Source organism: Lolium rigidum, chromosome 6, assembly GCF_022539505.1.
Source record: "Lolium rigidum isolate FL_2022 chromosome 6, APGP_CSIRO_Lrig_0.1, whole genome shotgun sequence".
Classification (NCBI taxonomy): domain Eukaryota; kingdom Viridiplantae; phylum Streptophyta; class Magnoliopsida; order Poales; family Poaceae; genus Lolium; species Lolium rigidum.
Window position 1 is genome coordinate 240,218,793 of NC_061513.1, and position 70,815 is coordinate 240,289,607.

General features: G+C 45.4%; 5 protein-coding genes across 7 annotated transcripts; 3 read left to right on the forward strand and 2 right to left on the reverse strand.

Moving 5' to 3' along the window:
* Nucleotides 1-10,314: 10,314 nt before the first annotated feature.
* On the forward strand, nt 10,315-12,607 carry LOC124665067 (uncharacterized protein At4g28440-like). The gene is made up of 2 exons (XM_047202470.1): nt 10,315-10,629; nt 12,163-12,607. Exons 1-2 carry the CDS (start codon nt 10,380-10,382, stop codon nt 12,348-12,350), a joined length of 438 nt encoding a protein of 145 aa, XP_047058426.1. The 5' UTR covers nt 10,315-10,379; the 3' UTR covers nt 12,351-12,607.
* Nucleotides 12,608-12,868: 261 nt separating this feature from the next.
* LOC124663860 (probable metal-nicotianamine transporter YSL1) lies at nt 12,869-15,457 on the forward strand. Its single transcript, XM_047201510.1, has 5 exons — nt 12,869-13,265; nt 13,348-13,511; nt 13,676-13,773; nt 13,884-14,205; nt 14,318-15,457. The coding sequence occupies exons 1-5, from the start codon at nt 12,869-12,871 to the stop codon at nt 15,455-15,457; spliced, it is 2,121 nt and encodes a 706-aa protein (XP_047057466.1).
* A 255-nt stretch (nt 15,458-15,712) lies between these two features.
* On the reverse strand, nt 15,713-17,897 carry LOC124665068 (protein NUCLEAR FUSION DEFECTIVE 6, mitochondrial-like). Of its 2 annotated transcripts, XM_047202471.1 has the most exons (4): nt 17,764-17,897; nt 17,558-17,679; nt 17,025-17,068; nt 15,713-15,961 (listed from the first exon to the last, which is right to left on the reverse strand). In XM_047202471.1, exons 1-3 carry the CDS (start codon nt 17,895-17,897, stop codon nt 17,049-17,051), a joined length of 276 nt encoding a protein of 91 aa, XP_047058427.1. In that variant the 3' UTR covers nt 15,713-15,961; nt 17,025-17,048. The 2 variants fall into 2 exon arrangements, with proteins under 2 accessions (XP_047058427.1, XP_047058428.1); XM_047202472.1 differs by lacking the exon at nt 17,025-17,068.
* Nucleotides 17,898-18,228: 331 nt separating this feature from the next.
* Nucleotides 18,229-26,281, forward strand: LOC124665808 (DDB1- and CUL4-associated factor 13). The gene is made up of 17 exons (XM_047203182.1): nt 18,229-18,358; nt 18,875-18,964; nt 19,049-19,160; nt 20,184-20,211; nt 20,304-20,402; nt 20,788-20,857; nt 20,940-20,974; nt 21,063-21,137; nt 21,218-21,313; nt 21,475-21,538; nt 22,915-22,968; nt 23,161-23,246; nt 23,680-23,740; nt 23,836-23,900; nt 24,546-24,651; nt 25,694-25,782; nt 25,896-26,281. Exons 1-17 carry the CDS (start codon nt 18,293-18,295, stop codon nt 26,056-26,058), a joined length of 1,359 nt encoding a protein of 452 aa, XP_047059138.1. The 5' UTR covers nt 18,229-18,292; the 3' UTR covers nt 26,059-26,281.
* A 495-nt stretch (nt 26,282-26,776) lies between these two features.
* Nucleotides 26,777-32,614, reverse strand: LOC124660958 (probable transcription factor GLK2). 2 transcript variants are annotated; one of them, XM_047198811.1, is made up of 6 exons: nt 31,561-32,614; nt 30,267-30,410; nt 27,918-28,301; nt 27,699-27,776; nt 27,455-27,592; nt 26,777-27,281 (listed from the first exon to the last, which is right to left on the reverse strand). In XM_047198811.1, the coding sequence occupies exons 1-6, from the start codon at nt 32,131-32,133 to the stop codon at nt 27,102-27,104; spliced, it is 1,497 nt and encodes a 498-aa protein (XP_047054767.1). In that variant the 5' UTR covers nt 32,134-32,614; the 3' UTR covers nt 26,777-27,101. The 2 variants fall into 2 exon arrangements, with proteins under 2 accessions (XP_047054767.1, XP_047054766.1); XM_047198810.1 differs by having other exon boundaries at nt 31,555-32,613.
* Nucleotides 32,615-70,815: the final 38,201 nt, after the last annotated feature.

Genomic DNA, 70,815 nt, shown 5'->3' on the forward strand with positions numbered 1-70,815 from the left:
AGGGGGCCATCTGCAGGCTGGCTTGGTAGCTATTGTTGTAAGAGAATTCTGCATAAGGCAAGCAGTCTTCCCACTTGGATCCGTACTCCAGGACACATGCTCTCAACATGTCTTCCGTCAGTCTGGGGGTGATAGGCGGTGCTGAAATTCAGACGGGTTCCTAGTCCTTCGTGCACTTTCTGCCAGAATCTTGAGGTGAATTGTGATCCTCTATCTGACACTATCGACTTTGGGGTTCCGTGTAGGGCGACTATTCTAGAGATATATAGTTCAGCTAACGTTGGGCCCTGGTATGTGGTCTTGACAGCGATGAAATGAGCTACCTTGGTCAGTCTATCGACAACTACCCATATGGAGTCATTGCCTTTGCTGGATTTGGGCAAACCGGTGATAAAGTCCATTCCTACCGAGTCCCACTTCCATTCTGGAATCTGTAAGGGTTGTAGCAGTCCTGCGGGTCGCTGATGTTCCGCCTTGACTCTCTGACAGATATCACACTTGGCGATGTAGCTTCCGATCTCCCTCTTCATTCCATGCCACCAGAATTGCTCCTTCAGGTCTTGATACATATTGGTACCTCCGGGGTGGATGGAGTAAAGGGTGTCATGGGCTTCTTGCAAGATGACTTGCTTCAAGTCTGAGTCCGATGGTACGCAGAGGCGTCCTTTGTACCAAAGAACTCCGGCTTCATCTATGGTGAATCCTGGTGCCTTTCCTGCGGCTATCTGTTTCTTGATTCCATCGATGCTGGCATTTCCTATCTGGGCTTCTTTAATCTGGCTGATCAAGGTGGGTTGAAGTTCAATGCTGGCTAGGAATCCCTCACTAACAAGTTCAAGTCTAAACTGTTCAAACTCTTGAAACGAGTCGGGTTGCTCGATTGCGATCATGGAGTTCAAGCGACACGGCAGTCGACTCAAAGCATCCGCTACCACATTGGCCTTGCCGGGGTGGTAGTGAATCTCCATGTCGTAATCCTTGATCAATTCAATCCATCTGCGCTGCCTCATGTTCAGCTCCTTCTGGGTGAAGATATATTTCAGGCTTTTGTGGTCGGAGTAGATCTCGCATCGATTACCCATGAGGTAATGACGCCAAACTTTCGGGGCTAAGACAACGGCTGCAAGTTCGAGGTCATGGGTTGGATAATTCTGCTCATGTTGCTTCAATTGTCGGGAGAGGTAGGATATGACTTTGCCTTCTTGCATAAGCACACATCCAAGACCAATCTTGGAGGCGTCGCAATATACGTCAAAGGGCTTACTGATGTCAGGCATGATCAGGATTGGGGCTGAGGTCAGTCTACTCTTGAGCTGTTGGAAGCTCTCTTCACATTTATCAGTCCACTCAAACTTCTTGTCCTTCTTCAACAGTTGGGTCATTGGTCGAGCGATGCTCGAAAAGCCTTCTACAAATCTGCGGTAATATCCGGCTAATCCAAGAAAAGCGCGGACCTCGGTCTGGGTGGTGGGGGCTTGCCATTCCATAACAGTTTTAATTTTGGCGGGATCTACGGCAATTCCTCCTGCAGACAAGATGTGTCCCAGGAATCCTACTTCCTCCAGCCAGAACTCACACTTGCTGAACTTGGCATACAACTGGTGGTGTCTAAGGGTTTCTAGGACTGTCTCCAAATGCTGTTCATGTTCCTCCTCGGACTTGGAGTAGATAAGAATGTCGTCGATGAAGACAACGACAAACTTGTCCAGAAAGTTCATGAAGATCTTATTCATGAGGTTCATGAAATAAGCGGGGGAATTGGTTAATCCAAATGACATGACGTTGTACTCATACAACCCATATCTGGTGGTGAAGGCAGTCTTTGGAATGTCAGTGGCTCGAATCTTCAGCTGATGATAACCAGTTCTAAGATCTATCTTTGAGAAAACTTTGGCTCCGGTTAACTGATCAAACAGGTCTTCTATCTTGGGTAGGGGGTATTTGTTCTTGATGGTGACATCGTTAAGCTTACGGTAATCCGTACATAACCGGGTGGCACCATCTTTCTTGTCCACAAACAATACAGGGGATCTCCAGGGGGATGCACTAGGTCGAATCAGACCCTTGGCTAGCATATCATCTATCTGTTTCTTCGGTTCCACAAGCTCTGTTGGGTTCATGCTATAGGCTCTCTGCGCTATAGGTCCGGTTCCGGGGATTAACTCGATGATGAACTCGATATCCCGATCCGGGGGCATACCGGGTAGATCATCCGGAAACACGTCAGGGTATCGACAAACGACCCTGATTTGATCCAGAGTTGGCTTGGCTACACTTTGGTTACAGGTAAATTTTCTGGGTAGTTTTTCAGAGACATGTTCAACTAGGATACCGGTGCTTGCTAGTCATGGTGATGGCTTTCTTGGCACGATCTATCAAACCATGGTGTTTTGACATCCAGTCCATTCCTAGTACGACTTCCAAGCCTTTGGTTCCCAGAATGATGAGATTGGCATAGAATTCTATCTCATGTATTATGATGGGTACATTTTTGCAAAATTTTCTGGCTTTGGTGGTTGATCCGGGGATTTGAACTATCATAGCATGCTTCAAGCCGAGGGGTTGAATTTTACTTGGTTGATGCAAAGTCTTCGGTGACAAAAGAATGAGATGCTCCGGAATCAAACAACACTCTGGCGGGGTGTGGTTGACAGAAAACATACCCGAGTACAACATCTGGTGCTTCCTGGGCTTCTTCGGCGCTCATGTGGTAGAGACGGCCGTTGCGGTTATTGGGGTTGTTGGGGGCGAACTTCTTGCCGGTGGAGACACGGCGTTGCTGCTGAGCAGGTGCAACGGTGTTTCCTGCGAGCTTGGCGAGCCTCTTGGGACACTCGTTGGAGTAGTGCCCCACTACACCACACTCATAACAAGTGATAGTGGATTTGTCCTGCTTGTTCGCGACGGGGACGGCATTGCTTCCGGTTCTGGGGGCGGTGTTGGTGTTGGTGTTGTTGTTGTTGTTGTTGTTGTTGTTGTTAGGGGCTCGGGGTGGAGCGCGGTTGTAGTTGTTGTTGTAGTTGTTGTTGTTGTTGTGGCCTCCTGGCCTGGGGTTTCCTCCACTCCGGTTCTGATAACCGGGGCGCGAGTTCTGCATCTGGGGTTTGTTGTTGTTCCTCGGAGTGAAACCTCCGCTTGAGCTAGGGCGAAACTTTTGGGGGTGGCTTGATCCACTCTGATTCGCCATGCGGCGCTTGCGGTTCTCATTGGCTTGGTTTAGCTTGCCCTCCATCTGGATGGCGGAGTCGACAAGGGCTTCAAGGTCGGCAAAGGGGATGTTGACGAGGACGATCCGCATCTCATCATGCGGTCCGTTCGGGAATCGCTCCTGCCTCTTCGCGGTGGTGTCGGTCTCATCGGGGCGTACCTTGACGGTGTAAGGAACCTGTCGCGGTATTCTACCACCGTCATGCGACCTCGCTTCGGTTCACGGAACTCATCCCTCATCTTCTTGATAAGACCCGGGGGTACATGGTACTTGCTGAACTTGAGCTTGAAATCTTCCCAAGTCATGAACTGACCTCCGTTCATGGCACGGGTGCTAGTCCACCAGGCTCGGGCTGGTCCGGCAAGATAGTGGGTTGCAAACAGCACCATCTCATTGGCTTCCACTCCGGCTACTTCCAAGTTATTCTCCATAGTCTGGAGCCAGTCATCGGCGTCAAGGGGTTCTTCCGTCTTGCTAAACACTGGAGGGTTGGTGTTCTGAAAGTTCTTGAGCTTTGAACCCGGATGTTTATGATTTCCATGGCCTTGATTGGCAAGGTTCTGCAAGGCTGCGATGTTGGCTTGGCGTTCAGCTCTTTCTGTCTCCCTGTCAGCAAGCAGGGTTTGCAGCAGTTGCATCATTGTATCGTTGTTGTTGCGATTGGGAGGGGCCATCTGATCATAGACAAGATAATGAGATAAGAGGGAAATTTCTATGGTTTATTTTGAGTTAGTTCATAAAATTTGAAACTTGAAGTCTTTTCATGACAAACACAACATTCATTCATTCATTCAACACACATTACAAACTAACACTTGACACTTAACACTTCCCATGGTTTTAAGAACCATTCAACATGCTACGATACAAGGGACGGGATACAACTCACACCTACATCAGTGCTCAAGTGTTACTACCCTCGTCCTCAACGTCGATCGGAACGACATCGTCAGGTCCCGGCTCCAGGAAAGCGTAGTCCTCCTCCTTAGTGAACTCGTCCTCCTCGAAGTCGTCATCGTCACTCAGGAAGGCTCCTCCTCCCTGAAGGTCGATACCTTCGTCATCCTCCTCCATGTCTCTCAGCTGGTCCTCCTGGTCCTGGATGGTGGCCTCCAAAGATGCGATCTTGGCGCGAAGGCGCTTGATCGTCGCATCCCTCTTCGCACGCTGTACGCGAAGCTTGTTGCGATCCTTGGAGAGCATCTTGATGGCGTCCGCATGGGTTGCCAGAGCGAGGTGCGTCTGGTTGGCGTACGCCCGAGCGTTGTCTAGATCCTGCTGCGTGTGATACAGCATGAAGTCTAGGTGCTCGGCGTGGTGCCTTAGCTCCGGGTGCGACTCCAGAGTCATGGGCACTCCTGAGGCGTCACGCCTCACCAGGTGAGCGAAGCGGGACGCAAGCAGGCGTACCACATTCTGGCCACAAAGACGAGCGAGTGCCTCCTGAAGGGCACGGGCAAGTCCATCTAGCCAGTTGCTCTCACGGAAAGAGAACAGGATCCTCTCCGTGTTGGGGGACTCCATCGTGCCTCTCAGATCTGCAGTGATGATCCACTGCAGTTCGCCACCGGGCTGATCGTTCACCTGAATTCCGTGGAACTCAGGGTGAAGGCGCCCAAGAAAGGCGGAGACCCCGTTGAGGTCGTGCTCAAACACGAGGCTTCCACCGTTCCCCAGCTGATAGAACTTCGTGTTGATGGGTTCATTCGGTTCCATCTGAAAGTGAAATGGATAAGTAAGTTAGAGAGTGAATAAGTGTGGCAAAATTTTAAGTAAATTCGAATAAGAAAGATCATGATTCAAATTTCGAAAAAGTCTCAAAGGCAAGAATGTAAGTAGATTTTCATAAATATCTTCTTGGTTTGATTTCAAAGTTAAGTTTTTTTTATGAACGTCCATTCTAACTAGGGTCTTCTAAGGTCAAACAATGGCTCTGATACCAACTTGTCAACACCCGGATTTTTAAGTCCGGATGCCTATTATGTCATTCATCGTAATCCCATGAATATTGTTGTTGCGAGGCATAATAGCTGAATATCACAGTCATCATTTATTACAAACCATATTGTCTTACAACTTGAATCACATGATCCATATTACACAAATAGTTGATCTATTGATAAACGAACAAACACAAGTTCATAGCGGAAGCGTAAGATACAAAGACTCTCTAGTCCACAGGCCAACGCTTGACGTTGGAAGACTCCTAGTTGTCGTAGGCGTCCTGCTGGTCATCTCCGGGGTAGTTCTGTTCATCTTCATACTCTGGCCATTTGAATAGCCAGGGACAAAGCCGTAAGTACTTCAAGTACTTGCAAACTAATACTAATGTAAGTGCTAGACATTTCTAGTATGGTTGGCTAAGCTCTAGTTTATTTGCGTAAAGCTAGTTTTAGTTCACAAAGTTTGAGAAAAGCTTATTCAAGTGCTAACTAACTCAAGTGGGAACATTAGTGTCATTCCCACCATTCATGTGGTGATTTCAATTCAATTCACCACAAGCCATTTCACCATCACCTTTCAACATCATTTTTCAAAGATATGACATTGGAAACTGTATGGCCTTTCCAACCATCCGTAACCGTGGATGCGGCTATTCGAATAGGTTTACACTCTGCAGAGGTTGCACACTTGTGCCACAACATTTGATTTCATCCGTCGGAATTTCCCCGAATCATCGTAACACAGTACGCGGATCATCAACCATAACCTTTCACTTACAAATCCTAGTATGAGCACCTCTCCCCATGAGCTTGGCCTCCCAGTGAAGACAGACGAGTCGGCACAGGAACCGCACGAGGCTTGGGCCGGACAATTCACCTTAATTCACATCATTTCTCAACAACGGAGGCAGCCTCGGCATAACCCCTATGATGTGTGTTCGGAGGGAACCCATACTAAGATGCATAAACTTCCAGTTAAGCCCTACCCATAATCGGGTATTGTGGGGGTACTTGATAATTGGAAAGGTATCGCATTCAAACCAACATCATTGTTTATCAAAAATCACCATCTTCTCTTGTTCATATTCACCTTCAAAAATCATTCAATGGAATGCATCATCATTCCAAGGTTTCAAATTCATTTCAAATTCACATTGTTCCCATCTAGAGTAGTCAAGTTTTAATTCATTAGCACTAGCTCTAATCCATGAGGGGTGCTATCTTGCTTTGCTTGATGGAAACTACTTCACTACTCTAGTAACCAACTTGTACTTTGACCAAAGTTAACTATAAAAGTAACTTATTGAGAAAACACGTAAAAGCTTGTAAAGTAAAAACTTGGGATAGGCTTGTGTAAGAAAAGGTAAGAGTCATGGTGCCATGCCCCAAGGGGCTTTGCACTTTGCAAGAATATTAGCTTGCCTTGATAGTTCTCAAGGGGCTCCTCCTCCTCTTGATAGAATTCCTCCTCCTCTTGGTATTCTCCGGTGCTAGCGTCTAAATTTGAATACGAGTATAATCACTCACTAATTCAATGGCTATTCCAAACATCACATATATGCACACAACTATTCTAAACACACAAGTAAATCAATTAGGGTGCATTGGTTGTGTTGCTTTAGGAAAAATAATTTCCTCTCATTATATATGTAAATGATAGTTTCCATGTTGTTCTTGAGAAATAATTTCCTCTCATTGAAATCTTCTTAAGATTTAATTTCTCAAACAATCATACATGAATTTGTATTGACCTAAGTCAACCATTCGTTATCATCATTTGAGAAAATGATTTAAATGAGGTAGATCACCTCATACCATTTTAATAACACTACATATGATTTAAATCTCAAGCAATTCATATAAGAGAGTTTGGACCAGAGGTACAAACATCCCATGAATGCATGTGAGACAAGTTTAAATGAAGTATAACACTTCACACAATTTACTCTAATAGTTTTGGACAATATCAACTAGTTAAACTAGCCATATCATCCATTAATTAAACTATGGCATGATCATGCAAAGTGACCACACCATTTTCTTGCAGAAACAATTAGTGTAAGTCAAATGTGAGCTATTAGAGTTGGAATTAACTTAATATCTATTTTGGTTGATTTTTAAGAATTATTTGAATAGGGAAAAGTCCCTGCCTTGTTATTTTTATCACATTAATTCTACAAAGAATCTGGTCATGGGACCAGTGGCATTTGATAGACAATTTCAATAACTTTCCAACAATATATAGTTCATCAAATTTGGTTTAGCCAATTTGAATCTATTGAATTTCAAAGTGGCAGCAGTATTGAAATTCATTTGCAATTATTTAAAGCTGGATTTGAATCAACGAGCCGGCGGGAAACTAGTTGGGCTGAAAGATTTGAAAATCGGCCCAAACCAACCCGGTCCAGCCCAACCACGGTCCACGAGACGCGCGGCGTGCCGACGAGGGTGGGGTCCGCGCGTCGGCCGACTCGGCGTCACCGAAGCGGTAAGTTTCAATGTGGGGCGTAGGATTAGAACTAGATCTAACGGCTCGAGTTCATCGTCCCGCCGGCGAGAGAGGAGTTCACCGGCGGCTCAGGTAGGGGGTCGGCGGGCTAACCAGTGCTCCAGCGAGGTATGGCAGTATGCTTGGAGTAGATGTGGACGACGGCGGAGCTCCAGGTACCGGTGGCGTTGCCTGAGGTGGACTGGTTCGCCGGCGATTGCTGCAGAGCTTCCGCGGCAGCGAGCTCCCGATTGGCCTTGCTCCGGTGTGAATCGAGAGAGTGGTGAGGTGGTTGAGAGGCAGTGAGAGGTGGGGAGTGCGGTGGTGTGCTTGGATCATCAAGGGGAGTGCTCCTTTTATAGCGGCGCATGGGTGCGTGGGGCGATGATGCGGGCGACCATGGCGCGGCTTCTCCGGCGACGGGTCGAGCTAGGCGAGGGTGTAGGGGTGTTCTACGTGTCCAGGCGAGGCGAATGGCGGCGACAGCTTGGTCGGGGAGGGCCTGGTTGGGTCGCGTTTCTTCCAGGCAGGTCGCGGCGGTGGCGGGATCTTGTCACCGTCCCCGGCGGCGGCGGGCACGGGTCTGGACTGTGCGCGTGTCTGGCGGCGTCCATGTGGCGTGAGGATGCTCAAGGCGTCCAGAGCGGGTCCATGGCGAGGGCGAGGTGGTGGCGCGGCGCGTGTATTGGGCGTGTCCGTGGCGTGCATGCGCGCGACACGAGCGGCGTCCAGGGCGTGTGCTGGGCGCGCGTCGTCCGGCCGCTTTCGTGCTCGAGCTTGACCATGGCGGTGCTAGGGAGGGCTAGGCGATGCGGTGGCGCACGGTGGCGAAGTGGCCAGGGCAGGGTTGCAAGGGGAGAGAGGGAGGTGGTCGGGCTCGGCGACATGGCCGGCATGGCCATGCCCTAGCTGCTCTCCTCCTCTCCTTAGCACTACTGTGCATCACTTAGGGTTTTAGGGGACTAGGGAACATAATGGTGTAGGTTAGGGTAGTTTAGGTGAGGTAGATTCACTATTTGCAATAGTTGCAAATAGTGCCCGAATTTGCAATTTGCAAAAATATCCAAATTCGAAAATATTCAAATGGTGAATCTTTTTGAAAAGTGAGTGTTGATATAAGTTGTATTTGACCAGAGGTGATTTGAGGTGGTGGTGGAAAAATTAGAATTCAAGAATTGGCAAAAAATGGCTAAGTGTAGAATGTTGCATATGTTATAAAGTTGTGAATTTGGATGAGCATGGCTCATGATCAAAGATGATTTTGGCATGGTGATCTTTACCAAAGTTGTTCACGTTGATGTTGACTTTGAAATGGTGCAAAGAGTTAACCAGATTTGGTTTGAGAAAATTGAATGGCAAAGGCTCAAAGTAGTGACCAGACTATAATTGTCACTTTTGACCAATATCATATGTGAGCTAGATTTGTGTTTGAATTTCATTTGAATTGTGATTGTTTGATTCCAAAAGTTGTAATAAGTGTTTAATAACATTATTCACTAATGGTGAAGACCAAATAGGTCTAGAGTCAAATTTTATAAAAATGCCATAGGACATATGTTAGGGTTTTTAGGGTTTTTCATTTATTGGAATTTCTTCCTCTTTGATTTATTTGGTTGGTGATCTTCATATGATCACCTTAGGGTTTTAGAGCATATCAAAAACAAGTAATAACAATCATCATGACATATCACTCAAATGCGCAAGTCCTATGCATGGTACTATATGCATTTTAAAAAGTTTTTGTTGGCTTGAAATTTTGCTCTCTGGAATCTTTGTTTCTCTCTTTTATTGAAATTTGAGATGTTACACGTAGATGACCCCCGTCCATGGGTTGTAGGCGAAGGGGTTGCTGCCGTTGGAGACCGACGACATGACGACGCGCTCGCAGGGGACGGCGACGGCGCGGGGTTGGGGAGGGAGGCGCGGCGGCGGGCGCGTAGGTGCGGCGGCGGCGCGGCGTGAGGAGGAGCACACGCAGCGGCAGCACAAGGGCGGCAGCGCTAGGGTTGGATGGTGGGGCGGCGCGCGCGGGGAGAGAGGGGCGCGGCTGCTAGGTTAGGAACGGTAGGTGTCTGATACCATGTAGAAAGGGATGCAACTCACAATGTATTGATTGGGTGCATATGGCGTTACATATATAGGCCACGTCCTCGATTATACAAGGAAGGAGACGGACCCAATAATAAATACAAAGATATGTATCGCTATACATAACTACAGAAGATACACATCCGGATATGCAAGGATATGTATCTCAACAGACTAGATCTACCCCTTAGTCGCCCCGAACTCACGTGGGAGAGACGAAACCGCGAGGCAGAAGGGACTCGTGGTAATGGGGGAGGAAAGCCGACAGAGAGAAAGAGGTAGTGGAGAGGTGCTCGCCGCCACCAAAATCTTGTGGAGAGATCTAGAAACCTCTGCAATCGCCGGAGACGAGAGGGAGCCCTAGCGTAACCGACAATGCCACTAGTGACTTGTGAGTAGGACACGTTTATGGGCGGCAAATAGGTTTTGCGCAAACCTAACCCGGGCAGCATCGCCGCTCGTCGGGTCACCTAGAGTATGAGGCCGGAGCCCATTTGCAACGACCAGGCCCAATGCTGACGACGACCCAAAGCCCGCACTACAACACGTCTCGCCCTCGTCCCGTCCAACACTCCAGCAGTCCCCACCCCAACTCTAGGGTTTCCTAACCACCCCCGCAAACCCCACGCGCACCCTACTCGATCCGGCGGCCATGTCGACACCGGCGGCGCAGGGCGGCGAGAAGCCGGCGCTCAGGAAGCCCATCTTCATCAAGGTGGACGGGCTCAAGCCGGGCACCAACGGCCACAACCTGCTCGTCAAGGTCGTCAGCGCCAACCCCGTCCCGGGCCGCGTGCGCCCCGGCGCCCCCACCTCATCGTCCGCCCGCATGCCCCGCATCGCGGAGTGCGTCGTCGGCGACGAGACTGGCTCCATCATCTTCACCGCCCGCAACGAGCAAGGTGATTGCGTCGCCGCTCCTTAGCGTTGTTGGCATCGGTTGCTGCTTTATGATAGATTTGTTAGGAACCGGTATTCGTGCGCTGATCTGTTTGGATTCGTAGATGATAATCTCCAGTAGCTAATTTTTTTGCGGGTGATAATTTTGTGTAGCTTAATAGTGGCGACGACAGGATAAGAGGGCGTATATATCTCCTTTCTATCTCAAGGGGTCTCGAAGCCACTTCCTTTTACAGTCCAAGTTATCTGTTATATGGTTAGATGGCTATCCAGTGAACCTGATTGTTGGCATTGCAATTTGTTTAGACGATTTCCATTACGAGGCACCCATAAGTTGCATTGTTTTGGAGAGCAGGCCCAATCATTAGAATCTCGAACTAACCAAATCCAGTCAACCAGCTGAGAGCTGACCATGCCCTGATCCTTGGCCTAGAGAGCACTTTCTGCACCAGCTGACAGAACCAGTAACATTTAGGGCCCGCTTGGTTGGTCGTTTATTGGCCCAAAATTGGTGTGATTTCCAACTCCTCGAAAATTTTCGACAGATGTCAGTAAGCATGCTTGGTTCGCTGTTTTATGATCCGTTGTGGATCGTTTACTGACCCATTTGTCTGAAAATTTTGACGCACCACTGAAGGTCTCGATTAAAATTGCTGGTTTCCTTTTACACTGACACACACACACACGCGTAAACTGACACGGGTGGCAAACATAGCCAAGCTCCCAAGCTGGCCTTATCTTCATAGTGCACTATCAGCATCTGCCTATTAATTGATCCAATAGCATTTGATAAATTAACAAACTGGAAGGATCAACAGGTATCTTATGATGAAAACAACCAGCCTTTGCTGGCCTTTATGCAAAATTGGCATGGCGATTTTATCCCGGATTAATTATAAATATGAAAGTAGGTAAGAAAAAAATGTTACACTTAAGCAGAAGTTTCTGCTGTTTTGTGTGCTATCTGCTTGAGTTCATATTTAGTATTATTCCAAAGCAGCATGATACTCTTGGTTTTGTTATATTGTTTTCTTTGTATCCAGATGAGGGCATTCTATTTGGAGCTACAGGCTCCCTAAGTTTCTTTGGATGATTGTAATATTTGTTAATTATTTTCAGTGTCTACTTGAGCTATTAATTTACCGATGCATGCATGAAAACATCTTACATACCATATGAATAATGCACTTCTTTTGTCCTTTGATCTTATACTTGTCTGTTTGCAATGCTGGCTATGCATGTTTAAGGGACTTGGATGCTTATAAATTGAAGGGAAATAGTGATAGTTCACTTGGTTAATTGCATAGTCAGAAAGTAGCAGCCGTACTACTATTTATTTCTTGCCTTGACAAATATGCTAGGAGTTTTGGTCATGCCATTGTTCAGATCTTGAATGTATTATTTGGTTGCATCTAATCATTGTACGTACATGATTTGATGATGCATGTACGATATTGGTCCATGATCATTGTACAAGGTTCATGATATATTTGATGATGCCATGGACTGATAGTATGTTTACTCTCCTTATGCAGTTGACCTGTTGAAGCCTGGTGCCACGGCGATCTTGCGCAATGCTAAAATTGACATGTTCAAAAGTTCAATGAGGCTTGCTGTGGACAAGTGGGGACGGGTGGAGTCTGCAGAACCCGCCAGCTTTACAGTGAACGAGGAGAACAACTTGTCACAAGTAGAGTATGAATTGGTTAACGTGGCCGAGTAATTGTGGAAGTTTCCCAGCCCATTTCCTGCCATAAAAGTGAAGTACTATGAAGCCTTTGCTAAGCTTGCTTATTTCATATGATGGTAGTCGATAAGGTCAAGATTGTATCGCTAAAGTTAGAATGTTCGATGGATTAAACTGAGCTATCTACTGATTGTGATTCCTCTTGGCACTGCTTGTGTTAATGTAATCGAACAAGCTCAGCGTGGCTCTACGATGCACCTGAGTTCTGGAGATCAATGGAATTAATTTCCTAAGTCACGGTTGTTACTTTCTGTTATTTTGTTGATGCATATCCCTGTGTCTACAACAATCTTTGGTTGAAACTGCTAAAACAGAAATTTTCTGCTGAAACAATACAAACCCTGTGCCTGTCAAGTCTATGTTCCAGGCATATTGTGCCTATAAAAAGCAATGCTAAAGTTGGCGACAGTTAAAAAGGCAAGGCCTACCAGGGCCAACACTTTTGGCAAACGTGCTCAAAACTCGCGGCTGGGAATAATACCCCTCACACAAACATGGCAGCCGTCGCCGGCGAGCATCTGCAGTCGGCGGAGGCAGAAAATGCAGCAGATTTCGACGCCGCGAGAAAGGATGATGATGACGAGCAGCCGTCGGTGGAGGTGGCCTTCGCGGGGCAGACGCCTCCGCCGTGGTGGCAGCAGGTCACGGCACGGTCGGTGGTGGCGAGCGTGGTGCTGGGCACCGTGCTCACCTTCATGTCGATGCGAATCGGCCTGACCGCAGGCGTTGGTCCGGCGTTCAACATCGTGGCGAGCCTCCTGGGCTTCTTTGTCATCAAATCGTGGACGCGTCTGCTTGCTCGGTTCGGCGTCGCCTCCCAGCCCTTCACCAGGCAGGAAAACGTCGTCCTCCAGACGTGCATCATCTCCTGCGCCACGCTCTCCTTCTACGGTACAGCCACGCGATTCTCCCATTGCCATTTCCAGGAACTTTTCGCTGAGCTTTTCTCAGTTTGCTGGTCGTGATTTTGCAGGTGGCTTCTCGACGTATCTGCTTGCGATGACCGAGACGGTGGCGAAATCAACCGGCGGGACAGGCACCGGCCGGGACGTGTACGAGCTGCACACGGGGAAGGTCATGGCTTTCCTCGGCCTCGTCAGCTACGCCAGCTTGTTCTGCACTCTCCCATTACGGAAGGTGAGGAAAAAATTCAACCATTTCTGACGAAGAAATGACCTATACCTGATCGATGTTTCTCGTTATCATCTATTAGACAGTAGCCAAAACTCGCCGCATTTCTTCGACATCGTGATAATCATGTCTTTCATCGAATCTGAAGATATCTCGTCATTGTTTGGCAGCTCATGATACTGGACTACAAACTGATGTATCCAAGTGGTTCAGCTATCGCCGGGATCGTCAACAGCTTCCACACACCGGCGGGAGCTGCGACAGCAAAGTAAAATAACTATGCCATTTGTAAGCTGTTTGGTCAGAAACTGCTGCTTCCATACTATTCCATTAGTAAGCTTAACCGGCATCATTCTTTTCTCTCTTTCTCCTAATTAGGTTGCAAGTGCTCGCTATGACCAAAGCCATGGTTGGGAGCTTCATGTGGGCGTCCTTCCAGTGGGTCTACACCGGAGGAAGCGGGTGTGGCTTCCAAGACTTCCCCATGTTCGGACTGAGGGCATATAAACAGAAATTTTACTTCGACTTCTCCGCAAGTCTGGTCGGCGTGGGCATGATCTGCCCGGTCGTGGTAAATTTCTCGATGCTTTTCGCATCTGCCATCACTTCGTTTTTCTTATGGCCAGCCCTCCAGAGCAAGAAAGGGGAATGGTACACCGATCCTTCACCCACAAATTTCAGGGGAATCAATGGATACAAGGTTAGTAACATAACTTCGTCCGCAGTTCACGGTAGTTGGTAGTTTGGCACTTGATCAGATGTTTCATTCTTTGCACTTTTCACTGACCATATCTGCTGCTTCGATGAAACAGGTGCCCATGGGCATAGCGATGGTGCTTGGGGATTGCCTGTTCCAACTGGGTTCAATCACCATAAGAGCCGCGTACCATTTCAACAAGAATCGCCAGGGACAGGGTCTCGGCAGTACCAGCATACCAGATGACATAAATTCAGATGAGAAAACATCTCTGAGCTATGATGATCGTCGCAGAAACAAAATCTTTCTGGACGAAGGATTGCCGGACTATGTTGCGGTTGCTGGCTACATCTTCTTCTCAGCCGTCTCAGCAATCTTTGTTCCACAAATCTTCCCACAGATCAGATATTACCACGTGGCCTTATTATACGCTGTCGCCCCCATCATGGCATTCTGCAATTCATATGCTTCTGGACTGTGTGACTGGTCCCTCGCATCTGTCTACGGAAAGCTCGCTATCTTCATTGTTGGGGCATGGGTTGGTGAAGCAGCTGGCGGCACCATTGCCGGTCTTGCTGCCTGCGGTGTCATGTTGATGATTATTGGCAATGCCGCTGAGCTCATGCATGACTTCAAGACAGGATACCTGACACTTACCTCGCCAGTGTCCATGTTCATAAGCCAAGCAATTGGAACCTCGATTGGTTGCTTGATCAATCCGCTTGTCTTCCTGTGCTTGGAAAAATTTGTCGGCAAAGAGCATCTGGGAGAAGCTGGATCGGTTTTCTCGGCTCCTTTGGCCACCGCATACCGTGGGCTTGCAGTTTTAAGTGTTAAAGGACTCAAGATACTTCCAAAACACTCCATGATGTTCTGTATAGCTTTCTTCTTTGGGGCATTTTTCTTGGATTGCCTGGCAGCAATAGCCAAAGCAAAGAAGTGGAAGGTAAAAAGTTACATTCCAAACGCCATGGCTATGGCTATTCCATTCTTAATTGGACCAAATATTGCAATAGACATGGCCATGGGGAGTCTACTATTAGTTATCTGGAAGAAAACAAACAAGAAAAGTGCAAATATGCTTTCAGTTGTTGTAGCATCAGGTTTAATCTGCGGAGATGGACTGTTTGCATTGCCATCGGCATTACTTTCAATTTTCCAAATCGAGCCACCCATCTGTATGAAGTTCTTGTCTAATTATCAGACTGAGGAAATGCAGGATCATTTCATACCCAAACTGGCCACTTCTTCGTAATAATACAGATTAGTACTTACAGAAACTGCTTGTAAATGTTTCAGATCATATTGTTATAGAGTTATTATGTAGTGCACTTCAAGACATGTGAATACAGTGCCTTAGCATACTTCTTTTCCTTTCTATCTGTGTAAATATTTTCCAGCATTTATAGGAGCATTATTGAATCAATGATGTTTCCCACACGAGATGAATGGGATAGACAAGTGTAGAATACAAGGGATTAAATAGCACTTGACACTTAACCACACTAGCTGTACAAGAAATAGAAAGGACTTTTTAATCACCAGATCATGCTGGTGCGATTCTCATCAAATAAGGATGATGATTCTGGTTACCGAAGACAGAAAATGAAGTTGAGCAACATCTAAGATCATTTATTCAATAATTCTTCATAGTTCACATACAGAAAAAAAATGCTTCCTTCCTCTGTCAACTCATTCTGAAAGACTAGTAATCTTCTGGTTCTGTTGGCAAGTCAGCATCATACGCCATCAATTTCGGCTGTTATCAACAAAATAGTAACTCATCAGAACTGTTATACAAATTGAAGAAGAGTATATAAAAACATTACTGATGCTAGAGTGTTACTTTTTCCAGAGTGTTTTATAGTACGCCATAACCAAATGTCAAAAGTTCTAAGTTTCTATACAATGTTGAAAGAAAAGAATATAAGAGATTAAACCTGTCCATTTAAGTTTTCCCAGTAACAGATGAGGCACACATATATTTTTTCCTTACAGTATCAAATGAAGCTATCTATAATTTTGAGCCATGGGAAAAATCCGTTGGTAATACTTTATACTCCATGTCAAAAAACAGTACCCTGCAATTTAGTATTAAAAAAATGGTGAGCTTTAGTGTTTTTGGGGGCCCAGAGAGTACGCTAGGTGGAAACACAACCCTTCAGCTATGGCTAATGAAACATCGATAGCAGGCAGCCAGGAAGCTATAGATGATAGCCCGTGGCCCAAATAATGGCTGCAGCAGCTTGAGAACTTGCCACCGCTACATTCGCCGCTGCTGAGCTGCTACGAGTTAATGCGACAGCGAAGCTTTAGCGAGCTAGTCCTCTTAGAGCTTAGACATTATTTCTTTGTTCGTTCTCCTCAATACTTCCCCAATGCATATTCTGTAAAATTTCTCAAATAATTTCTTATGTGAATGACTAGCAACACCAATCATCAATTTGTTACATTTTGCTCCAATGCATGGTTTTTAAATCATGTAACTAAGCGAGTATATTCATTCTTAAGAGCAGAACTAAGAGCTGTATGTAGTACGAAATCTTCCAATAGAATGGACAGTCATCAACCCTAAATTTTATGTTCTAAAATTTTCTACCAGTTCTTGTATTTTCTTATAACCTGTTTTTATCTTCTTCTCCAAACTTGCTCTAAAAAGGTGTAGAAGAGTCTCAAACAAAGGTATAGTTTATTAACAATGAGTTATTTCAATACAACATTTTTACACACACTGGAACAAGGTTTAATAATTGTCTAAGATTGTAAGTGACATAGCATCCACTAATATTTCAAGAAAATGGTGGAGATATTTTAGTGGTCACCTTTCCCCATTCCCCAGGTGGTCTTCATCTAGTTTCATCTTGCCCTACAACAAGAATGAAAAGGAAAACAGAAAAACGTGTGTCTTTCATCAACCAAACTAGAAACATGGATGTTAACATGAAACTAAATGCTGGAAACATGGCCAGAGAGAATTGTGGAATGCATTTAGATGTATGTATGTATGTAGTGCATACAGTAGGATGCAGATGACGATGAATGAGGTGAATGATACAGAGGGATCGTTATACGCGTTTGGACCAATGTTAACCAATACTAAATTAGTGCAAGTCAATGTTCTTCTACGCAGCGGGATCAGCTATGAAAGGTTAATGCTACTACGACATTTAGCTTGAGCTGAGTTGTTGGGAACAATAGGACACTATTGGCAACTGAATCATATCAGCACAAATCTAATGTTAGCCTGGATTCAAATTAAACTACGTATAACTTATGAACGATATCGAGGTACACATTTGCAACTCATGTACTATGGACTATACACATTTGAAGAGGAGAGTAGTTTGAGTTTCACCTTCAGTGAGCCACCCGAGGCCTCGGCCAGGCACCGCGAGCATAGACGTCATCCTCGCCGCAGCAGTGGCGCTGTGCAGCGGCAGCAGCGATTCTACGCAGAAGCTCGCCTCGACGGGCGACCTGCACAACGAATGACGCCAATCACAATCAGTCTATATCTGGGGGGCATCAGGAATGGCCTATTACCGCTGGTCGGGGTCGTACCTGAGGAGCCGAGGGGGCGCACCCAGCGCGCGACGAAGGGACGGTCGCGCCGCAGAGGAGGTGGCCCTCGCCGGAGCAGCGCGGAGAAGGGAAGCGGACGAGCGTAGCATCGACCTGGCGGCGGCGGCGGCCATCGTGTCTGGCTTGCTTCGAGGGGAGATGGGTTTCCGGCTAGCCTGTGCTCGAGTGGCAATGCTGTAATATTTCCAAACATATGGGATCAATCTGGCCCGTTCATAAGTCCGCGCAGCCCATCAAATGGGTAATGGGCCGTGCATAATGGGCCCAATGGGCCCCTTAAAAGCTGTGGATTCTACGAGCCGGAGCCCTCTAACCCGCCGACCTTTTGGTTCGAAGCCTTCTCTCTTCTCCCTTTTGTTTCCCCTCGACGGGCGGCGGCGGCGGTGGCAACCAGGGTTTAGAGAAGGAGAAGCTTGCACGGCGCGAAACCCTAGCCCATCGCCTGCGCCTACGGATTCGTCGCGCGTCTCCTCGCTGAGTGCCCTGCCTCGCGGTATCGGCGGTCGCGATGAGGGTGAAGGTGATATCGCGCTCGACGGAGGATTTCACGCGCGAGCGTAGCCAGGACCTGCAGGTGAAGCAACATATTCATTCTTCGTTTCTGTTTGATTAGGCTCCTGGTTCGATAGGTTTTAGCTTTGGACTCGTTTGTTTGCGTTCGGCCGAGTGTACTGTATACTCAGACGGTCGCGCTGTAGATATGCTAGGATAAGAGATAAGAACTGTTTCTGAAGCATGGAGTGCGTTTCCGTGCAATTGCAGCTGTTGGTATTTATATCAATATATGCAGTTAAATTGTTAGTTCTTTGGAATGAAAACGAAAACAAAAACGGAGGAATTGCTAATTCACTTTTGTCAATCAGTTTGATACTCACGGGAGCTGTCTCGCAGATTTCAGTTTCTTTGGGGGTAAACATGTTATCATTTGGTAGCTGTAATTAGCTTGGTCGGGTACTGATTTATTATCTCTGTTGTTTAGTAGGTTGAAGGTCTTTCTAAAGATTGCGTTCTCACTTTCGTTGGCCTTACAATTGCTTCATTTTTTTGCCAATAAATGAAAATCTCTGTTGCAACTTTTTGTTCCCAACAGAAAGTATTCCGCAATTATGATCCAGCGCTTCGTAGCCAAGAGAAAGCGGTCGAGTACACTCGGGCCCTCAATGCTGCAAAGCTAGAGAAGGTATGCCTCATCTTCCTTGTTTGCATTTGTTGTGTACTCTTTACTGTATATTCTCATTTGATTCTTTGCTGCTCCCATCTTCAGATATTTGCCAAGCCCTTTGTTGGGGCAATGGATGGTCACATTGATGCTGTTTCGTGCATGGCGAAGAACCCCAATTATTTGAAAGCTATGTTCTCTGGCTCAATGGATGGGGGTAATTATCACAAATCTGCACCACTTTGCTGTTTTTGTCTCCTAGATTGTGTTTTATGCGTTTTTGTTTGCTCCTTCAGTGAAGTAGCTAACTGATATCAGTGCCAGTGAAGTATAACACACAGCCAGTTGCTGTTCTGCTTTTTAGTTTGCACCTCAGGAGTTACTAACTTGGATGCCTAAGAACATTTAGAATCTCGTTACTAACTTGTAATGGCTGGCCCACTTACTAGAATTTATCATTTCTGTAGTGATTAATTGATACACAACATGATATCACTTTGGATGCATGTAAAAACTGGAATATTGCCTTGTGTGCATTTTCTGAACTTTATGATGGCAAGTTTCATAACGAATTCTCAGGACTTTACCTATGGAAAGTTAACGGTTTCATGTGAATGGCTTGGCAGACACATTGATGTTACCACTAGTTGGATTGTTGGGACATGTTTAGTTAAGTATTGATTAATTTTACTTGGTTAAAATGGGATTTAAGAGCAACAAGTTCTAATGCTTTGCTCCTCAGTTCACATAACTAGTCAGTTTGGACATGGGCACGGCTTGCATGTGTGCAATCTAAAGATACGAGGTTGTTGATAGGCAATTTGTAATGTTTCACTGCATAACCCAAAATGACATGTTTCTACGATCTGGACAGAGTATCAGTTTGAGTGACTGAACATGATACTACTAATTGTGTTAGTACATTTTTAGTATGTTCTGGCACCGACTTATTCTTGTTCTGTATGTAGTCAATATATAGTTCTGCTCTGTTTCAGAGTTTTTTTTATAATTTCTGCCTCCCCCCTTTTTTTGCATAGTAACACCTGTCTCGTTACCTTTCTGTAGCGTGTCTGATGGCCACTGTATGTGATATTGGAACTATTTTTGTATTCAACCTGTCTTGTATTATAAATCTGATGTTTTCGCTCCATTTATTTATATTTGCAATTAAAAAATCATCTATTAATCAAGTTTAAGTTTGTACCTCAAGTTGTAAACCTTACTTTCTGTTTATGCACAGATATTCGACTATGGGACATTGCTGCAAGGTACGAGTAATGCAATATCAACTGAGCTCTTCTTAATATTTCAGTATTACTTGTGATCGTAAATTTAATTTCATGTACAACAACAAAAACAGGAAGACAATCTGCCAGTTCCCTGGTCACAAGGGTGCTGTGAGAGGTTTGGCAACCTCTACTGATGGTGATCTTCTGATATCCTGTGGTGTTGACAGCACGTAAGTTACAATTGTGGATGTCACTTATTTTTTCTTATTATACATGGATTCAAGATATGCAATTAAATGCCATACGTGTTCTCTCGCTGCCATAAGTATTGCAATTGGGTGGCTCTATATCTAGAGATTAATTTTCATTATTTCTCGGGAATAGTTTTATGCACCAAATCTTTGTCTTTGGCGTAGGGCTTTATCTTTAGCTTAAAGCTGCAACAAAAGTAAGCCCCACCAAACAAGAATAGTCTACTGATTTGTATATAGGATTATAGGTTGAGAAATTCTAGTAACATACCGATTTATGCTGTACACAAGGAGAGACGTGTTAAACCCTTACTATGTGTCAGTCTCCCTGATCTACTATGCGCTTATCCATCTATGATTGCAGTGTTCGACTCTGGAAAGATCCTATGCGTAAGATGATGGACACTAATGATGCAATTGGAGATGCTTCTCAGGTATGCATTGGATGGATGCTTTAATTTATCTGCTTTATCTATGTTATATGTCATCTCATTTCTTAACTTATGTGGTTTACAGCCGTCAGCAGTCTATACCTGGAAGCATGCATTTTGGTAAGAGCATTATTGCATTGTCTTGACTTCTCCCAGATTTTTCTCTTCTTCTTTGCTGAATGGAACATTTCTCTTCTGATAATTGTAGGGGTGTTGACCACCAGTGGGATGGAACTATTTTTGCAACCGTAGGTGCTCAGGTAGATATATGGGATCATAACAGGTATACTATCTGAAAGCCTTTTCCCCAACATCTTGTGTCTGTTGTCTCCATCACCACTAATCCCAATTTCACTTGTATAGGTCAGAGCCAATAAATAGCTTCACATGGGGTAACGATACAGCAAATTCTGTGCGGTTTAATCCTGGAGAACCGGATGTTTTAATCACATCAGCCAAGTAATGTTTGCGATTCTGAACGAAATATTTTGTCTTTTATTGCTTATTCTTTAGAAATTATCATTCATTGTCCTCAATGTTAATTTTCTATTGTGAATGCTGTATTCTGCTCAGCTTAAAACTTCTTTTCCTACTAAAATAGGATTGTGTTAATTTTTCAGTGATCGGAGTTTAACTCTTTATGACCTACGCATGTCATCCCCGGCTAGAAAGCTAATCATGAAGGTTTGTTGAGTTCTATTTTATTAGTGGATGCTTGTAATATATTCAAAATTCACCAGACACCTGGAGCATGCTAACATATGCAGTTTGATGTATGAAACATATACGGTTAAAAGTGCACTTACAATGGCTCATACTGTCCACTGTCTCGTTCTGATACTCTGCTGTAAATACATCAGCATTTGTTCATTACTGAATGGTACATGATGTATAGGTGAGAAAGATCAATTAATGACAAAAAATATTCCGTTTCTCTTTGAGAATGCTATTTTCAGTTCACTGCTGCATTGATGCTTCATTCCAAAATATATAAGATCCTGTCGAGACATTCTGAAAAATTGTACTAGGGTGGACTTCTTTGCAACACCCTTTGCAAACTATTGTGGAAAATGCACACATTTAAATAGGTCTGAACTCTGGAGTGATCTCCTAGTAATCTATTTCCTGTAATCACCTCCTAGGAGGCTTGTACCCTTCTTCAGTTCAATGAAAAGAAATGCAAAGTCTCCGCGTTTTCTTGAAAAAAAGTAATCTATTTCCTGATAAAGGTGTATCCTGTGTTCTTTTTCCCACTGGGAGTGAGGTGGTTAGCGGTCTTAATTCCCAACAAAAATAGCAAACTAGGCTAGCTCAAAGTCCTTAGATGTACATTTAAAAAAAGTACAATGAATGGTGCACTTATGAAGCATACTGATATTTTCACTCTTAAGGAGAAAAGATTTAGTATGTGTTACTTCATATGGATTAACTTATGATAGGTCTGGGGCATTTTCGTGGTTAACTCATTCAAAATCTTCTGACACATCTTTTTGGTGGCAACTTTGCCCTTCTGAATCTATCCATTATGTGTTCTGCGGCCACATTAATTTGACTTTCAATATCCATATGTGTTCTTGTGTGCACAGTTCAGATAAGTATCTTTCAATACATTCATCTCTCTCCACATTTATTCTTTCTGCAATCCTCTAGCATGCCAGCTGATTAGAGTCTTCTTGTATAACCATTCAAGACAAAACTTTGTTTAGATGAACCCAGTCCAGAATCTTAAACCTATCATCTGTTTGGGAATTTATTATCCCTAAAGCTAAACATTTTAATCAGGTCAACCATGTCTAATATATACACTTTGCACCATTTGTTGCCAACTAGTGTAATTAATTTAATGTCAACCATATTTGTTATGTTGAAAATTGCATGTTATCGTTCATCCTACAAATAGCTACCTTGTTTAAATGCTCATATACTCCCTCTGTTCCATTTTAATCTCGCAGATTCGGATGTATCTATACACTTATTTGGGGGAATCTCTCTGAATATTTATTGTTTTCTTTTAGTATGGATAGTTGGAGACATCAATGTATTTTTTATTTCTTATGCAGACAAGGTGCAATTCAGTATGCTGGAACCCTAGGGAGCCCATGAACTTTACTGCTGTAAGATTGAAATGTCAATTTTTTTCTTGTTATACACTTAATCTATCAACTTTAATAATGAATGAACTGTGATATATGATATTATTTCAGATCGGAAATAGTTGTCGAAGTTTTTCTTTATGAATAATATATGAATCAAATTTGAGCTTTTCAACAGTTAAGAAATTTCTTCTTGATGCTTTTTGTTACTAGGCAAATGAAGATACAAACTGTTACTCGTTTGATGCTAGAAAGCTGAATGAAGCAAAGATTGTTCACAAGGGCCATGTTTCAGCAGTGTAAGTATTATTCGGAAATAAAAATTCTACTGTCCCCTTAAGTAAAAATTTCTGCAAAGGTCAGTGGTCAGTCATTTAGTAGAATAAATGGTCAAATACAATGTAGATTTGTATGTTTGTGCATGTTCTAGCACCATGCATTTATCTTGTCAATATGAATATCACGCGACAGTTCAATGATATATTGAAGCAAAAAAGTGTTACTGCAATATGTATTTTGGTACTTGTTCTCTCATGGGGTTGCTATTTCGTTGTAGCGTCGTTGAACTTTCTGAGATTCGCAGTTCCTACATTATATGATGTACACCTAAAAGCTATCATTCTATGTAGTTCTGTATTGAGCTCATTGGCAACATGCATTGTTCCTTTAATGATTTTGGATTGTGCCTTTCATGATTTTGGAAATTCATTCTAACATGGATTGTGTCGTCAGGATGGATATTGATTATTCACCAACAGGACGGGAATTTGTTACTGGTTCCTACGATAGAACGGTACGCGTGAATTTTTTAAATCGTAGAGCTAGTTCACTTTTGAACCATGTCTAGGTGACTTTTTTGATTGTTGAGTTTTGTTAATGCTTTTGCAGGTACGCATCTTCAATTATAACGGTGATCAGAGCAGAGAGATATACCATACTAAGAGGATGCAAAGGTTTGTTCTATTAATTGTTTCCGTTCTTCCTTGCTTTGTTCTCAATTTTTATTTTATCCTCCGGTTGGTGGGATTATTTGTTTTGTGGTATCGTAGATTTTCACCCTCAAGCCTACTTATCCAGATTGATTTAGGGGTAGATCAATTCAGAATTTATCTTTCGAGGGTCCCAGTATAGTCTTTTCCCTGTATCGTTCCAATTTTATCGAATGTCCCCGAAGGGACAGTATAGTCTTTTCAGTTCAACCAGTTTTATATTTTATTATGTTGCTCTGCTGAGATGTTTGAGGACGAGTCGGTTGCAACCTGATGCATGGCAATTGAACTATGGTTCTTGAAAGTAGCACCACCAATGTAGCAGTTTTCCTGCATGTGCATATTTATATTTCTCGGTTACCTGTAAATAAGGAATATGGGTCGACGAGTCGAGCCGAGTCCACTCATGGACTAGTCGCCCGTCCAGTCGACTAGTCAAGGTTTTCGGTTGGAACGCAAGTATTGACTCTTAGACTAGTCCAGCGACTTTTAATCCTTGCCTGTAAAGCAGTTTGCTATCTTATTTATTTCAGACCCCATGTTTCTCTTTAATACCTTGCTTTGTGGAAATTCTGCTCTGTTGTAACCAATTTACCCTTATCTTTGCAGGGTGTTTTGTGTGAAATACACATATGATGGAACTTATCTAGTTTCTGGCAGTGATGATACAAATCTTCGACTGTGGAAGTCCAAAGCTTCAGAACAATTGGGAGTTGTAAGTCTTCTAGCGCCATGTGGTGTTTTCTAGTTGTTGCATCGCAGCATGTTTGTTGCTTCCTTCAGTTCCATGACCAATAGAAAATGTGTCCATATAATTGATAGTCAAGACGGCACAGTTAGTAGTTATCTACATCTCAGGCTCATGAAAAGGGCAAACTATTTCCAGTATTTGTCCAATATATCAATGGTGCATGCTCTGGTATCTCGTATGTTAGGATGAAAAAAGGTGTCTATCAGCCAACTGCTGACTATCACCCGCTAACCCAGCAATCTGGAAAGTGATATTTGAATTAATCTAGTTCATTTTCAAACTTTCACGTTATCATGTTCATAATTGATTGGTGTACCCTGTTTTTGCAATGATTTACAGTTACCCCTACCTTGCTGAAAATAGCCTTGAACGATCTGGGAGCAGTTTTAGGTTCCAGGATGTCTTTATATCTCAGAATGGTGACATTAGGTGGTAGTCTGTATGGGCTACACTTAGACAAAGGCAGCAAAGAGATTCTTGATTCTTTTCTGTCTGATTGTTTCAGTCTGTTTTCAACTTGCAATTTTGAGTTAAGAAATACTTAGCTAGGTTGGGGGGCATACTGCTTGTCTGATTGGAACTTGGTAATGGTTAATGAAGGTAACTTTGCCTTACTCTCGGACCATTCGCCTACCTGTTCCTTTCATGGCTCATGGGGAAAGTAACTTAGAGTATGGTTAACGAACAACACAATGGCATTTATGGAATGTATAGAGATTCTGGTGGGGCCCACCATATGTATGTACAACATAAATACGAATGTATATCGATCGGGTATGTCTGTTTAACTGGGCATAATGACATTTATGGAATGTATAGAGATTTGCAATGGTGTTTTTCAAAAGTTGAATACTGCAATGGTGTTTCTCAAATAACCGAAAATTACAGTGGCATATATCCAATTAACCCTTGTTTTTATTTGGATTTTCATCTGCTTGAGTTTCGAAGGCCTTATTAACTAAGGTCTTTGGGGTGGTGCATGATTGTCATCAAATTTGTTCTGCAGATTCTTCCAAGGGAACGTAAAAAGCAAGAATATCTAGATGCTGTCAAGGAGCGGTATAAGCACCTTCCGGAAATCAAGCGGATTGTCAGGTAAGCTACTAGTCACGGGAACATGCTTCAGTTTTATGGATCATCTAGTTTTCGTTTACCCTTGTTTGCAACCATGATTTTGCTGATATTGTACCAATGCTGTGTTACTGCAGGCATAGGCACTTGCCTAAGCCAATCTACAAGGCAGGCAACATAAGGCGCACCATGATTGAAGCAGAAAAACGCAAAGAAGATAGAAGGCGGGCACACAGTGCCCCAGGCAGCAGGACTTCGCAGCCCTTCAGGAAGAGAAGACTCATCAAAGAAGTCGAGTAAGCGTGGTTCTGACTATCGCGAGGCCAAACAGTGATATTCCGGCACATTATTTTGTGGAGGCTGAATTGAGAACTTGAGGGTGCGCAAGGCGGGAAGGTGCTGGACTGCCTCTTCTATGTGTTGTAATTTGTTTTTGTTAACTTGCAGACCTTGTTACAGTGTGTAGCAGATTATTTGGGAAATGCAAAAAACTTAGAATGCATGCACAACATGCCTTTCTCAATCGCTGTGAAGTCTGCAGTGTGTACTGTCTCATTCCCCTCGGATGCCCTTGTGACAGCCAACAGCACCTACAATGCACTAGCATCACTTGTTACATGTCGGGTGTTACCTAGACGAGATGGTGACATTTAACGTTCTGGTCATGTGGCGGACACAATTGAGTGAACCCGTGAAGTCCGATGTTCTACGTCGACTGTGGCCAGTGAATGAAAAGTGAATTGCAGAAACGGGCTAGTGGATCTTCCTCTCTTTGATCATCTCCTACTTCTAGAAGATGCAAAGCACAATTGCATCAGGTTGGCGGTTATTTCTGTTATCAACGCAAACACATATTGGGGAAGCCTGGTTCGAAAAAAAAGCATCATAACATTTATCTGAAGACCAATCTCAGAAAAATTATCGTAATGCTTGCTGCAAAATCAAATTTCCTACAGTGTATATGTACAATAATATGGTTCTCACGTTTCATAGTCTAGAGAAATATGATGCAAGTGTATTTATCTACACAGGGCAATGAGCGTGCATGCACCCTTGGTTATTATTCATTTATACCAGTCCAATAATATAGGTTGTTCCATACTTCCATCTCAACAATATACACGCAACTCTCAGGTAGGCGTACAGCGCGCACGTACACGAGAGGAAAAACCCAGAGATCAGTGTCATGCCAGTGCATATTCATACACGCCCACGATAATACATTATTAATCAAACTATTAATAACTAGTCTACACGCGCACGCGGATCGATCATACGCATGTACGGACGTGCAGACGGACGAGTTGTCGACGGGTTGAGAGAAGGGCAGCTCCGGCGCGTGCTCAGCTGGCGGCGGCGCTGCTCGTCTTCGCCGCCGCCGCCGCCGGTGGTATCTTGGGTATGCCTTGCTTGTGCAGCTCCGACATGACGCTGTCGAGCGACGGGGGCTTGAGCCCGAGGGGAAGCGGCAGCCATGGCTTCACTAAAACGTCTCCGATGGCTGCGTCGATGCTCTCCTTGGACTGCATCCATGCATCCGTGCAGCAGAGTTAGCAATCAACAGAAACAAATTAGCGAGAAACACATGCAGCTAGGGCGACGGGTACAGTATTGTGACTTCAAGATCAGAAATACTTTATACTGAACTAGCTTCAAGATGTATGCCAGGAGCCATCAGCGGTGCACAAATACATACCGGGTGGGCGTCGAGCTGAAGCTGCAAGCCGGCGACCTTATTACTCTGCGGCGCCGGTGACGCCGGCGGCGGCAGGATCGGTCTGTACATGGGATGCGGCATCATCCCTGGCATCGGCGGCGCAGCAAACCTCTGCAACTACAGAGCAGCATCTTTCAGTTAGAACTTATAGCAACCTTAACATATTATTACTATCACCATATACATAATCCATTTCATCAAGTTCAGCACAAGCTTAGTTTACCATGGCAGCCGGAGGCATCGGCGGCGGAGCGCAGGGCGTTCCCTGAGTCACCGCCTGTGGGCCCCATTTTCTCGCAGCCTGAGAAGAAGACGGTAAACCAGCTGATTATTACACATGCAAACCGCCAAAACATGCAAAGCAAGATCGGGAGGGTCACGTGAACGCGATAAGAGGAGATCGAGTTCAGAGCGAGCCTAGGGGGCAGTGTGGCATACGCACGTTGTACTGCTGGTGCCAGTACGCCGGGTCCACCGGCGGCTGGTGGGCCCACGCCGGCGGCGGCGCCAGGTGGCGCGGCCAGACGGGCAGCATGGACGGCGGCTGCGGCGGCGGCGCGTCGACGCCGGTGGGGTGGCCCCACACATGCAGCGGCCGGCAGAACGGCGGCGGGTGCCCGGGATGGTGCACCATCGCCGCGGCAGCGTGGGCGGGCGGCATCGCTCCCGGAGGCGGGAACCCGATGGTCGGCACCACCCACGTTGCGCCTCCCGCCGCTGCGTCCTTCCTCGGCCCGCCGGCCGCCGCGTACATCTGCCGCTTGTGCGTCCAGCTCGCCGCCTCCGCCTCCCGAGCCATCAGGTGCTTCCTGTGCGACCGGTACTTCTGCACTTGAGGCATGCAAACTCATTAATTTCAATTTTAAATGCAACGGCATTATCTTTGTGTGATCGACGACTAAGAATGCAACATTGTTACACTCTTACAAAAACAAAATGGATTTGCTAATCCTACATTGTTTGCATAGTTGCTACTCTAAGTGAAACAAGCATGCATTGTGGAACATACACAAAATTAACTACAAACTTGAGATGCATAAGCTTTTGGAACTATTCGGTGGCAAATATAATGATATAATGTTAGACCAAACATAAATAAAGTGCAACATCCATATCTTTCAGTTGAATGGAAGTCATCTCCGACTCCTGGAAACAGGCTTTTAATTGCCATGAAACATAGCTCATTTTATCTGCTTTAGAAATAAAGCCTAAGTCATCTTCGACTCAGAAATAAGAATTTCTCAAGTCGTTAATTTCATAGCTATAGTGATAGACACTAACATGAAACATAGATCATTTTATCCAGTCGTTGATTTTATTTCAAATTAATGTCCACCTTTTAACTGTTTTATCGTGTTGCAATTATAACAAGAGAACACCTACATTGAGTAGGCCTCATTTGGGATGGCCACTATAAATTATGTTTCGACTGGCTGTGATCCTACAACGTACTTACACTGCACCAGGAGATGGTGAAAATTCGCGCCAAGCAGAGTTTATGTCCCGGTTTGGACAACATGCGTCACATAGACTCCTGACTGTGTATGCGGCACACAGGTCCTGACCATCCCATGAAAGTTGTCTGATTTGCAAAAAGTTGGATGCATGTACATACTTAGATAAATCTAAGACAAGTTTCATGAGATGGAGAGAGGTTTTTTTTGTTTAAGTAGGTTCAATATTGGTTCTATGTGTACCATGCCACACTTCTAATTAGGCCAATATACGTTTGATTTACGTGTGTGGCGTGTGACACTTTTTTTTTTTAATTAGACCTAGACCATCTTTCATTTTGAGTGTTGGCTAGTTGTAACAAGATATAGCTATATATGCATCTGCGGATGCAGATGGCAAGGGCAATGTAACTATGCAAGCTTCCAATTTCTCAAAATTGTCACTATTCTTGGAAGGCGAGCAAGGAACATGAATTCATGTACTATATTCGTAGTCATACAATGTCAACGCCATATAATTAATTTTTTTCCACGTGCAAGTGATTTTAAAAGATAAATTACAAACGCTAATCACCTATAAGGAAAGATGGTTGTACATATGCTGCCAAAGCCCAAAGCGCGCACGAGAATCCATGCGAGGCATAGCCATGCATCTAGGCAGGACCGGGCTGCAGGGTACCTTCATATCATGCACTGGCTGCGCTAGCGCTCGGGTGCTAAACACAGCCAGAGGCCGGCCGACATGGCACGCGGCCGCGCTGACTAACGCCGGGGCCTGATCTCGGCCGGCGTGGGGGCAGCGGAGCGTGAGCGCCCACCCTGCTGCGCTAGCAGCTTGGCGCGTCCCCGTTGCACGGTTCGGCCAGTGGAATATTTATTCATATCCAAGGCTAGGGCATGCATGCATTATGCGTACCTCTCTGAACGCGCGCTCCCTTTCACTTTTACCGTCTCTTCCTCCGTGCATGCATGTGCATGGGCATGAGGACTCGCGCGCTGATTCACGGACATGATCGATCGATCGATCACATGCTTGCGTAGTACAGTACTATGTCAGCGTGTATGTATGCGCTAATAATGCACGTAATGTACAGCGCGCGCGCGGGGGAACTGTGAGTTGCCATGCCATGCCTGGACAACGGCTGGGCTACAGACGTACATATGTTGCCCTGATCTGACTGTGCGTGCCCTGTAGCGAGATCCGTCCATGGCTGGGTACGTGCACGCAGGATCAGTGCATGTGTCCGTGTCTTGGCGCTACCTTTGCTAGGCATCGTATGAATTTTAAACTCGACCGATTCAAGCGGAGAAGATGAAGTGTGAAGTGAGAGGCGCACCTGGAGGTGGCTGGCGATGTTGTGGCGCGTGAGGCGGTACTCGTTGCCCATCAGCTCCAGGATCCGCGACGGCACCGCCTTGTCCAGCCCCAGCTGCTCCACCGCCTGCACGAACCGCCGGTGCAGCTCCGGCGTCCAGTCCACCTGCAATCAATCCATTCATTGTCATCAGCAAGATTCGGGTATCGACAAGAAAAAATCTAGGAGGGGGGCGGGATTACTGATCAAATACCGGGCGAGATTCTCAAATAAAATTTGAACTTTAAACTCTACAATGCCTAGACATTTTGAATGTATATTTTGGAAAATGAGGAAGCAAAAAAAATTTGGACGAATTGATGAGTTAGGGCATGGGGTTATAGCGGAGGGGGAACAAGCCCAAATTAAAAACAAATTTAAATGAACTGGGATTTTTTTCGCACGATAAACTCGTTTACCAGAGGGACCGGAGAATCCGGCTATTGGCCGGTAACCGCGGTATTTCCCTCGGTAACCAAATCCCTGGTCATCTGCCACTTGACACAAATATTGATCAAAGAAAACATGTTTACATTCTTCAGATGTAAGTATAAATCGACTTAGTAATAGACAAGGACTCAGGTGCGCGCGTGTGTACGCACGTAACAAGACTGTACATAAGCTCTAGACGCTCGTGTGTGAACTTTCACCGAAATAAAGCGGCAAAGCGGAGCTAGCCTAGCGACACGCTGTTGCTGTTGGGCGTATGCGTATGCCACTGTTAACCCTGCTCTTCCCGTGACTCTTTCCCGGCCGATCGATCGAGATCTACTATCCATCCTATCCTATCCATCGCCTGAAAAAAGATGGGCTGCACGGGGATTTCCGCGCCCTATTCATTGCCGCGCAGGAACATTTCGGTGCAAACCTCTCCCACGCGCCGACTGACTGACTGATGCGCTGATGGATGGATGTCAAAGTCGACCGGCGAGCTCTTAATTCGATGGAGCCGACCAATCACGAGATGCTGATTCGCCGCGCCTGTACTGCCGCTATCGCTGTTCTATGATACAGCTAGGGCTCTCGTGATCTTCCCTGTCCTTCCTCCCTGCGCGCGTCAGTCGGATCTCGCAGGTGATGTCGCCGCGAGATAGATTATGTCAGAGTTAACGCGAGACTGGCACAAGCGTGACCTGCTGCGCTTAGCTCGAATCGTGATATGCAGTTTTGACTCGAGAATTATCTATCTTTCCTTTTTCATGTGCTTATTAAGCTTAACTATGCGTGTATGGAGCTAGGGCTAGCGTGAGATCGAGTATGCGGGCAATACCTTCACCTTCCGCCTGCCGTGGGAGCTCTTGGCTGACGCCACGGACGCAGGCTTCGACGTCCGCTTGCTGTGCCCCTCCGCTGACGCACACGACTTGGCTTCGGACCCGGCCGCCGCCGAAGAATCATCCGTCGTCACCGCGCTCCGAACCTCGTCCGCTGCTACGCTGTTGCTCGTGCTGATGTGCTTCACGTCTTTCTCCTCCAGCCCCTTGGTCTCGATCTCGACCTTCCCTTCTGGTAATTCCATGTCCGTCGCTGCCGGTAATTCCGTTTTCGCCTCGTCGACGCCATGGTGTGCTCCGCAGCCGTCTGCCGCGGGGTTCAGCCCCGTCGTCGGCGTCGCCGGCTCGTCGGCGAACTCGGCGAGGAGCTCGGTCGGGTCGACCTCGAGGTCCGGGAGGATGTCCCCGTCGTCGTCCACGTGGAAGAAGGGCACGTCGCAGGTGCTGAAGTCGATGTAGTCCAGCAGGAAGTCGTCGTCGACGCCGTCCGGGAACCCGACGTCCACATGGTGGTGGTGGTCGCCGAGGCCGAAGACCCCCTGATTAGGGCTTTGCAGCGAGGCCACCTCGAGCATCCCAGTCTCGGCGTACTTAGCTCGCAAGATCGGCAGAGATGAGGAACAAATTGCTCGGGAGTAATCTCTCTATGAAAAACCACTCTGGACAAATCTCAGCTGACTTGACGATCGATGGCAGCGTAGGTAGATACAGCTATGAACTGGGTAGCAGGTCACTCGGTTTTCAAGCTGGGCTTGGAGCGAGAGCAAGATTGCCAGTGCAGCACTGCATGAGCAGCAAGCTGGAGAGCTCTCTCCAATGGAGATCTGACTGAGTATAGTGGATAGGAAGATGGGAGGAGAGAGAGACGGAGGGTGAGAGCAATGGGATGGACTAGCTAGTTTGGTGGTGATTTGGGAGTATTAGAGAGGCGAGGAGGACGCACGTCCACCACAAACCTCCTTGAGATTTCTCTCTCCCCCTCCTTTATAGGGTCTCTCTCGCTCTCCCTGTCGCTTCTCTTTCTCTCTCATAGTCATAGGGTTTCCTCTCTCTCACACGCGCTCGCTGCTCTGTACATTGTACAACGACGGCCAGCGATTTGTATAGCATATGACACTATGCAGGGACTCCGAGTGTTTATCTGTTTTACTACAATAACTCAGTGGCCTGCCGACGGCCCAGCTTGCCAAAGAAAATAATTCTCTGCATGCTGTGCATATGCTTGCTGGGCGATCTGTCGTCCCCTATATTCTACATAACTTATTGCTTGCTCATCATTGTTAAGTACGGTCACAGTATTTTCTAAGCGAGTTTCAAGTTCAGGTTACTTTGATAGTGAATTTCACCTTTTTTTACCCTTATTAGTAAATTTGTGATGGTGTTTACCAATTCAAAAATTCTGCCACAATTTACTCCAAAGTTGTTAAGTTTTGACCACTAAAAATTTGCTGCCACAGTTTACCCCGAAACCGTTACATTGTTTCAAGATTACCGTAGACCCGTTTCAGCAGAAGTTCTATTTTGTTTTAGTGCCGACGCATGTCTCTATGTGATACAAAGAACTGAAACAAAACAAAGGTTACCGGTGATCATCTACAAATCGGTTGCTTCGCTCCACGGTCCCCACCATAATCCATAGGAATTTGACAGTGTTTAATCTATTGATTTCGAAAAAACTGACCACACAAAGAAGGCTAAATGCCTAAGCCTACAATTGTTATTGGAATCCTTGAATCAAGCATTGAACCACATGAACAAATAACGACATAGTTATTATGTAATCGGAGTTAAAGCTGTTAAGCTTCATGCACTAGCCACTTGAACCAAAAGTCCGAACTGATGGAAAAGGCTAGGCAATCCACATATACACTTCACAACACCCTCACTCGCGTGTGACGGGAGAAGAGAAAGTCAACACGTGAAAGAAGAAGAGCACACCGAAACAGCGGTGGCTAAAGAGGGGGGCAACAACAATTTTTAGGCTTAATTGCGAAAACCAGGATTTGAACTCGAGACCTGGGGCTCTGATACCATGTTAGGGAATATACTTGTTGTATTACCGGGGGGCCAAAGGCCACAATATATAGTACATGTACAGGTGCACATATGCAGAAAGCCCCCTAACATATGGGGAAACTACAATATACAAATATATACATCTAACACCCCCTCAAACTCATGGTGGATCCACAACACCGAGTTTGGAGAGTAAGAAATCATCTTTGCGCTCGAGTCCGTGCCTTCGTAAAGAAATCCGCCAAGCTGCAAATCCGAAGGCACATAATGAACCGCAACAACATCATCCTGTACACATGCACGTGTGTAAAAGCATCAACACCTATATGCTTGGTCAGCTCATGCTTGACCGGATCACGTGCAATGCGATAGCACTGTACTTGTCGGACAAAAGTGGAGTGGGTGTCGTAACGAGACCCCAAAATCTGCAAGCAACCACCGTAACCAAGTCACCTCGGCAATCAACAAAGCCATAGCCCGCAACTCGGCCTCAACACTCGAGACGGAAAGCTGCGACTGTTTCTTCGTCTTCCAAGCAACAAGCGAACCACCAAGAAACACACGGTAAGCGAAAGCGAACGACGATCCGTAGGATCACTCGCCCACGTAGCATCCGAATAGCACTTGGAGCTGGAGAGAGGCTGGAACGCGGAAAGAAAAGGCGACGAGTGATCGTGCCACGAAGATAACGAAGAACACGGAGGAGATGACTATAGTGAACAGTGGTAGGAGCTGAGACAAAGCCGACTCGAGAATATGAACGAGGATAAGAAATATCGGGACGAGTGACAGCAAGATAAACAAGATTCCCAACAAGATGGCGATAACGGGTGGGATCGGGAAGAGGATCACCATCGGTAGGACGAAGCTTAACATTAAGCTCCATAGGAGTATCGACCGTGCGCTCATCCCCAAGAGCGGCACGAGCAAGAAGATCCTGAATGTACTTCTCTCGAGAGATAGAAAAGCCATCAGAAGTGGAGGAAACCTCAATGCCAAGAAAATAGCGAAGAGGACCAAGATCGGTCATAAGAAGCTGATCACGAAGACGAGCCTTGACGAAGGCAATATACTCGGGATCATCACCGGTAATGATCATATCATCAACATAGAGAAGAAGAAGAGTACGTCCACGAGGAGAAGTGTGAACGAAAAGTGCGGGATCATGAAGACTAGGAGAGAAGCCGGCGGCGGTCACCACGGAGGCGAAGCGCTCAAACCCGGGCACGAGGGCCTGTTTGAGACCATAGAGAGAACGTCGAAGACGACAAACCATCCCATCGGGAACGAGAATACCCGGGAGGAGGCTGCATGTAAACCTCCTCACTCAACTCGCCATTAAGAAAAGCATTCGAACATCAAGGCTGGGAGACGGACCGGCGGCGAGCGAAGCAACGGCAAGAAGGGTACGCACGGTAGTCATATGAGCCACGGGGGCAAAAGTCTCATCATAGTCACGGCCGTGCTCCTGCTGAAAGCCACGAGCCACAAGACGCGCTTTATAGCGCTCAAGAGATCCATCGAGCGAGTCTTAATTTTATAGACCCACTTACACGTGATAGGACGAACACCGGAAGGGGGAGAAACAAGATCCCAAGTGCCGGTGCGCTCAAGCGCGGCGATCTCCTCGGCCATGGCAAGCTGCCATTCGGGATGACGCTCGGCATCCCGATAAGAAGTCGGCTCGGAAACGATAGAAAGACCATGCCGACTAGGAGAGTAACGAGCTGGAGCACGACGCCGACGAACGAGGCCGTGAAGGGGGAAGGTCATCGGCGGAGGACAACTCATCGGAAGAAGAGGAAGAAGGGACAACATCGGAAGGATCCGAAGCCGGAGAACGAGGAGTACTAGGTGGACTAGACGGAGGAGAGGATGGCGCCGAAGGGGCGCATCGGGACTAGGAGGGGGAGGAGACGGGATAGCAGGGGGTGCATCCGGAAAAAGAAGAAAAGAGATATCATCCACCGGGTAAGTACCCGAGGTGGGACGAGGATAGAAGGGACGCGTCTCATCAAACGTGACATCACGAGAGATGCGCATCCGACGACCAACGGGGTCCCAACAGCGATAGCCCTTATGCTCATCAACGTATCCGAGAAAAACACACTCAACGGAGCGAGCGGTCAGCTTGGTGCGATCGCGAGGAGGGAGAAGAACATAGCAAACGCAACCAAATAAACGAAGTGTCGAGTAATACGGAGAGCAACCGAGAAAGACGCTCGAGAGGAATGCCACCTTGAAGGGCAGCGAGAAGGCTGAATGTTAATGAGGTAAGTCGACGTAGCGACGGCCTCGGCCCGAAATGCGGCGGAAGAGAGGAAGCAATCATCATAGCACGGGTAGTCTCAAGAATATGACGATGCTTACGCTCGGCGACACCATTTTGAGCATGGGCGCCGGGACACGAGAGCTGGGCAAGGGTGCCTGCTCGGCAAGAACACCACGCGAGTCTTTGGGAGATATACTCTCCTGCGGAGTCGGCCACGAAACACACGAATAGGCGTGGAATACTGAGTACGAACCATAGGCTGCAAAACGGCTGATAAATAGAAAGCACCTCACTGCGAGAGTGCATAAGAAACAACCAGGTGTATCGCGAAAAATCATCAATAAACAAAATATAGTATCGATGACCCCCTTTCGAAGGAAAGGGAGCCGGACCCCAAACATCCGAATGAACTAAATCAAAAGGTCGTTGAGATACGAGACGCACTAGTAGGATAGGGAATGCTGAATCTGTTTGCCTAGCCTACAACCACGACACGAATGCAAAGACACATCTCCTGAGACGGACCCCGGAAGACCACGACGAACTAATGACGATAAACGGGAGCCACGGAGGTGACCCAGCCGATGATGCCACTGCTGAAAAGATCCAGTGACAGAAGCAGCAACCGCGGGAGAACTAGCAGATGAAGTGGCAGCAGAAGGAACGCGAAGCCAGTCTAACTCCCAGAGCCCCGAGGACTCACGGCTGCGAGGGCCAGCTCCAACCAGGGCCTGTGTACGGCGGTCACTGAACGGCACAAGAATCGGCGTCAAGAATGACGCGACAACCGAGAATCGATAGGCTGACTAGCGGAAAACAGGTTCATCTTAAGACTAGGAACATGAGAAACATCGGGAACGAGAGAAAGAGGGAGTAGAAAGGGTGCCTCGGCCGGAAACGGGGAGAGAGGTACCATCGGCCGTGATAACACGAACAGGGCGAAACAAGAGAGCGAAGAGCGAGAAAGAATAGAAGACGCGAGAGGTCATATGAAAAGAAGCTCCGGAATCCGGATACCACGGGGATGACATACCTGATCGTGTGGAAGGTGGTGGTCGCACGGTGCCGAGAAGAGCCGGGCACGGAACCAACGGTACCCGTCGAGGAAGAGCACTGTACCGGCGAGCGGACCACGAAGACCACGGATAATGTCACGATCGAGATAGCGCAACAGCGAGAAGATCCTGAAGAACCGGCCGACGACGAGTAAGATGCGGCGGGCGTAAGCTGGGATCCCTGCGCCGGCAAGTAGAGATAGTGTGGCCGGGCCTGCCACGGTAGGTGCAAGGAGGTGACGTCGAACCACGAGGCTGCTTTGGGGCTGACGCCGACCCCGGAATGGAGGAGTAGGAAGTATCGGGCTGTGCCGGAGGCCGCAACGAAGCCGGCGGCATAGGAGATCCACGAGCGAGACGGCACGGGAGGGCCACGAGCGGCAAGAACGAGAGGGAACCTCAAGAAGACCAGCACCACGAAGACGAGTCTCCTCGGCACGAAGCTCGGCAAGTACCTCAGAGAGCGGAACACGACCACGGGCAAGCAGCTGGGCCCGGCGCGGCTCAAACTCCTTACGGAGCCGCGACAAGAACTCAAAAACGCGCTGAAACTCCAGATCCGCGCGCACGGTCGGACGAGCGGGGACAGGTGGCACACACAGGCATGTACGGAGAGAATCAAGGCGACGCCAAATAGCGGCACTACGAGTGTAGAACTCATCAATAGTAGAATCACCCTGCTGAAGGGCATGCTCTGGCGGACCACGGACAGGTAGAGAGCATCCCCGGACGGCCGATAGCGCCGACGAAGAAAAGCCCGCGAGCGGCGGCGGTGGGAAGACCCATAAACTCGGCGGCATGCGAGGCGAGACACCTGGAGGTGAGAACAGCGGCGGCACGAGCATCCTCATCTATCCACCGAGTGTACTCGGTCGGATCCAGCCGGTAAGTCGCAACGGCGGTAGAGTGGTCCTGGACCTTCCGGTCATAATCAGCCGGAGCGAGTGTCATCGGCACTCTTGGCTGCATCCTTATCCGCTTGAGTAGCATCGGGGGCAAGGGCAACAGGTGGCGGTGCAACGAGCACCGTAGGAGCAACGGGCGCGGCGGACAGGAGACCTCGCCAGAAAGAACACCCCAAAGACGAAGACCGCGCATGTGGACGCGCATGAAGGCAGCGAAATCAGGGTAATTCGCGCCATCAAAGATCACCGGGCAGCGAGGGATCGCAACATAGCCCGAGGAAGACATAGTTTTTTTTTTTGCTTTTTTTTTTTGCTTCTTTTTTTTTTTTCTCAGATGGAAGTCAACCGACTAGGATCGGTAGCCTGGAAAATCAGAAAATCGGCAGCACAGCCAGAGAGAACGACGAGAATCTCCAGGGGCAGGGACGGGCGCCAGGGAACTTGGGCTTGGGGGAAAGCAGCCACAGGCAGGGCAGATCGGCGCGGCAGCCACGCGCAGGGGAGATCGGCGAACGGGAATCGGCAGGGGACGGGCGCCTGGAGACTTGGGGGAAGGCGCGCGTCGGAGATCGGCGCGACAACCACGCGCAGGGGAGATCGGCGCAGAGGAGATCGCGGCAGGGACGAGCACCTGAAGATCGACTTCGGCCAGGAGATTGTCCACGCGCGGGGGAGCGGGGCCGGAGGAGATCACGCGCAGGGGAGATCGGGGCGGCCACGCGCGGAGCAGAGGAGAGATCGAGTCGGGAGAAGCCGGCAGTGGGACGGCCGGGAACAAGTCTTCGGAAGGATCAATTCTGCTCTGATACCATGTTAAGCTTCATGCACTAGCCACTTGAACCAAAAGTCCGAACTGATGGAAAAGGCTAGGCAATCCACATATACACTTCACAACAAAAGCGACAACAGCTAGAGACAGAGGCACACACACTCTCAAAGCACATCGCAACAGAAAGGAGAGACACACACTCTCTCTCTCCAAGCTAACTCACAACATAAATAATAGGCACACACTCTCTCCAACCTAACTCACAACAGAGATCAACGACAGCTCTCACAACTACTCTTTTAGTCCTCACAATCTAAGAAGACTCCATCTTCCAATTTTCACGTGATGCCTACAAAATACGAAAGTATAATAACGATAATTCAACAAGTGAAGTACATAAAAAATGTAAGTAGGGACAATAATTTTCATCATATTTTGCAAAATAACCACAATTTAATTCATCAAAACAAAAGAGTAGAAGGTATATCCGGTAGGTGGTTACTTGAACAGATATGAAAAATTAACTCACGAAGCATCATATCTTGGAAACAAGGTGGGTACATTCTACAATCCACTTATGTAGTACAAAGGCTAATCGCGATCCTAACTCACATACAATTCTACAGTCAACTTTGCACTAAGAGAAACGAATAATCATCAACAAATCAGAATGGACAATATGGAGAGCCAGTAAGAAAATTCAAAGTGCCTGAATACATTTATATCTTTCTTATTCTTATCCTATATATCGAATTATCAACCAACACACTATACCAAAGTAACATCCCATTCTCTATGCTTGAGCAGATTTGAGAAAGATCTCCATACCTCTGTTCCATTCCCAAATCATTAGGGGTCTGATTGGTTGCTCGCAGCATTTGCTCCCATCTATAGAACATGGCTCCGTGGATACTATTCGGGTAAATGCAACCTCTAATACACGTTGTGCAAGTAGTTTGGTTGCCAACAATTGCTACTCCGCATCAGTTGTGAAGCAAAGTTCCTGGCGTTTGGTTGCCCCCAAATCGCGTTTCAGCAAATGCCCGACTGTTTGGTTACGTCTAGCGTGTCGAATGCCCGAATACGATCACATCCTACACTTCTTGGTGAGTTTACCCAGTTCACCGAATATGTCCACAAGGTGTTCGACAAAATAGGAAATAACAGGATAACAAACATAGATCACATAATTAGGAAGGCTAGAATACGGATATTAGTTCTAGCAGTGGAGTTGCACCACAAGGGCAGGAGCAGCAACTCATGGTGCAACATAAGTTCATCAACCGAGGGGTTATGTAAATACCATCCCGCAAAATATACAGACGTGCCATCAGTGCAGATAAAACCTAGCTACTCCCAAAATATACATCATGGATGCGATGTTCATCATCAGCAGAACAACCAAGAAAACAAGCATCCACTGCTCCGGCTCCTCACAGGTAATACTTCGTCGGGAAGGCGTTGAACCAGGCCGTCCTACCATCAAGGGTCATCGCGAGATACCTGGTCGCATGTGCCTTGTGATCCACGAGGTGGCTCAGAGCATGGTGGAACGCGGCAGGAGTGAGCGGAGCAGCTGGAACACGGCCGGTGTAGATCCTCTTCATATGAGCATAGTTCTCTATGGGCTTCCTGAGGAGCTCCGCGTCCTTAGGGTGAGTCTGCGATGAAGAGGTTACTTAGCTCTTCCTCATGGGCAAGCTAACAACATCCAGCATAACTGACTTAGTGAATTAAGTGCAAGAGAAGTTGCAATGCGCTTACCTTGGTGTAGGCTGATGGCTGTGAAATACACCACTTTTTCTCGCGTTTAAACCTTTAGTAAGTCAACAAAAATTGACTAAGTTTATCTCCCAATGTGCTATTAATGACCAATTATTGCAAAAATGTGCAATATCTTATAGGTTTTCACCTCTAGGGGGAGACAAAGAAGGAGGATGCAGGGGAGGCGGAGGTGGAAAGGCCAAGGAGTGATGAGATGGCGGCGGCTGCATGAGGGATGGAGGGAGCAAAAATGAAGAATGGGAGAGGATACAGATGATAGAGGAGTCGCTGCTAGGTTTTCACCTCTCACCCCTCCATTGTGCAGCTCGTGTGTACCACGAATCAGAAAGAATCCGTGTGATATCCACGACCCCCACACCAACAAGGCCTAGCCATCATGCACTCCCAAGCCTGCACAAATGTGATAGAGGAATAGACAAGATCCAACAACAGTAATTCTATGCGGAAGGAAAACTTCTACTGTTTAACTGAATCAAATGAACATGTGATACGTGCATTTTGCATCATCATTGTTGCTACATATTTTTAGTTTTTATTGTTATATGCCATCATACATCATTATCTATGCATTTTAGTCGATTTCCGGGACTTTCCTACAAAGTCCCATTTATTGGTATTTAATTCATGGGAGGTAGAAAATCTCCTTTTTCGTGTTTTATTTATTTCAGGACTTTCTGGATGGCAAAAAATTGAGGCACAAATATCTGATCATTTTTTCACCCGAAGAAGGACCATGAGCGAAAGAAACACGCGAGAGGGGCCACGAGGGCCAAACGAGCACATGTGGGGCGTCCTACCAGGTTGGGCGCACCACCCACACTCATTGTGCCTCGAGAGTCGCCTCGGGCCCCCTTTTATACCATAACCTCCGTTTCGCCTAAAAATCTAAGCCCCCGAGATTTATTGAGGCGGCGGCGGAGGCGAAAATCCTCTCCTACTTCGGGAGAGGGCAGATCCTGCTGCATCGGTGCCTCCGGTGAAGGGGAAATCGACGCCATCGACATCCCCACTTCTCCTTAGCTTGGGAGGAGGCATCTCCATCAACATCTTCATCAGCATCATCGTCATCACCATCTCCATCTACGAGATAGACGTCATCCCCCTCATAGTTTGTGTTGAATTGAACCCCCGATATTGTTTTTAGTGCTATTGTATGTTTGTGATCGGTACATTGTCGTTATTTGGTGGGAGATTATATGTTCAGATTGTCTTGTAATCATTATGCCTCTGGTCCATATTATGTTTGACACTTGTGAGTAGTTCCCCACGTTCCCGAGGGCATAGGATGATCTGGCTATGATTCTATATGATGTGCAATGAGTATTTGATCAAGTTTTCTATCTTTTATGTTGTTCTATGATGGTTTTATGCGAACGTGACTGCATATTACTTCACCTATATGGGCTCATAGGGCTGCACTTTAATGTAATGCATTAGTGTTGGAAGGGACAGACTGACAAAAACCATTTTCCAATACTATGTGTTGCATTAGAGGGGTTTATGTCAGGGACCAATGTTCTTATTGCTATGGTGGGACATTTATGTCTTAATGATTCCTATACTTGCACATGAAAATGGCTCTAGAACCCATCATAAGGGGTGTGTTTTCACGTATCTATGGCTGCACGTAATTTAGGCTCTGCCCCTAATTGAATAAAGCTTGACAAAATATTTACCATATTGTGTAGAACTCAGATGCTAGTAAATCCATGCCGCCCTCGGGAACTTTAGTCTCATATAAGCACACACACTTGATCTTGTCCTCTTGCTTCATAGAGGATTGGGATTTTCTCTCATCGAGAGAATTTACTTATTTGCTATTTACTATCTGTACTTTATTTTTATTGCAAACTATACACCCAAAAACACCAAAACTGCTACTTTATTATTACTGCTTTCTTGTCGATTCTGCTAACTGATACGTCCAAACTGTATCACTATTTTATATCATAATTTACTGTTATTCGTTGATATAATTCATATTTAGAGGTGATACTTATGTTATTCCATCTATTTTTGTATGTTTTATGATTATTGGAGAATTAACTGCCGGATCCAGAATTCAGCTGGAAAAAGGACCGTCAAGATACCATATTTCTGAAGAACAACAATTCCCAGAAAATACCTAGAAACTCCTATTTTGCCAGATGATGGAGGAAGCCAAAAGGGGAGCCTGAGGTGGGCCAGGAGGGCCCCACACCACCCCTAGGCGCCGGCCACCCCTGGCTGCGCCTAGGCATGGTGTGGTGGCCCTAGCCCACCTCTGACGTCGCCCCTCACGTATTTCATCCCCGCGAGAACCCTAAGATGGGGAGCGAACAGAGAAATATTCCGCCGCCGCTACGTGGCTGAAAACCACAGAGAGAGAAAAGCTCTCCGGCAGGCAGAAATCTGCCAGGGAAATTCCTTCCCGGAGGGGGAAATCATCGCCATCGTCACCGACATCGAGCTGGACTTCATCGGGATCATCATCATCATCTAGCACCATCATCACCACCATCTCCACGCCGTCCCGCTGTAACATCTTGGGTTTGATACTTGTCTAGTTCATAGGGGAAACTTTCCCGATGTTGATTAATCCTTGTAGTTGATGCTATTGAGTGAAACCATTGAATTAAGGTTTATGTCCAGATTATTATTCATCATTATATCACCTCTGATTATGATCCATATGATGTCTCGTGAGTAATTCGTTTAGTTCTTGAGGACATGGGAGAAGTCATGCTATTAGTAGTGGAACTATGTTTAGTAATATTTAATGGTTTGATATTTAAGTTGTGGTGTTATTCTTCTAGTTATGTCATGTGAACATCGACTACATGATACTTCACCTTTATTGGCCTAGGGGAGTGCATTGTGTATTTGGCTACTAATTTTGGGGTTGCGGGAGCGACAGAAACCCAAACCCGCGTTAGGAAATCGGTGCACGAGGGAGTGTAGGATCTCAAAGTTTAAGGCTGTGGTTAGATTTATCTTAATTACTTTATTGTAGTTGCGGATATTTGCAAGGGGTATAATCACAAGTGTGCATTAGTCCAAGTTGGGGTAGTGCATTAGCATAGGGTCACCCACACAACACATACCAAACCAATGAAGATTATTCAGCTGCGTGAAGCAAAAGCACTTGAAGAAATTCCGGTGTGTCCTCAGGAACGTTTAGTCATCATAAGTAAAACAACCGGCTTGTCTTTTGCTCTAAAAAGGATTGGATCACTCGCTGCAATTATTATTACTGTCTTTTATTTACTCGTACCTTATTTATTTGCAATATCAAATACCCCTGAAAACCTATTTGCTAGTGTTCACAGTGAATCCTTGATCAAAACTGCCTATCAACACCTTCTGCTTCTCTTTGGGTTCGACACTCTTATTTATAGAAAGTAATACGATACACCCCCTATACTTGTGGATCATTACTAACCAATACCTTCAACTCCTCATTGGTTCGACAACCTTTCTTATTGAAAAGTACTACAATTGATATCCTGCACTTGGGAGCCATCACCATGGAGAAATTTTTTCTAGGGGTGGTTTGTTTGCCCGGGTAGCTTCACATTATGTATATAGAAGTAATTTAACATTCTTTTCCTCCTGATTTTGACCGGACAGGCTCACCTAGCATGCCGATGTGGCTAGTGACTTGAACAACATCTCGAATGTTGGTGTGTCCTTTGTGCCCACGGTAAACCAATGGTCGCGCTTCTTCGCCTAGTCCCTAAACCGCCCCACCTAGCTCAGCGTACACATACGGGGACAAGAGCCAGGGAGACCCCACACTCATGTATTTATAACCCAAATAAAGGGATTTCATATGAAATACATTAAAACATTACTCATGGTGGAAACTAATCATTCGATGCAAATGTATGAAATAATGTTATAATTAATTAAAAAAGTTCATATATACGTTTTTGATGGATCAACATCCCCAACATTCATCCATACTCGTCCACAAGCATGTAGACGATAAAAATTTATGGACTTTGGAGTTTCTTATCATATATATAAATTTTAGTATGATCATAGCTACTCAAAGTACAATATTTATTTCTAAGTGAATAGTAGCAGGTTATCATCATATGGAGTAATAAATAACATAAACTTCAAGAATGTAAGGAATCATGCAATATTACTGTTTCAAAGGACTATGAACAAAGATGCAAACTTTATTATATGAAACATGAGCAAATCTCAAGCAAAAAAGAAATGTTCCTAAGAATTGTTTGGGATTTTTTTAGGAGACTTGCATCTCTTGGCCAAGAAAATAGAAGAACAAGATAGGTCTCTCACAGAGGGGAGCAGGAATTAACATGTGGCATAGCTTAGTTGATAAAAAATCAAAATATAATCATTTTAAGGAGTTGTAGCTTCACAACGGTTTCATAGTCTATGGGTACCATTTCCCCTATTATAAGGCTATTTATTGGACTATTTTTTATTCTTTGTGCAATGTAACTATCATTAAATGATATGTAGAAGATAGAAGAAAATTTGCTGGGGTTATGCAAAATAGGTACGACGACATAGTCTCATAGAGGTGGTCTAGCCCAAGGAGGGACCAGGTAGCCCAATTGGTGGTGGACCAAGGTGGAAGACATGACTACGCAAGCTCAGCGTACACATCCAGGAACAAGAGCTAGTGAGACCCAACAGTCATGTATTTATAACCCAAATAAAGTGATTTCATATGAAATCCATTGAAAAGTACTCATGGTGGAAACTAATCATTTGATGCAAATGTATGAAATAATGTTAGTATGAAGTAAAAAAATCATAGATACATTTCCGATGTATCAACACCCCCAAGATTCATCCATACTCGTCCACAAGCATGTAGACGATAAAAAACATTATGGACTTTGGAGTTTCTTATATATATATATAAAGTTCAGTATGATCATAGCTACTCAAAGTATAATTTTGTGTGTATGTGTGGTGTGTGTGTGTGTGTGTGTGTGCGTGTTGTGTGTGTGTGTGTGTGCGTGGGTGTGTGTGTGTGTGCGTGGGTGTGTGTGTGTGTGTTTATTGGACTCTTTTTTATTCTTTCTACAATATACCAAGCATTAAATGATATATAGAAGATAGAAGCAAACTTGTTGGGGTTATGGAAAATAGGTGTACCACGACGTAGTATCGTAGAGTTGGTCTAGCCCAAGGCGGGACCAGACAGCCCAAATGCGGGTGGACCAAGGTGGAAGTCCAGAGGACTACGCAAGGCGGTTACCAAACCGCCTTAGGCTAGGTGGATTTGTGAGGAGCAAGATTGTTGTCGTCGTAGTGGTTTAGGAATATCTATAGAATTCGGCATGGACTCTCCCATGTAACTGTTATCACCAGAATTTGACCAAGTCAGAGGTGGGCCGCGATCAAGATGGACTTGAAGAATATATATAGAAGGAATACGTGAATCGGCCTTTTATACCAAATTGGGCTTAATTGCCCGTGTATCTGTAACATATTAGATCGCATCTTAGTTTAGAAGTTAGAATCTTACTCGTGCACGGTTTAGTGCACGCCCACATTAGAAAGTCCCCTGGACTATAAATATGTACCTAGGGTTTATGGAATAAACAACAACCAACGTTCAACCACAAACAAATCTCGGCGCATCGCCAACTCCTTCGTCTCGAGGGTTTCTACCGGTAAGCATCATGCTGCCTAGATCGCATCTTGCGATCTAGGCAGCACAAGCTTGCCTACGTTGTTCATGCGTTGCTCGTACTCGAAGCCTTTTTGATGGCGAGCAACGTAGTTATCTTAGACATGTTAGGGTTAGCATCGTTCTTCATATTACGTGCTTTCGTAGTGCAACCCTTGCATGTCTAGCCGCCCTTACACCTATCTTAGGTGTAGGGGCGGCACCCGCTTGATCATAGTTTAGTAGATCTGATCCGTTACGATTGCTCCTTGTTCTACAAGGATTAGTTTAATATCTGCAATAGTTAGGCCTTACAAAGGGGGAGGATCCAGCGGCACGTAGGGTGTCGTTCGTTGGCCCTAAGCGGGATGTTCCGAGGATCAACCTCGTGTTGGTTTTTAGGCCTTGTTTAGGATCGGCTTACGATCACCGTGCGTGGCCGCGAGGCCCAACCTGGAGTAGGATGATCCGATTATGCGGTGAAAACCCCACATCGTCGTAGATCTCATTAGCTTTACCTTGATCAAGCGGGACCACCATATATTCGGACACCTCGTCCGAATCATGGGTGGATCGGCTCTTTGAGCCGATTCACGGGATAACCTGAGAGCCGATCGAGGCTCGTATTTAACGTTTACGTGTGTGCCCTGCAGGAAACTAAGCGAGGCATCATCCACACCTTCCTGACCAGGTATAGGTCAGGTGGCACGCCCGTGTGATAAACATCGGTGCGTGCGACCAGGAGGCTTTGCGGGCCGTCGCTCGAGAGGACCAGGGCCAGCCGCAGCCCCGGTTGTTCCCGGCTCTACGGTGTTGCCCGTCTCTGCCCGCCGGTGGGTTTCGACGTCAACACATTACGGCACGCCCGGTGGGACAGCCGACGACATCCACGACATCGCCATCTACATCCGAGATGGCGGAAGACACTCCGGTCACGTACGCGGATCTGCCTGATGAGCTCAAGAAGAAGCATGACGAGATCAAGGCAACCCTCGAAGCCGAACTCATCGGCTCCTTCCACCGAACCCGCTCCCATGGTGTCAGGTGGAAGGGTTTCACACCGGAAGGCGCGCTCGATGGGGTGGACCTGTCCGCCCCGTCAGAAGAACGCACCAGGTCGCTGCGGCAGGAGATCAACTACATGGTGGCTCATTCGCTGCACCGCCACTCTGAGAGCCTGGTGAACACCTTGGAGCGTGTCGCTCTGCGCGTCGTCCAGGAAATCATGAGTCACCGGTACTCCCGTCGGGACCGGCTCAGGGGACTTTCAAAGGAGAGATGCCGCTCCAGCCCCAGCCGTTCGCATGGGCAGCACCGGAATTGCCGAACTCAGCGGCATACGTCGTCTACAAGGTTGGTGGTGATCCTAGTGACTACCAATTCCTACCTGAGCCGCCTAAGGAGATCCCGCACGGATACACGTGCGCATACGTACCGGACCGCAACGCTCGGGCACTCTCGAACCAGGCTGCAATATCGGCGGCCTCTCGGAACGGCAGGAGGAACGTCGAGAGCCGATCCTGAGAAGCAATCGTGGCTGGCTAAGTACGCCACCCCGACGAACCTCCAAATCCCAGCTCCTGCAGTTGGCTTAGAACCGGAAAAGCAAGCATGGCTGGTTAAGTATGTCACCCCGGCGAATCTTCAGGGTTCGACACCTTCAGCCATCACAGCGGATCAGATCTGTGCAATTCTGAAAGATCGGTTCGGTATGATGCCGAAAAGGAAGGCGTTCGGCTACACCAAGCCGTACCCCAACAGCTACGAACCGATCCCGCTGCCACCCAAATATCGGCTCCCGGACTTCACAAAGTTCGGTGGGTCGAGAGGGTCCAGCTCCATCGAGCATGTGAGCCGATATTTGGCACAGCTGGGCACGATCTCAGCGTCGGATGAGTTGCGCGTGAGGTTCTTCTCACGGTCCCTCACAGGATCGGCTTTCGGGTGGTACACATCGCTACCACCGAACTCCATCCAAACTTGGAAGCGATTGGAAGAGCAGTTCCATGAGCGGTATCATTCGGAAGCTTCCGAGTCTAGCATTGCCGATCTAGCACAGCTACGTCGAAGCGCGGAGAAGCTGTGACGAGAATACATCCAGCGCTTCAGGAATCTTAGGAACCGATGCTATTCGGTTCGTATAACTGAAAAGGAAGCGATCGAGTTGGCGTAGCGAGGCCTTGCAACACGGCTCAAGGACATGGCCTCCCAAGCAGATTATCCCTCGGCGGCGCACGTGGTTCGAAACTTTCAGCATATGAACAGCGCCACCCGGACCTGTACCAAGACAAGTTCAAGCGTGCGGTAGCCCCGGTCGATGCGAGAGGAAGACGAAGGTCCTGCGGGAGACCAAGAAGTAGCGATGGCTGAGTGGACTCGGGGAGGAACCCCGTATCCTGCAAATGGGTAAAGCCACCGGGCCCGCCCAGGGGATTTGATTTTGACGTGACCAAGACCGAGCAAATCTTCGACCTCCTACTCAAGGAAAAGCAGTTGAAGATACCGAAGGTCTCAAGTTCCCCACGGCGCAAGAGCTGAATGGAAAGCCATACTGCAAATGGCATAACTCGCTCTCCCATGCCACCAACGGCTGCAGGGTGTGGCGTCAGCACATCCAAGCGGCGATAGAGAACGGGCGTCTAATTTTCAACCAGTACGCCATGAAGGTCGATACCCAGCCCTTCCCCGCCGTAAACATGGTGGAGTATGCTTGCCATGCAGGGTGCCAAGTATGCTTGCCATGCAGGGTGCCAGCCGGGTTTCCTGTGCAATATCAACATGGTGGATCTTGGACACCTCGCTGGCAAGGATGGAGATGAGTGCAGCTGCTCTCATAGCAAAGAAACAGAGGAAGCCGCTCCACGCGATCGGCTCCGCCAAGACGGCAAGCGCTACGTCACAGAGGGAGAAGTGAAGAACTTGAGATATCAGCGACCTCTCTCTGATCACCTCCTCGACAAGTATGTGGGTCAGTACGACCAACGCCGACGGTCCAGCGATGATGATGAAAGAGATCGTCTGGCCAGAGAAGCCAGAAGACATCGTCGGCATAATCTCGATGAGGAGGAGCACGAGCGTTGTGCCAAGGGAAAGGCAAGGGAGCAAGACGACGAGGACGAGCATCGGGATTGTCCTTTCTTCGAGCACTTGCTAGGATTCGGGAATGAGCCGATTGCCAACAATCGGGAATTGCCCGAATGCAACCGGAAGAAGAAGGAGGCAGCCAACGTGTCCGTGTTCGAGCGCTTAGGACCTCTCCCGCCACGAGCAAACGAGCTGAGTCCCCTCGATTGGAAGATCTCGAAGATTCGGAAGACGAGGGAGAAGAAGAAGACAGGTATCACCGGCCACGGTGGTGCCACCGACGGACTCGGCCGTTCCCGGAAACGCAGGGTTCAACGATTGCGCGGCCTGGAAGAAGCCGAAAGGTTATACTTGCATACATTGAGGAAGGCAAGGCCTGATGCGGCTGCAAAGGTTCAGCGAACCCTGGATGAAGAGGGTCGTCCGCGGAAAATGGAGTGGCGCCCCAAGCAAAGGAAAACCGATGATGAAACATCGGCTGGCATGAACATGGTGCTCGTTCTTCCGACAAAGCTCAGTGCTCCACGGTTACACGATACATCCAAGGTGGACGACAGCAAGCGCACCAACATGATAAAATCAGAGATTGGGCTGGTTACGTCTACCGGCACGGACGAGTAGCAAGAACACGTCAATGAGCAGACATGGCGAGGCTGATCCTTGTGATCGGCCCCAAAAATTTATGAAGGGAACTTACAAAACCTTCACCGAGCAAGCAACGTGGAGGCCGATTCCAGCAATCGGCCAAAATTATCCTCACCCACCATTACTCGCTCGGGTTCAACATGTTATCCAACGAGCCGATACCATCAATTCTCTTGACAGAATCGGCTCGGGGGGGCACCCAGGTAGATAGAACACGAGGATATGCAATGGAAGCGTCTCATCTTTTGGTGATGGGTATTGGAGTATGGGGGCCGATGCACAAGACGGCCGTGAAACTCTGAAAATTCGAAAATTTTCGAGCACATCCGATGCAGCAGACATCGACTTAAGGATATGGAAGCCGATGCGTGGCCATCGACTCAAGAGGAATAAGAGCTCGGATCTTCTCTTCAAGGACAAGGCCAAGAGCAGCCTGGACGTGCGGATCAGGTCAAGGATGGAGCGCATCAGGTCCACCAAAGGGAAGGAGCCGATCTGGCCGGCAAGAACTGAAGAAAGCTCGGGGGGCAGCTCACCTTGAAGGCTCTCTGCTTTGAGAAGCCGATTTATGTTCAAATCGGCTGGCTCTGCATAAGAAGCTCCCTCAGACATGATCAAGCCCAGGTTGCCCTGTTTTTAAGAGCCGATTGGAGTTACCTCGGTTGTTATTGCATCATGATCGTCTCAGGGAGGAACTGGGAAGGAAAAGCCGTCGTCTGGTACGAGGTTTGGACCGTGCTGGTGCTGCAAGAAAAGAGGAGATTGGTTCCTCAAATTAGCCGATGAATAGTCATCGGCTGCGGGACTGCAAAACGCCACGGTCGAGAAAAACAATAATAACCCGATTCGTCACTATCGGTCTTGGTGTGGCAAGCGGAAGGATGGAAATTGGATTAATGAAAGGAGAAATTGGAAGAACAATTCTCATTAATTCAAAGGAGCAGCTTTACAAGAAGAGCCGATGGCTCTCAAAAGAGGGATCTAGTGCCTAGTGCACTGCTACCGCTAGTCCTATTCTACTAGTCGTCGCTGTCCTCATCGTCGCCGTCGTCGAGGTCGTCGGCGCTGCTCCCAGGAAGCTCCTCGCCGGCTGCTGCCCCAGCCGTCGGCTGGAGCCTCCTCCTCCTCCTCGTCATCATCATCGTCCTCGCTATCCGCCCAGCCGCGGAAGCGCTTCGTTGGAGGATACCCAATGGAGGCGGAGGAATCATCTTCCTCCTCCTCATCTTCTTCTTCCTCGTCGTCATCGTCGTCCTCGCTGTCCGCCCACATGCGTGAGCGCTTCTTCGGCGGGAGCCTGGTGGAGGGGGAGGCCTTGGTCTTCTCCGCTTCTCCTCCCTTCTTCTCCTTGTCAGAGGAGATGGGGTGCGCCCGGAGCGGAGATCATCCTCTTCTTTGTTCTTCGGCAACGGTTGGAGAGAGGTGCACGAAGCGGAGGAGGAAGAGGAAGACATGGCTGCGAGGAGAGAAGGGTTTTTGGTTTGGTGAACGAGAGCGAGCAAGGCGATGGAGTGGTGAACCGTTTGGCACGAGATAAATAAAGAGAGTGTAGTGGAGATTTAATGCCATGACGGTTCTCGAGGACGTGAGGCCGGAATTGACGGTTCATACGGAGAAGCCCGGGAGGCGAGGCGTAATGATGGAAGATTCGCGGCGGTTACGCTCTGCCACGACATGACCCGACGAGAGAAGCGTAATGATTTTGGAAATGTCATTTCCAAAACCAGGGGAGCATGTGTTATCACCGGAATTTGACCTAGTCAGAGGTGGGCCGCGATCAAGATGGACTTGAAGAATATATATAGAAGGAATACGTGAATCGGCCTTTTATACCAAATTGGGCTTAATTGCCCGTGTATACGTAACATATTAGATCGCATCTTAGTTTAGAAGTTAGAATCTTACTCGTGCACGGTTTAGTGCACGCCCACATTAGAAAGTCCCCTGGACTATAAATATGTACCTAGGGTTTATGGAATAAACAACAACCAACGTTCAACCACAAACAAATCTCGGCGCATCGCCAACTCCTTCGTCTCGAGGGTTTCTACCGGTAAGCATCATGCTGCCTAGATCGCATCTTGCGATCTAGGCAGCACTAAGCCTGCCTACGTTGTTCATGCGTTGCTCGTATCGAAGCCTTTTTGATGGCGAGCAACGTAGTTATCTTAGACATGTTAGGGTTAGCATCGTTCTTCATATTACGTGCTTTCGTAGTGCAACCCTTGCATGTCTAGCCGCCCTACACCTATCTTAGGTGTAGGGCGGCACCCCGCTTGATCATAGTTTAGTAGATCTGATCCGTTACGATTGCTCCTTGTTCTACAAGGATTAGTTTAATATCTGCAATAGTTAGGCCTTACAAAGGGGGAGGATCCAGCGGCACGTAGGGTGTCGTTCGTTGGCCCTAAGCGAGGATGTTCGAGGATCAACCTCGTGTTGGTTTTTAGGCCTTGTTTAGGATCGGCTTACGATCACCGTGCGTGGCCGCGAGGCCCAACTCTGGAGTAGGATGATCCGATTATGCGGTGAAAACCCCACATCGTCGTAGATCTCATTAGCTTTACCTTGATCAAGCAGGACCACCATATATTCGGACACCTCGTCCGAATCATGGGTGGATCGGCTCTTTGAGCCGATTCACGGGATAACCTGAGAGCCGATCGAGGCTCGTATTTAACGTTTACGTGTGTGCCCTGCGAGGAAACTAAGCGAGGCATCATCCACACCTTCCCGACCGGGTATAGGTCAGGTGGCACGCCCTTGTGATAAACATCGGTGCGTGCGACCAGGAGGCTTTGCGGGCCGTCGCTCAGAGGGACTGGGGCCAGCCGCAGCCCCAGTTGTTCCCGGCTCTACGGTGTTGCCCGTCTCTGCCCGCCAGTGGGTTTCTGACGTCAACAGTAACTTAGGTCTGAGCGCCTTTATATGTTGGCCTACGGGAGCCCTTATTGCATACTGCAATACTCATCATTGTAATCATGCATTTGTTGCCTAGTGATTTATAGCACGATGTAGGATCTCACCGCTGTTGTGAGGTTTGAACATGGGTAATGATACCTTCGATCCGGATTATGGATTGTAGTATTGTAAAGCTTTCCCTAGAAGATCTGGGTTGAATCGAACCTTGGGAAGGACTGCTAAAGTGGTGTGAAGGAAATGTCTACAAGACTTCCTAGTTGATTTAATCCTACGTTTACTGGACCTTTCCAGATTACTTTGTTTGGTGTTGTGTTTAATGGATGAAAATAGGCCAGGGTAAGTATTCTCCTGCAGCTATGCATACATCTAGAAAATAAGTACACTATTGTGTAGTAAATAAAATAGTGATAAGAGATTTATGAGTAGCATATCCGTAAATACTATTTCCCCTAAAACCAGAGGTGACAATAGTCTCTTGATCCAACCATCGTTTCCACAACCACGAGTAACAACAATTATTAAGTAAAACAGACCAAAGCATTAAGATAGATGATTGTGTCGTTGATCCAAGCGAATCACTAAACGTGTACCGTTAGTTTCCCCTTTTTGTCACTGAGGTTTCAAGATAACACGTCATTCTCCACTCATCGCACCTCTTCCCTTGATCTATTTGAGAGACATGGGTACCTGTAGGTCCTCGAACCGAGGCAAAGCGACAAGGATACAAGATTGCAAAGCTCCTATTCAATTTATACGCGAACTCATAAGATTAGATGCATATAAACGTATGAGGATTCACCCCAACCCGCAGGCTGCTAGGGCTACTCACGCATGATAACAAGATCAAAGATAGAAATCATTGTTGCAAATACTTGGATTCAAATCACAATATTCTTACAATGTTTGTCAATTCTCAAGGAGACCTATATTACATGGTGATGGCTACGGATATGGAGGAGATTGGAGAGGAAATGGATGAAAAATGATGGTGGATCTCCTTCGGTGTGTTGCAGATGGATTTGGTGGATAGCGACTCTGTTTGGTGACAAATGACACTCTTTTTGGACTGGCTCCCTTCACGAAACTTATGGGGTTTGACCTCGTACTACTAGATCTGGATCTGCCACATTTTTTATGAATATTTTTGCTCGATATTTTTTCTTGTTTTTATTGTTTGAATTATTTGTCCCATTCATGGTCATGCTCATATCCTAGATGTCAGTGAGGATGTAGCCAGCGGTGAGGATGGGGGATGATGACGATGAGGAGTGGAGGTGAAAAAGGAGAAGTGGAGGAGGAGGAGGAGGAGGATGAGGTGCTGGTGCCTGGAGTTGGAGTTGGAGAAGGTGGAGAGGAGGAGGATGTGGAGGAGGTCGGAGTGGAGGAGGAGGAAGTGGAGGACTTGGCCGGAGTGGAGGGGGATATGGAGGAGGAGGACGAAGTGGAGGAGGAGGAGGAATTGGAGGAGTAGTAGAGGAGAAGGAAGGAGTTGGAGGAGGAGGAGGAAGTAGAGGAGTAGTACAGAGGAGGAGGAGGCTGGAGTGGAGGAGGTGGAGGGTGGGGATAAAGGTAAAGTGTAGCCGAGCATTTCAAATTTCGTAGGGCGGGAAGTTAGCAGTGGCGCACCACAAGCCTTCGTGCGCCACTGCTATTTTTTTTCCTTTTTTGAAGTTTCTACCAAAAATCTAAAACCTGAAAAAAGTCATATTTCCTTTTTGATTTTTTTTGACTCTAAATTTTTTCTAAACGCCCAAAGGTTGTTGAAATCGGATGTAAAATTTCGCGTACATACATTTTCATATAAACATGATTTTCATCGGAGGTCGTATGCAACCAAAAATCTCATTTTACCGAAACATGACGTAATTTTGCAAAAAATATCAAAATTCATGTTTGTTAATTTTCATTAAAACTAGATGACATAATACATAGGAATCTCGAAGGATTTTATTTTTTCAATTTTCTATCTTTTTTTTTGAATTTTTTGAAAACCGAAAAGGCGATCCAAGGGGTGTGTGGAAATGTTTGGTCACCACTTAGGAGTGGGGAACCAAGCATGGTGCACCACTGCTAAGTAATGCCCAAACATTTCCACCAGCCCCACTACACATAGCAATGGCGCACCATGTATAGGTGATGTCTACGCACGCTTCTATTCCTGTAGGCAGTGTTGGGCCTCCAAGAGCAGAGGTTTGTAGAACAGCAGCAAGTTTCCCTTAAGTGAATCACCCAAGGTTTATCGAACTCAGGGAGGTAGAGGTCAAAGATATCCCTCTCAAGCAACCCTGCAATTAAGATACAAGAAGTCACTTGTGTCCCCAACACACCTAATACACTTGTCAGATGTATATGTGCACTAGTTCAGCGAAGAGATAGTGAAATACAAGTAATATGGATGATTATAAGTAGTAATTGCAATCTGAAATAAAAAAGGCAGCAACCAAACATGTAGCAGAACTTGTTGGAAATGGTGTTTCAATGCTTAAAAACAAGGCCTAGGGATCATACTTTCACTAGTGGACATTCTCAACAATGATCACATAATTGAATAAATAAATGCTACTCTCAAACACTCTCTTGTTGGATCACAAACACCATTCATTGTGTAGGTCTACAAGAGCACACCTCAAGTCGGAGTAAACAAGCTCCACAACATCATAAAGGAATCGCACACGATGCACACACTGTCACCGTCACACCGTGGAGAGTAACTCTGGAGTTCATATTAAAGTAACCTCTAGAGTGCATAATAGACAAGAGTAACATCTACATATTCAACTAGATTACAAAGCTCATGATCACACCATGGGAGAGAGAGATGAATGATACGTCTCCAACGTATCGATAATTTCTTATGTTCCATGCCACATTATTGATGATATCTACATGTTTTATGCACACTTTATGTCATATTCGTGCATTTTCTGGAACTAACCTATTAACAAGATGCCGAAGAGCCGATTCGTTGTTTTACTGCTGTTTTTGGTTTCAGAAATCCTAGTAACGAAATATTCTCGGAATTGGACGAAATCAACGCCCGGGGTCCTATTTTGCCACGGAGCTTCCGGAAGACCGAAGACGTAACGAAGTGGGGCGACGAGGCGGCGACACGCCAGGGCGGCGCGGCCCACCTCCGGCCGCGCGGCCCTGTCGTGTGGGCCCTCGCGTTGCCTCCCGACCTGCCCTTTCGCCTACTTAAAGCCTCCGTCGCGAAACCCCCGATGCCGAGAGCCACGATACGGAAAACCTTCCCGAGAGACGCCGCCGCCGCCAATCCCATCTCGGGGGATTCCGGAGATCTCCTCCGGCACCTCGCCGGAGAGGGGATTCATCTCCCGGAGGACTCTTCACCGCCATGGTCGCCTCCGGAGTGATGAGTGAGTAGTTCACCCCTGGACTATGGGTCCATAGCAGTAGCTAGATGGTTGTCTTCTCCTCATTGTGCTTCATTGTTGGATCTTGTGAGCTGCCTAACATGATCAAGATCATCTATCTGTAATGCTATATGTTGTGTTTGTCGGGATCCGATGGATAGAGAATACCATGTTATGTTAATTATCAAGTTATTAACTATGTGTTGTTTATGATCTTGCATGCTCTCCGTTATTAGTAGAGGCTCGGCCAAGTTAATGCTAGTAACTCCAAGAGGGAGTATTTATGCTCGATAGTGGGTTCATGTCTCCGTGAATGCGGGAGTGACAGAAACCCCTAAGGTTATGGATGTGCTTGTTGCCACTAGGGATAAAACATTGATGCTATGTCCGAGGATGTAGTTATTGATTACATTACGCGCAATACTTAATGCAATTGTCTGTTGTTAGCAACTTAATACTGGAGGGGGTTCGGATGATAACCTGAAGGTGGACTTTTTAGGCATAGATGCAGCTGGATGGTGGTCTATGTACTTTGTCGTAATGCCCAATTAAATCTCACTATATTTATCATGACATGTATGTGCATTGTTATGCCCTCTCTATTTGTCAATTTCCCGACTGTAATTTGTTCACCCAACATGCTTTTATCTTATGGGAGAGACACCTCTAGTGAACTGTGGACCCCGGTCCATTCTTTTATACTTGAAATACAAATCTGCTGCAATACTTGTTCTTTACTTGTTTTCTTGCAAACAATCATCTTCCACACAATACGGTTAATCCTTTGTTACAGCAAGCCGGTGAGATTGACAACCTCATCTGTTTCGTTGGGGCAAAGTACTTTGGTTGTGTTGTGCGGGTTCCACGTTGGCGCCGGAATCTCCGGTGTTGCGCCGCACTACATCCCGCCGCCATCAACCTTCAACGTGCTTCTTGACTCCTACTCGGTTCGATTAAACCTTGGTTTCTAGCGAGGGAAACTTGCCGCTGTGCGCATCACACCTTCCTCTTGGGGTTTCCAACGGACGTGTCAACTACACGCATCAAGCAAATTTCTGGCGCCATTGCCGGGGAGATCAAGACACGCTGCAAGGGGAGTCTCCACTTCCCAATCCCTTTACTTTGTTTTTATCTTGCTTTATTTTATTTACTACTTTGTTTGCTGCATTATATTAAAACGCAAAAAAATTAGTTGCTAGCTTTATTTTATTTACTGTCTTGTTTGCTATATCAAAAACACAAAAAAATTAGTTACTTGCATTTACTTTATCTAGTTTGCTTTATTTACTACTGCTAAAATGGCCACCCCTGAAAATACTAAGTTGTGTGACTTCACAACCACAAATAATAATGATTTCTTATGCACACCTATTGCTCCACCTGCTACTACAGCAGAATTCTTTGAAATTAAACCCGCTTTACTCGAATCTTGTTATGCGAGAGCAATTTTCTAGTGTTAGTTCCGATGATGCTTGCTGCCCATCTCAATAATTTTGTTGAATTATGTGAAATGCAAAAGTATAAAGATGTAGATGGTGACATTATAAAATTAAAATTGTTTCCTTTCTCATTAAGAGGAAGAGCTAAAGATTGGTTGCTATCTCTCGCCTAAGAATAGTATTGATTCCTGGACTAAATGCAAGGATGCTTTTATTGGTAGATATTATCCCCCTGCTAAAATTATATCTTTGAGGAGTAGCATAATGAATTTTAAACAATTGGATAATGAACATGTTGCTCAAGCTTGGGAAAGAATGAAATCTTTGGTTAAAAATTGCCCAGCCCATGGACTGACTACTTGGATGATCATCCAAACCTTTTATGCAGGACTGAATTTTTCTTCGCGGAATTTATTGGATTCAGCTGCTGGAGGTACCTTTATGTCCATCACCTTGGGGGCGGCTACAAAGCTTCTTGATGATATGATGTTTAATTACTTTGAATGGCACACGGAAAGAGCTCCACAAGGTAAGAAGGTAAATTCTGTTGAAGAATCCTCTTCCTTGAGTGATAAGATTGATGCTATCATGTCTATGCTTGTGAATGATAGGACTAATGTTGATCCTAATAATGTTCCGTTAGCTTCATTGGTTGCCCAAGAAGAACATGTTGATATAAACTTCATTAAAAATAATAATTTCAACAACAATGCTTATCGGAACAATTCTAGTAATAACTATAGGCCATATCCTTATAATAATGGTAACGGTTATGCGAATTCTTATGGGAATTCTTACAACAATAATAGGAATACACCCCCTGGACTTGAAGCTATGATTAAAGAATTTATTAGTACACAAACTGCCTTTAACAAATCCGTTGAGGAAAAGCTCAATAAAATTGATATTCTTGCTTCTAAGGTTGATAGTCTTGCCTCTGATGTTGATCTTTTGAAATCGAAAGTTATGCCTAATAGGGATATTGAAAATAAAATTGTTACTACAGCAAATGCCATCCAAGTTAGAATTAATGAGAATATAAGATTAATGGCTGAACTGCGTGCTAGGTGGGATAGAGAAGAAAATGAAAAACTAGCTAAAGAGAAAAATGTAGCTAAAGTTTGGACTATTACCACCACTAGCAAAGCTAATGATTCACATGTTTCTGCACCTCCTACTATTAATGATAAAATAATTGGTGTTGGCAATATTTCTACTCCTAGTGCAAAGCACGCAAAATTACCTGAAATTGCTAAAACTGCTGAAACTGCCTGTGATAAAACTGCTGAAATTTTTTCCAACCTTGGGGATGATAATCCCATTGCTTTAGATTGTAATGATTTAGATTTTGATGATTGCCACATCTCTGAAGTTATAAAGTTCTTACAAAAACTTGCTAAGAGTCCCAATGCTAGCGCTGTAAACTTGGCTTTCACAAAACATATTACAAATGCTCTCATAAAAGCTAGAGAAGAGAAACTAAAACTTGAAACTTCTATTCCTAGAAAGCTAGAAGATGGTTGGGAGCCCATCATTAAAATGAGGGTCAATGATTTTTAGTGTAATGCTTTATGTGGTCTTGGTGCAAGTATTTCTGTTATGCCTAAGAAAGTCTATGATATGCTTGACTTGCCACCATTGAAAAACTGTTATCTGGATGTTAATCTCGTTGATAATGTTAAAAAGAAACCTTTGGGGAAAATTGATAATGTTCATATTATGGTTAACAATAACCTTGTCCCCGTTGATTTTGTTGTCTTTGATATTGAATGCAATGCATCTTGCCCCATTATATTGGGAAGACCTTTCCTTCGAACCGTTGGTGCTACTATTGATATGAAGGAAGGTAATATTAAATATCAATTTCCTCTCAAGAAAGGTATGGAACACTTCCCTAGAAAGAGAATGAAGTTACCTTATGATTCTGTTATTAGAACAAATTATGATGTTGATGCTTCATCTCTCGATGTTACTTGATATACACTTTCTGCGCCTAGCTGAAAGGCGTTAAAGAAAAGCGCTTATGGGAGACAACCCATGTTTTTACTACAATATTTTTGTTTTACATTTGAGTCCTGGAAGTTGTTTACTACTGTAGCAACCTCTCCTTATCTTAGTTTTGTGTTTTGTTGTGCCAAGTAAAGTCTTTGATAGTAAAGTAAATACTAGATTTGGATTACTGCGCAGAAACAGATTTCTTTGCTGTCACGAATCTGGGTCTAATTCTCTGTAGGTAACTCAGAAAATTAAGCCAATTTACGTGAGTGATCCTCAGATATGTACGCAACTTTCATTCAATTTGGGCATTTTCATTTGAGCAAGTCTGGTGCCTCAATTAAATCCATCTTTACGGACTGTTCTGTTTTGACAGATTCTGCCTTTTATTTCGCATTGCCTCTTTTGCTATGTTGGATGAATTTCTTTGATCCATTAATGTCCAGTAGCTTTATGCAATGTCCAGAAGTGTTAAGAATGATTGTGTCACCTCTGAACATGTTAATTTTTATTGTGCACTAACCCTCTAATGAGTTATTTCGAGTTTGGTGTGGAGGAAGTTTTCAAGGATCAAAAGAGGAGTATGATACAATATGATCAAGGAGAGTGAAAGCTCTAAGCTTGGGGATGCCCCGGTGGTTCACCCCTGCATATTCTAAGAAGACTCAAGCATCTAAGCTTGGGGATGCCCAAGGCATCCCCTTCTTCATCGACAACATTATCAGGTTCCTCCCCTGAAACTATATTTTTATTCCGTCACATCTTATGCACTTTGCTTGGAGCGTCGGTTTGTTTTTGTTTTTGTTTTGTTTGAATAAAATGGATCCTAGAATTCACTGTATGGGAGAGAGACACGCTCCGCAGTAGCATATGGACAAGTATGTCCTTAGGCTTTACTCATAGTATTCATGGCGAAGTTTCTTCTTCGTTAAATTGTTATATGGTTGGAATTGGAAAATGCTACATGTAGTAATTCTAAAATGTCTTGGATAATTTGATACTTGGCAATTGTTGTGCTCATGTTTAAGCTCTTGCATCATATACTTTGCACCCATTAATGAAGAAACACTTAGAGCTTGCTAATTTGGTTTGCATATTTGGTTTCTCTAGAGTCTAGATTATATCTAGTATTGAGTTTTGAACAACAAGGAAGACGGTGTAGAGTCTTATAATGTTTACAATATGTCTTTTATGTGAGTTTTGCTGCACCGTTCATCCTTGTGTTTGTTTCAAATAACCTTGCTAGCCTAAACCTTGTATCGAGAGGGAATACTTCTCATGCATCCAAAATCCTTGAGCCAATCACTATGCCATTTGTGTCCACCATACCTACCTACTACATGGTATTTATCCGCCATTCCAAAGTAAATTGCTTGAGTGCTACCTTTAAAATTCCGCCATTCACCTTTGCAATATATAGCTCATGGGACAAATAGCTTAAAAACTATCGTGGTATTGAATATGTACTTATGCACTTTATCTCTTATTAAGTTGCTTGTTGTGCGATAACCATGTTTCTGGGGACGCCATCAACTATTCTTTGTTGAATATCATGTGAGTTGCTATGCATGTACGTCTTGTCCGAAGTAAGAGAGATCTACCACCTTAATGGTTGGAGCATGCATATTGTTAGAGAAGAACATTGGGCCGCTAACTAAAGCCATGATTCATGGTGGAAGTTTCAGTTTTGGACATATATCCTCAATCTCATATGAGAATAATAATTGTTGCCACATGCTTATGCATTTAAGAGGAGTCCATTATCTCGTTGTCCATGTTGTCCCGGTATGGATGTCTAAGTTGAGAATAATCAAAAGCGAGAAATCAAAAATGCGAGCTTTCTCCTTAGACCTTTGTACAGGCGGCATGGAGGTACCCCATTGTGACACTTGGTTAAAACATGTGTATTGCGATGATCCGGTAGTCCAAGCTGATTAGGACAAGGTGCGGGCACTATTAGTATACTATGCATGAGGCTTGCAACTTGTAGGATATAATTTACATAACTCATATGCTTTATTACTACCGTTGACAAAATTGTTTCATGTTTTCAAAATAAAAGCTCTAGCACAAATATAGCAATCGATGCTTTCCTCTTTGAAGGACCATTCTTTTTACTTTTATGTTGAGTCAGTTCACCTATCTCTCTCCACCTCAAGAAGCAAACACTTGTGTGAACTGTGCATTGGTTCCTACATACTTGCATATTGCACTTGTTATATTACTCTATGTTGACAATTATCCATGAGATATACATGTTATAAGTTGAAAGCAACCGCTGAAACTTAATCTTCCTTTGTGTTGCTTCAATACATTTACTTTGATTTATTGCTTTATGAGTTAACTCTTATGCAAGACTTATTGATGCTTGTCTTGAAGTACTATTCATGAAAAGTCTTTGCTTTATGATTCACTTGTTTACTCATGTCATTACCATTGTTTTGATCGCTGCATTCATTACATATGTTTACAAATAGTATGATCAAGGTTATGATGGCATGTCACTTCAGAAATTATCTTTGTTATCGTTTTACCTGCTCGGGACGAGCGGAACTAAGCTTGGGGATGCTGATACGTCTCCAACGTATCGATAATTTCTTATGTTCCATGCCACATTATTGATGATATCTACATGTTTTATGCACACTTTATGTCATATTCGTGCATTTTACTGGAACTAACCTATTAACAAGATGCCGAAGAGCCGATTCGTTGTTTTCTCGCTGTTTTTGGTTTCGAAATCCTAGTAACGAAATATTCTCGGAATTGGACGAAATCAACGCCCAGGGTCCTATTTTGACACGAAGCTTCCAGAAGACCGAAGACGTAACGAAGTGGGGCGACGAGGCGGCGACACGCCAGGGCGGCGCGGCCCACCTCCTGGCCGCGCGGCCCTGTCGTGTGGGCCCCTCGCGTTGCCTCCTGACCTGCCCTTCCGCCTACTTAAAGCCTCCGTCGCGAAACCCCCGATGCCGAGAGCCACGATACGGAAAACCTTCCGGAGACGCCGCCGCCGCCAATCCCATCTCGGGGGATTCCGGAGATCTCCTCCGGCACCCTGCCGGAGAGGGGATTCATCTCCCGGAGGACTCTTCACCGCCATGGTCGCCTCCGGAGTGATGAGTGAGTAGTTCACCCCTGGACTATGGGTCCATAGCAGTAGCTAGATGGTTGTCTTCTCCTCATTGTGCTTCATTGTTGGATCTTGTGAGCTGCCTAACATGATCAAGATCATCTATCTGTAATGCTATATGTTGTGTTTGTCGGGATCCGATGGATAGAGAATACCATGTTATGTTAATTATCAAGTTATTACCTATGTGTTGTTTATGATCTTGCATGCTCTCCGTTATTAGTAGAGGCTCTGGCCAAGTTAATGCTAGTAACTCCAAGAGGGAGTATTTATGCTCGATAGTGGGTTCATGTCTCCGTGAATCTGGGGGAGTGATAGAAACCCCTAAGGTTATGGATGTGCTGTTGCCACTAGGGATAAAACATTGATGCTATGTCCGAGGATGTAGTTATTGATTACATTACGCGCAATACTTAATGCAATTGTCCGTTGTTAGCAACTTAATACTCGGAGGGGTTCGGATGATAACCTCGAAGGTGGACTTTTTAGGCATAGATGCAGATTGGATGGCGGTCTATGTACTTTGTCGTAATGCCCAATTAAATCTCACTATATTTATCATGACATTTATGTGCATTGTTATGCCCTCTCTATTTGTCAATTGCCCGACTGTAATTTGTTCACCCAACATGCTTTTATCTTATGGGAGAGACACCTCTAGTGAACTGTGGACCCCGGTCCATTCTTTTATACTGAAATACAAATCTGCTGCAATACTTGTTCTTTACTTTTTTCTTGCAAACAATCATCTTCCACACAATACGGTTAATCCTTTGTTACAGCAAGCCGGTGAGATTGACAACCTCACCTGTTTCGTTGGGGCAAAGTACTTTGGTTGTGTTGTGCGGGTTCCACGTTGGCGCCGAAATCTCCGGTGTTGCGCCGCACTACATCCCGCCGCCATCAACCTTCAACGTGCTTCTTGACTCCTACTGGTTCGATTAAACCTTGGTTTCTAACTGAGGGAAACTTGCCGCTGTGCGCATCACACCTTCCTCTTGGGGTTCCCAACGGACGGGTCAACTACACGCATCAATGAACCACATAGCTACCGGTAGAGCCCTTAGCCTCGGGGGAGAACTACTCCCTCCTCATCATGGGAGACAGCAACGGCGATGAAGATGGAGGTGGTGTCGATGGAGATGACTCCGGGGGCAATTCCCCGTCCCGGCGGCGTGCCGGAACAGAGACTTCTGTCCCCCGGAACTTGTCTTCGCGATGGCGGCGGCTACGGAACTCTTCGTGGAATATGACTCTCCGTAATAGGGTTTTCGCGACGGAAGGATTATATAGGCGAAGGGGCAGAGTCGGGGACGCTCGAGGGGCCCACCCCATATGGCGGCGCGGCCAGGGGTTGGGCCGCGCCCCCCTATGGTGTGGCCGCCTCGTGGCCCCTCTTCGTCTCCTCTTCGGTGTTCTGGAAGACTCCGTGGAAAATAAGACCGTGGGATTTTGTTTCGTCCAATTCCGAGAATATTTCCTGTGTAGGATTTCTGAAACCAAAAACAACAGAAAACAAGAACTGGCGCTTCGGCATCTTGTTAATAGGTTAGTACCGGAAAATGCATAAAAATGATATAAAGTGTATATAAAACATGTGAGTATTGTCATAAAACTAGCATGGAACATAAGAAATTATAGATACGTTTGAGACGTATCAAGCATCCCCAAGCTTAGTTCCTACTCGCCCTCGAGTAGGTAAACGATAACAAGGATAATTTCTGAAGTGACATGCTACTATCATAATCTTGATCAATACTATTGTAAAGCATATGAGATGAATGAAGTGATTCAAAGCAATGGTAAAGATGATGACTAAAAAACTGAATCATATAGCAAAGACTTTTCATGAATAGTACTTTCAAGACAAGCATCAATAAGTCTTGCACAAGAGTTAACTAATAAAGCAATAGATTCTTAATAGAAGGTTTTGAAGCAACACAAAGGAAGATTTAAGTTTCAGCAGTTGCTTTCAACTTTCAACATGTATATCTCATGGATAATTGTCAACACAAAGTAATATGATGAGTGCAAATAAGCAAGTATGTAAGAATTAATGCACACAGTTGACACAAGTGTTTGCTTCTAAGATAGAAAGAAGTAGGTAAACTGACTCAACATAAAGTAAAAGAAAGACCCTTCGCGAGAGGAAGCGGGGATTACTCATGTGCTAGAGCTTTTTATTTTGAAAACATGGAAACAATTTTGTCAACGGTAGTAATAATTCATATGTGTTATGCATAAAACCTCCTATAAGTTGCAAGCCTCATGCATCGAATACTAATAGTGCTCGCACCTTGTCCTAATTAGCTCGGACTTCCATGGATTATCATTGCATTACATATGTTTCAACCAAGTGTCACAAAGGGGTACCTCTATGCCACCTGTACAAAGGTCCAAGGAGATAAATCGCATTTGATTTCTCGATTTTGATAGATCTCAACTTGAGGACATCCATACCGGGACAACATAGAAAACAGATAATGGACTCCTCTTTAATGCTTAAGCATTCAACAACAGATAATATTCTCGTAAGAGATTTGAGGATTAATGTCCAAGCTGAAACTTCCACCATGATACATGGCTTTGGTTGGCGGCCCAATGTTCTTCTCTAACAATATGCATACTCAAACCATTTAACTCATGGCAAATCTCCCTTACTTCAGACAAGATGAACATGCATAGCAACTCACATGATATTCAACAAAGGTGTAACAGGTTGATGGCGTCCCCAGAAACATGGTTACCGCTCAACATGCAACTTATAAGAACTAAGATACATAAGCGACATATTCTTTACCCCAATAGTTTTTAGGCTACTTTCCCATGAGCTATGTATTGCAAAGACAAGGAATGATTTTTTTTAAAGGTAGCACGCAAGCAATTTACTTTGGAATGGAAGAAAAATACCACATAGTAGGTAGTTATGGTGGACACAAATGGCATAAGTTTTGGCTCAAGGTTTTGGATGCACGAGAAGCATTCCCTCTCAGTACAAGGCTTTGGCTAGCAAGGTTGTTTGAAGCAAACACAAGTATGAACCGGTACAGCAAAACTTACATAAGAGCATATTGCAAGCATTATAAGACTCTACACTGTCTTCCTTGTTGTTCAAACACTTTTACCAGAAAATATCTAGACCTTAGAGAGACCAATCATGCAAACCAAATTTCAACAAGCTCTACGGTAATTCTCCACTAATAGGTTTAAACTACATGATGCAAGAGCTTAAACATGATCTACTTAAGAGCTCAAAACAATTGCCAAGTATCAAATTATTCAAGACAATATACCAATTATCACATGAAGCATTTTCTGTTTCCAACCAAATAGCAATAAATGAAGTGGCTTTCAACTTTCGCCGTGAACATTAAAAGTAAAACTAAGAACACCAGTGTTCAATATGAAAAAGCGGAGCGTGTCTTTCTCCCACACAAGGAATGCTAGGGTCCGAATTTATTAAAATACAAACAAAAATAAAAACACACATACGCTCCAAGTAAAGTACATAAGATGTGATGGAATAAAAATATAGTTTCACTAGAGGTGACCTGATAAGTTGTTGATGAAGAAGGGGATGCCTTGGGCATCCCCAAGCTTAGATGCTTGAGTCTTCTTGAAATATGCAGGGATGAACAACGGGGGCATCCCCAAGCTTAGACTTTTCACTCTTCTTGATCATATTATATCATCCTCCTCTCTTGATCCTTGAAAACTTCCTTCACACCAAACTCAAAGCAATCTCATTAGAGGGTTAGTGCATAATCAAAAATTCACATGCTCAGAGAGGACACAATCATTCCCAACACTTCTGGACATTACCCAAGGTTACTGAAAGTTAAATGAGCAAAGAAATCCACTCAAACACAGTAAAAGAGGCAATGCGAAATAAAAGGCAGAATCTGTCAAAACAGAACAGTCCGTAAAGACGATTTTTTTCGAGGCACTTAACATGCTCATATGAAAAAGATCAAATTGAATGAAATTTGCGTACATATCTGAGGATTACTCATGAATTTTTGCAGAATTTTTAGATTCTCCTACAGAGAGAACAGCTCAAATTCGTGACAGCTAAAAATCTGTTTCTGCGCAGAAATCCAAATCTAGTATCAACTTTCTATCAAAGACTTTACTTGGCACAAAAACGAAATAAACATGATAAGGAGCGATTGCTATAGTAGTAACAACTTCCAAGACACAACAAAACAGTAGCAAAATAAAAACATGGGTTATCTTCCAAGACGTGCTTTCTTTATAGCCATTAAGATGGGCTCAATAATTTTAATGATGCTCTCGCAAGAAATAAGAGTTGAAGCAAAAGAGAGCATCAAAAGCAAATAAGAAACACTTTTAAGTCTAACCCACTTCCTATGAAAAGGAATCTTGTAAATAAACAAGTCATGTAAGCATAATGCAATAAGCATAAAAAGGCAACACAAGCGCAACTTCAAGATTCTCAACATAAAGAGGGGAAACTTAATATTATTAAGATGCATATAACCATGTTTCCCTCTCTCATAATAACTTTCAGTAGCATCATGAACAAAATCAAAAATATAACTATCACATGAAACATTCTTATCATCAGCTACATGCATAAAATTATTACTCTCCACATAAGCATAGTCATTACTATTAATTGTAGTGGGAGCCAATTCAATAAAATAATAAAATAGCTATCATTATTATTCTCATCACCATAATCATCATATATATGAGGCATATTGTAATCATAATTAATCTTCTCCTCAATAGTAGGTGGACTGAAAATATGATAGTCATCATTGTAATCATCATATATAGGAGGTAAAGTATCATCAAAGTAAATTTTCTCCTCCATGCTTGGGGGACTAAAAATATCATGCTCATCAAAACCAGCTTCCCCAAGCTTAGAATTTTCCATAGCATTAGCAACAAGGGTGTTCAAAGCATTCATACTAATAACATTGCCATTAGCGTGCATATAAAGTTCCATAGGCTTTTTAATTTTCTCTTCAAATACCCCATGTCCTAACTCAAGATAAATACTATAAAGATCTCTAATATTTTTGTTGTTTTCCATTAAGCCTAACTAGTGAAATAAAAACAAGAAACAAAAAGATATAATTGCAGAATCTAAAAGAAATAGCTTCGAGCACTCACACACCGACAACAGTGCTAGAAAATAGCTTAGTAGTCGGAGGATGTGAATACCTTTTACCTTACCTCCCCGGCAACGGCGCCAGAAAATAGCTTGATTTCTACGCACGCTTCTATTCCTGTAGACAGTGTTGGGCCTCCAAGAGCAGAAGTTTGTAGAACAGCAGCAAGTTTCCCTTAAGTGAATCACCCAAGGTTTATCGAACTCAGGGAGGTAGAGGTCAAAGATATCCCTCTCAAGCAACCCTGCAATTAAGATACAAGAAGTCTCTTGTGTCCCCAACACACCTAATACACTTGTCGGATGTATAGGTGCACTAGTTCGGCGAAGAGATAGTGAAATACAAGTAATATGGATGATTATAAGTAGTAATTGCAATCTGAAATAAAAATGGCAGCAAGCAAACATGTAGCGAGAACTTGTTGGAAACGGTGTTTCAATGCTTAGAAACAAGGCCTAGGGATCATACTTTCACTAGTGGACACTCTCAACAATGATCACATAATTGAATAAATAAATGCTACTCTCAAACACTCTCTTGTTGGATAACAAACACCATTCATTGTGTAGGGCTACAAGAGCACACCTCAAGCCGGAGTAAACAAGCTCCACAACGTCATAAAGGAATCACACACGATGTGCACACTGTCACCGTCACACCGTGGAGAGTAACTCCGGAGTTCATATTAAAGTAACCTCTAGAGTGCATAATAGACAAGAGTAACATCTACATATTCAACTAGATTACAAAGCATTATCACATAAAGATCACACCATGGGAGAGAGAGATGAAACACATAGCTACCGGTAGAGCCCTTAGCCTCGGGGGAGAACTACTCCCTCCTCATCATGGGAGACAGTAACGGTGATGAAGATGGCGGTGGTGTCGATGGAGATGACACCGGGGGCAATTCCCCGTCCCGGCGGATTGCCGGAACAGAGAGTCAGAGACTTCTATCCCCCGAAACTTGTCTTCGCGATGGCGGCGGCTACGGAACTCTTCGTGGAATATGACTCTCCGTAATAGGGTTTTCGCGACAGAAGGATTATATAGGCGAAGGGGCAGAGTCGGGGGACGCCCGAGGGGCCCACCCCATATGGCAGCGCGGCCAGGGGTGGGGTCGCGCCCCCTATGGTCTGGCCGCCTCGTGGCCCCTCTTCGTCTCCTCTTCGGTGTTCTGGAAGACTCCGTGGAAAATAAGACCGTGGGCTTTTGTTTCGTCCAATTCCGAGAATATTTCCTGTGTAGGATTTTTGAAACGAAAAACAGTAGAAAACAGGAACTGGCGCTTCGGCATCTTGTTAATAGGTTATTACCGGAAAATGCATAAAATGATATAAAGTGTATATAAAACATGTGAGTATTGTCATAAAACTAGCATGGAACATAAGAAATTATAGATACGTTTGAGACGTATCAATAGGTGCACCACTACTACGTCAAATAGCAGTGGCGCACCTGTAAATGGTGCGTCATTGCTATGTATAGGGGTGGGTCAAACCTTGGTCAAACATAGTAGTGGCGCACCATTCACCAGGTGCGCCACTGGTAACTATGATAGCAGTGGCACACAGAGACGTGGTGCGCCACTTGTGAGCCTGGGGGAGGGGGTGGCCCTGACAGATCCCTAGTGGTGTCGCACTGCTCACCAGCTGTGCCACTGCTATAGCTATATAGCAGTGGCGCACCTGTGTCATCCTACGGCTAGGTCTTTTTCTAGTAGTGTCGGGAATGCTCCGGCGCCCAGTACGAGCAGACGGTATGGGCAGGACTTGCTCGTACCGGTGTCCGCTATTCACTTTGGAACCGACTTTGACCCTATGGTTGGCTTTGCTGGACTTGTGACGAGATTTTCTTCAGTAATTGCATATCCATTTGCAATTAAGACTTGATTTTCTGCACACCATGCAAAGAGAGAAATTATTGCACATCTTTACAATAATTAGTCATTAGTGGCACATTTAGATAGATATTTAGTCAATTTCTTGACTTATCAATGTGTTTAAATATGAGGAAAAATGACGTATTTCACAGCCGTCAGGTAACTCATGTGTATCCACGTCCCAAATGATCCATGCCTTACGCCTCTCTCTCTCTCTCCCTCCCTCTCTCCCTCTCCATCTCTCTCCCTCTCCCTCTCTCCCTCCCTCCCTCTCTCTCTCTCTCTCTCTCTCTGTGTGTGTGTCTCCCTCTCTCCCTCCCCCTCTCCCTCCCCCTCTACCCCTCTCTCCCTATCTCCCTCTCCCTCCACCTCCCTCCCTCCCTCCCTCCCTCCCTCCCTCTCTCTCTCTCGCCACCTTAAGTTACCCCTCATGGCGTACTCATCGACAACACAACGACAAAACTTAAGGGTAACACTAGGCTTTAATTGCCCCGTACCCCATTAATTATCCAACCAAAATAAGAAGGGAACGATGTCAATATTGTTTCTTTGATCAATTGGAGATCCACATATATTAACATAGCTTCAGTAACAATTAAATCCCAGTGTTCAATCCCACAAAAAAACCATGCATATCCTCTAAGGAAAAGCATCACTTTTTCGTAAATAATATAATAATTTTTATTTATTTTGTGTAATTTTTTGATTATTTTTATTTCCATTTCATTCTTTTATCTACCACCCTTAATTTACATAGGAGGTTCTGTGTCCACATCTTTCTTCAAATTCTATTCTATCCTAATGATTGGTTGTGCCTTCAAGTTGGTGATCCCATAGACAACTTCCTCATGAGCTATGAAGCGTACACAAAAATCAGATTTTGAAGTTGACGATAGCACATGAAAATTTACTTAGAATGGCGATGAAATTCCACATGTAGGTAGGTATGGCGGACAAAGAGAGAAAAATAACTAGCTTAAAAGGGAGTCTGGATGCACAATCACTTTATCATGCTTACTGCGTGAAAGGCTACCGAAGGAACAAAGTTGATGACTAAAAAAAAGAATGCATTATTGTCCATAGTACAGTCTAGTTTATAGTTCAAGATCAATTTAAATTGTACATTCATGAGCAAAATGAAAGCTAGTACTAAATATGGCACTTTCCTAATGCTATCTACTACACAATAAAAACATTGCATG

Bases quoted from the DNA above. Each gene is read 5' to 3' on its own strand.
- LOC124665067 (XM_047202470.1), top strand. From the start codon at position 10,380: ATGTCGACACCGGCGGCGCAGGGCGGCGAGAAGCCGGCGCTCAGGAAG. The intron at 10,630-12,162 runs GTGATTGCGTCG...CTCCTTATGCAG, and splicing joins CACCGCCCGCAACGAGCAAG to TTGACCTGTTGAAGCCTGGT.
- LOC124663860 (XM_047201510.1), top strand. From the start codon at position 12,869: ATGGCAGCCGTCGCCGGCGAGCATCTGCAGTCGGCGGAGGCAGAAAAT. The intron at 13,774-13,883 runs GTAAAATAACTA...TCTCCTAATTAG, and splicing joins GCGGGAGCTGCGACAGCAAA to GTTGCAAGTGCTCGCTATGA. The intron at 14,206-14,317 runs GTTAGTAACATA...TCGATGAAACAG, and splicing joins GGGGAATCAATGGATACAAG to GTGCCCATGGGCATAGCGAT.
- LOC124665068 (XM_047202472.1), bottom strand. From the start codon at position 17,897: ATGGCCGCCGCCGCCGCCAGGTCGATGCTACGCTCGTCCGCTTCCCTT. The intron at 17,680-17,763 runs GTACGACCCCGA...TTCGTTGTGCAG, and splicing joins GCGCCCCCTCGGCTCCTCAG to GTCGCCCGTCGAGGCGAGCT. The intron at 15,962-17,557 runs GTGAAACTCAAA...TGTTGATAACAG, and splicing joins CCTCGGGTGGCTCACTGAAG to CCGAAATTGATGGCGTATGA.
- LOC124665808 (XM_047203182.1), top strand. From the start codon at position 18,293: ATGAGGGTGAAGGTGATATCGCGCTCGACGGAGGATTTCACGCGCGAG. The intron at 18,359-18,874 runs GTGAAGCAACAT...TGTTCCCAACAG, and splicing joins AGCGTAGCCAGGACCTGCAG to AAAGTATTCCGCAATTATGA. The intron at 21,138-21,217 runs GTATACTATCTG...TCACTTGTATAG, and splicing joins GATATATGGGATCATAACAG to GTCAGAGCCAATAAATAGCT.
- LOC124660958 (XM_047198810.1), bottom strand. From the start codon at position 32,133: ATGCTCGAGGTGGCCTCGCTGCAAAGCCCTAATCAGGGGGTCTTCGGC. The intron at 27,777-27,917 runs GTGCGTATGCCA...TCTTCTTCTCAG, and splicing joins ACTGGCACCAGCAGTACAAC to GCTGCGAGAAAATGGGGCCC. The intron at 27,593-27,698 runs GTAAACTAAGCT...GCTGCTCTGTAG, and splicing joins CGATGCCTCCGGCTGCCATG to TTGCAGAGGTTTGCTGCGCC.